The sequence below is a fragment of the Carya illinoinensis genome, chromosome 9, assembly GCF_018687715.1.
Source record: "Carya illinoinensis cultivar Pawnee chromosome 9, C.illinoinensisPawnee_v1, whole genome shotgun sequence".
Taxonomy (NCBI): domain Eukaryota; kingdom Viridiplantae; phylum Streptophyta; class Magnoliopsida; order Fagales; family Juglandaceae; genus Carya; species Carya illinoinensis.
In genome coordinates, this window is record NC_056760.1 from 11,387,087 (window position 1) to 11,448,034 (window position 60,948).

A 60,948-nucleotide genomic window follows, 5' to 3' on the forward strand; every position below is an offset into this window, starting at 1 on the left:
ATGCCAACATGCATGGTAAAACATGATGTTTATCATGAATGAGTATATATATATATATATATATGTACACATTAATAAACTCATGATACATTTTATGATGCCAAAATATGAATAACAATATCGATCTTGACTGTGGCCATCTCATGTATGCATGAGTAAATGGGCAAAAAAGATACCTTGAATCAGCTTCCTAAAACTTAAAATTATATTTCCTTTTTATGTTCGTGAATTATCCTTAGGTCAATATTGTATTATTAGGAGGAGATGACTCTCCAAAACACTATGTCCCCCGTGTACTCAATCTTCAAGGCCAAAATACTTAATCATGGTATATTAGAGCCACTGGGTTTAACTTGTTTTGAGGCTGTGGCTATAAACTAAGCACATGATTTTAGCAAGGTGGCATTGTTCAATGATCAAGATATTAGCGCGTATTTTGGTAATTAGAACCTTAAAAATGGTAGGAACGTAACGACCAGATTCTTCTCCTAAACAAGAAGCACGCACTCTTAATTCCGGTTCAATGCATGCCGAGGAGATTCGTGTGATACAGACGTATTATATATTATAATGAGTAATATATTATTCATCATCCCAATTATCATGATATGACATTAGATAATTAGAAACTATTTATTATATTTCACTTGTGAACCTATCATGTAATACCATATCATGAGACATTAATGATTAGAGGATGATGAAAAAAGTGATGATGAATAGATTTTTTCTATTATGATTACTAGTATAGACAAGTTGAGTTCAAGCGAGTAGCGTTTAGTTAGATCATCTTATAATTGGTTTCATTATTATTTCTTTAGCTGTAGAGTTTAAGTTTATCATCGAGTTACATATATATTATGTACGTTCACAAACAGCTAGCTTATTTTATTATTCTAAGTCATTTCGGGTTTGATTACGAGCTACTTAATTTTAATCAATTATTTATATTACATCTTATGATTTCATCTACAAATTTTGGGAAAAAACTTTGAACTTTAGTAAATTTTTGTCAATAGTTATACACACAAATATTTATGCAACATATATACATGATATTAAGAATATTTTTTTCTTATTTCTTAAATACTTTATTCATCCTCCTTCCTCCTTCTAAAGATAAAGTTCTACTATAAAACATAATAAATATGAAATTATTCAAACTTATGCAAGTCAAGCTAAGTTTTATACGAATTATATCTCAGTTAATAATCGATCATAATTTTGTGTTCTTAAGCACTTCATTTAATAAACAAATTGAGTTGAATTCGAGTTTGTTCGAGATCTTGAGCAACTTGTTTAGTAGACTTTTAGATTCGGAAAGTATTTCATCTTATTTTATCTCATTGTTACAACTTTTTCAAATTTCCACACAAAATATAATAAACAAATCAACTTTTTCAAATTCTAAAATAATAGTAATTTTAAAAAATAATATTCTAATAATATTTATTTAACTTTCATTTTTAATCTAAAACCCTCTTATCTTATCTCTGAATTCAAATTAGGCCTTATTCATTTATTGAGGAAGAATTCCGGTACTCTTAAACTATATTAATTGCACCCAATAGTGCTTTCAACGGAAGAATACCATGAAAAATACAAATGATCAAAGCTTGGGGGTATGAAAATCCAAAACCGATCTTTTTATGAAAAAATGGAAACTAAAACTACCCTCTATACAAATATGTAACTTGATAATGTATTTAATAACTTGATATTTTATGTAGTATTAATTAGGGAACAATTAAATATAGGATATTGTTTAATTAACCTCATGTATCAAAATTGGTAACTACACACATACTTTCATAATTGAAAATCTGAAAAATGGAGGGTTATAATTACTCCTTTTTCTCCTAAAAAAGAAGTGTTTTAACTCGGTTCAATTGTTGCCATAAGCGCACTCGTGGCACAGCCTTATAAATTGAGGCTGCTTCTACACTCTAAAGCAAATTCATTCATTTGTGTAGCATATCAGGAAGAAAGTACATACATAGTGGCAAGAAAATGGAAAAGATCAAAATGAGGAGTTTGTCTGCATCGGCTTTGGGCTCATGATTTTGATCTTGAGTGCGTGCCATTCAGAGGCCATGACATGCCCCGAGGCCCTAATGATTTTGCTGCCATGCAAGCCGTTCGTAGAGGGTGCCGGCTCTGATTCGCCAGGCCTTCTCTGTTGTCTCGGTGTTCAAAAACTTACCCAAGAGGTTTCCACCCCTGAAACACGCAGGGCTATTTGTCAATGTTTGAAGAATGCTGCACTAGAATTTCATATTGATCTCGGCAAAGCTAAACAGATTCCCCAACTTTGCCATATCAATGACCCTATACCAATTGACCCCGAAGTGGACTGCAACACGTATTAATCTATCTTTGATTCTCTCTTTTTAGTGAAAGAACGTAGATCTTTGTGTATTCCTTGAACTAACGTATTTTTTTCTTTTTGGTATTGTGCAGACTTCCATGATCCTACATGAAGAGGTTGTAGATGCTAATAAATTTCAGTAATATGTAGCAAATCTTGTTTTTTGCCATTTTATGTATGCGTGAATAAAATTACGAGTATGAATCAAATGCTTTTCCAGTTTCTTTGGATTCTCTTGCAAGTATATTTTATACTTTTTAAAGTATTATGACCCCATATTTGCACCAAATAGTAGAACGGGGGATCAAAATAACCTTATTTTGATATTCCGGAGTGTTAAGGCAACAGAATTGTATGCCTCCAAAAACTCTTCTAGAATAATTGAGAAGTGGTCCGAAGAATCTTCTTGCAATAGACTAAGCTAGACGGGTGTCAAATAATGTATGGTGACAGTCTGCAAAATTTGTTATGGCAAGGCCTATATATACGGACCTTCTATACACTGTAATGCATGAGGAAATATTCAATAGAATGAGAAAGTGAGTTTTCTGTGAGGGAATTCTTTAAGGACTTTATTCAAATACTGAGTGTGCAAATGCATTTACTTTGTTTTTATTATGGTATCACGAGCATAAATGGACCAACGTCCTAATTTTTTTTTACTTCTTCTCCATTACTCATGGCTAAATCAGATAGATCTCCCACCCTTCTCACCACTGCATCTCATTATATCAACGTCAAACTTACAATTGAAAATTTTCTTTTATGGAAAGCTCAAATTGTTCCTTACCTTGAAGGGCATCAACTTTTTCAATATTTTGATGGTTCCTTCCCTCAACCTCCTGCTATGCTCAATGATAAACCCAATCCAGCGCATACTCAGTGGCGCTTACAGGACAAACTGATTATTTCCACCATCAACTCCTCTTTGTCTGATTCGGTCTTAGCATAAGTTTTGGATTGTTCTACCTCTTGTGAGGTTTGGATGACATTACAAAACCTATTTGCTGCCAAGTCTTCTGCACATCTCATCCATACCAAGTTTCAGCTAGCTACACTTAAAAAAGGAGCTGAATCGGTTACAGAATATTACAATAAAGTAAGAGCTCTTGCATCCACCTTAAGTGCTGCTGGCCATCCCATAGATGATTCAGAACTTGCCATTTATCTCCTAGCTGGACTGGGCACTGAATATGAGAGTCTTGTCACCTCCTTAACCAATTGTCTAGACTCCCTATCTCCTTACCAGATTTTTAGTTATCTTTTGAATCATGAATCGAGGCTCTCCCATCAAACCCAGTCTCTACTTTCTGGCACCACTATTTCCGCACATAATACCACTAAGCTTTCACCTTCAAATACTTGTTCTTGTGGTCATGGGAACAGTTTCTATAGGGGTCGAGGTCGCGGTCGTGGCTATGGTAGGGGTCTCCTTCCTACTCCACGCCTGCCTCAACAATTGTCACATTTTTTCTCTTCATGCCTTGACTCACGTCCCATGTGTCAAGTTTGTCACAAATCGAGTCATGAGGTTGTTGCCTATTATCATATATATGATCATTCTTATCCCACCCCCTCCTTCTGGGTTTGCTGCTAATTACTCTGCTCTCACTACATCACCTTCTCCTTCAAACACATGCTTCCCTGACACCGCTACAACGCACCATTTTACTTCAGATATTAATAATCTTAATATGGATTCCAGTGTTTATCAGGGATCAGAACAAGTAAGCATTGAAGATGGCTCTAGTATTCCCATTCAGCATTTTGGATTCGCCAACTTCAGCTCAAATAATGGCAATTTTCTTCTCACAAATTTACTTCATGTTCCCTCTATATCTCGCAATCTTCTTTCTATATGTCAATTTTGTCTTGACAATAATGTATTTTTTGATCTTCATTCTTCTACTTTTTTTGTGAAGGATGCTTGTTCCCAGGAAACACTTCTTCAAGGGCCCATTGAGAATGGACTATATGTGTTTCATGCGGCTAAAGTGCCCTCTTCTGTCTCTTCGCAAGCTTTTTCTACTGTTAGAACATCTGCTCAGCTTTGGCACTCTAGGTTGGGCCATCCTTCTCCTCGTACCACCTCCCTAACTCTTCAACAGTTTAGTCTACCTCTTACCACCAGCATGGCTCTGTCTTTCTGTTCAACATGCTCCTCCTCAAAAGCTCATGCTCTTCCTCACCCTGCCTCTCCCACGCGTTCTTCTTTTCCTTTTCAATTAATGTTCATAGATGTATGGGGTCCTGCCTCTATTTTATCTACTAAAGGGTCTCGTTATTTCTTGTCCATTGTTGATGATTACTCTAAGTTCATCTAGTATTTTCCCATGCAATTAAAATCTAATGTCACTATTATCATTCTTGCATTTCTAAACTATGTCACTATGCAGTTTTCTTCCAAGATTATTTCGGTTCAGACTGATGGGGGGTGAATTTCGGCCCCTTCATCCTTTTTTTTTTTTTTTGTTAAATTTGGTATTAATCACCGAGTCACTTGTCCTTATTCTCATCAACAAAATAGAAGTGTCGAACAGTGTCATCGCCATATTGTTGAAACAGGCTTGTCCCTTCTCTCTCATGCCTCGGTTCCTCACATGTATTGGGCCGAGGCTTTTCACACTGCCACCTATTTAATAAATCGCATGCCCACTCATGTTCTTAAAAATCATTCACCATTTGAAATTTTAATGGAACAATAACCGGATTATTTATTTCTTCGTGTATTTGGTTCAGCATGTTGGCCTAATTTACGGCCTTATAATCATCATAAATTGGATTTTCGCTCTAAATAGTGTGTGTTCTTGGGATATAGCCCTGATCATAAGGGGTACATTTGCTTGCATATTGGGTCTGGGCGTATATATATATATATATATATATATATATCTCTAGGGACGTTCTTTTTTTTTATGAAATGATTTTTCCATTTTCTCATACTGCTCCTCTGTCCCAGTCCGCAGGCCCAACCCCTAATAATCTCACCATCACTTCGTGTCTTCCTCTGCTATCTACAACTGAATCGGCACTTCCCTCCTCATCACAAATTTAGCCCATCCCTTCACAGCCCGTACCCACTACTTCACCCACTGGCCCAACTTGCTCACAATGCCCAATCACCTCCTCTCCACACACATCTCGTCCAAGTCTAGCCATCTCACATTCTTCCCTAGGACCCGAATCTTCCTCTTCACCGAACCCTAGTCCAGCCGCCGTTACGTCTTCATCTTCTTCCTAGACTTTGAGCTCTCTTCTACCCAGTACGTTTGAACCACTCACTCACCCCATGGTTACAAGGTTAAAACCCATCATCTTTGTCCACTGCATTGAACAGATGGGACGGTTCCCTGGCCTCCGTCCAAACCTACAGCTTCTTTTTCCTTTGTCTCTTCCTCACCATCGGTTCCCACACCCGTCCCAGACGAACCTTCATCCTTTTCCGAAGCTTCCAAACACCTTGAATGGCGAACTGCCATGGCCATAGAGTTCGACACTCTTCTTCAAAATCAGACGTGGAAACTTGTCTCTCCCTCTCCAGCCTATAAACTTCTCGGATCCAAGTGGGTTTTAAGGACTAGATGGCGTGTTGATGGCACAATTGAGCATCGCAAGGCTAGGCTTGTAGCTTAGGGGTTTCATCAGCAACCGGGTCTCGATTACACAGAGACCTTTAGCCCTGTTGTGAAACCAACCACCATTCGTCTTCTTCTTTCTCTAGCTGTCTCGTCTAACTGGGCACTTCACCAATTGGACATCCACAATGCATTTCTCCACGGCGACCTTGAAGAGGACATGTACATGAAACAACCACCTGGGTTCGTGCATCCTGATTTTTCGCATCATGTGTGTAAGTTGCAAAAATCAATCTATGGTCTAAAACAGGCTCCTAGAGCCTGGTTTGCTAAGCTCAATGATAAATTGTTGTCTTTAGGATTTCATAGTTCTTCCTCTGATTCTTCACTGTTTATCATGCGTATTAACTCCAATTGTTTGTTTATTCTAGTTTATGTTGATGATATTATTGTGACCGGATCTAGTGCCATGATTATATATGAATTTATTGTTGCTTTACGAGCATCCTTTCCAATTAAGGATCTTGGTTCCCTGCATTATTTTCTAGGTGTTGAAGTCTCGGAACTCCTCTGGTCTTTTTTTTATCTCAGTTTAAATATATTATTGACTTGTTACACAAAACCAACATGCAAAATTCTAAGTCAGTTTCTACTCCCATGTCCTCATCAGAAAAATTGACTACTGTTGATGGTTGTTCTTTTGAGGATCCTCAGTGGTATCGTAGTGTTGTTGGAAGTTTACAGTACCTTGCATTTACTCGTCCTGATATATCATTTGCTGTAAATCATGTATGTCAATTTATGCACTCTCATCGCCTTCCTCACTGGACAACTGTCAAACGTATTTTGCGTTATCTTAATAACACTCGGTATCTTGGTCTATATCTTTCCCAAACTCCCCCCCATCAACTAGCTACCTTCTCTGATACTGATTGGGCTGGATGCCCTGATGATCGACGATCCACAGGTGGTTTTAGTGTGTATTTTGGGAATCATTTAATTTCTTGGGGATCCAAGAAATAGCCCACTGTTGCTCGGTCTTCTACTGAAGCCGAGTACAAATCTGTTGCTAATACTGCTTGTGAGCTTCTTTGGTTGCAGTCTCTTTTAGGGGAACTTGGTGTCTTTCTTTCCTCTCCTCCTACACTATGGTGTGACAATCTTTGTGCCACCTACTTGTCTATGAATCTAGTTATGCATTCTCGGATCAAGCATGTTGAGTTGGACTTTCATTTTGTATTTAAAAGAGTGGCTGCCAAATCCCTTCAAGTGTCATTTGCGTCCAGCAAAGATCAGATCGCTGATATTCTCACCAAGCCGCTCTCAACAAATCGTTATTTGCAACTTCAATCAAGACTTACTCTTATGTCAGTACCGCTTGAATCATGAGGGGATGTTAAGGCAACAGAATTGTATGCCTCCAAAATCTCTTCTACAATAATTGAGAAGTGGTCCGAAGAATCTTCTTGTAATAGACTAAGCTAGATAGGTGTCAAATAATGTATGGTGATAGTCTGCAAAATCTGTTATGGCAAGGTACGGACCTCCTATACACTGTAATGTATGAGGAAATATTCAATAGAATGAGAAAGTGAGTTTTAAGTGAGGAAATTCTTTAAGGACTTTATTCAAACACTGAGTGTGCAAATGCATTTACTCTGTTGTTATTATGGAGAACCCTAGGCAAGCTGGGAAATGAGGAATATAGATGCCAGCATGATAAACATGTGTATGAATGAGTATATGTGCACATGAATATATAAATTAATACATTTTATGATGCCAAAATATGAACAACATGAGATCTTGATTTCGGCCATCTCATGTATGCATGAGTAGATGGGCAGAAAGCTGGATACCTTGAATTAGCTTCTAAAAACTATATTTCCTTTTACTGTTTGTGGATTTTCGTTTGGTTAAAATTGTATAATTAGGAGGAGATGACTCTCCAAAAAATCATGACCCCCGTGTACTCAATGTTCAAGGCTAAAATACTTAATTATGCTATATTAGAGCCAATATATGTGCATCCCAAAAATGCACACCACTGCAATTGCAATTTTTTTAAATTTGTTTTTCAAATATTTTTTAAACATTCTTAATATATCATTAAAAAAAATACACAAATTCACTAATAGTAACTTCCTTAACTCCAGTTCAATGCTTGTCATGGAGAATTTGTGTTACACCTTAATTGTGATTAGGAGCGTAAAGGAATTGAGTTCGAGCGATAGGTCGGTGGTTAAGTCTTATTTGTTTTATTTTATTTTATTCCAATACAAATCGAGTTCAAGTTTATCGTCGAGTTATATATTATGTTCACAAATAGCTAGCTTATTAATTTATTATTCGAGCCATTTCGAGTTTCTTCATGAACTACTTAATTTTGAATAAATCAATTACTTATATTACATCTTATGAATTTATCTAGCTAGCTACAAATTTTGAGAAATAAGCTTTGATTTTTTGTAAACATCTTTTATATATCCTATATATTCATATATCAAGATTTATATATATAGGGATTTAACCAACATATATGCATAATATTAGGTTTGGACATGAGTCACCAAAGCGGGCAGGTTTGGCAAGCGGGATGAGACACAAAATTCTTATCTCATCATTATAATTTTTTTAAATTTTTGTACAAAATAATAATATTAAAAAATAATATTTTAAACTTTCATCTAAAATCAAAAATTATCATCTCACTATCCAAACCCATAACTAGATCGGGAGTCAGGACATAAATATGTCAAGATGGAGGATGAAGTTAGGAAGACCAGATATTCACTAAAATCTTTGTCCATGTGCATAGAAATGGCAAGCCAATATGAGATGGTGGGAAAAAAATAAGTAAAAAAAAAAAAAAAAAAAAAACAGATATGGACCAATAAAATGGAATGTAAAACTAAAGTTTGTGAACAAGAATTGCCCGCCGTAGAAGAGAAGTACCCTCTTTATTTGGAAAAACTCGTTCTATTATAGATGAATTAAGAGGAAGCCATCTGCTGAAGATCATAGCATCTCCTCCTAGACTTTTCGGAAACAGCGGCATACTTTCCAAGGACAAGGCACCTGCAAAAGAAATGGTAAGATTTGCAAATTACCAGCACTAACGCAAATCAACAATGCAAGATGCTTTACTTTGTGTATTTTGGGGGGGTAGCCATCCTGTTGAATGAACATGATAGAACTATAAAATCCGTATAATCAATCTAAAATAAGAAGTCAGATTTGAATATGCTCATGAAGAAAGCTCTATACTCTGGAAAGTGTGATGTGAACGTAGGAGTGTGGTAGCATGTGCACCACGATTTTCATCTACAATTTGTTTCATTCCATTAAACTGAGAATGAAATATTCCAGTTTCTTGTAACAGACCTTAGCAGCTATTCTTGAATTGTAATCACACTTCTCAAATGGACGGCATCCACATGCACTTCTGATTTCATCATGCAGTGCGACTTGGATGTCCTGTGTCATCACTTCCATATTTAATCCTGAACAGGTATACAATGATTGAGAAATCTGTTTCGAAGGGTATAAACTAGGCTCAAATTTCAAGCGATGAGCCAAAATTGTAGCATTGGACACAGGATCAATTTTGCATAAACAATTTGGAAAGTTGTTATTTCCTAGCATAATAACCAATCAATGGTCAGAAAAATATATCTACATATATACATCTTCAATTTGCCATAGCATAATATACAGTAAAAACCAAATGAGTTAGTTCATAGTGAGTCACAGATAGCCCAGAAAGCACCACAGAAACAAAAAACATACCACAGACTACTCCATGCCAAAAGACCAGGAAAAGCCTGAATTAGACTAAATTTCTGGATACGATTATCCAAATATTTTGTTCTTTCCCAATCATTTACCCAATGTCTAACCATGCATGCCGACTACTTTATTACATTTCAAGTTCAATTCATATAGAATCACTACACAATTAGTTCTCCTCTAAATTTTTGGCATGACGTTCTGATTCTAGTTCATAAATAATTATACAATCTAATCCAATCCAATCCCTAGGGTTGAAATTGAAAAATCAAAATCCACCAAAATTTGACATGTTCAAATAGTTAGAACTAAACCACATAAGCAAGATGCGGAACGCCGGAAGGCCCGGAACCAGAACCAAGGTTTCTCGCTTACTATACAATAAGTTCCAATGACCAATATACCATTCATATATAATATAACTGTAACACCCCGTTCCCGTAGGATAGAGACGTTACTAACAAATATGACCCCGGTAAAAGACTCATTACTCTAAAAAAAAACTTAATTGAAAGGATATAAATAGTCTTGAAACTTGAAACTGAATAAAGCAAAACATGAGCTAGTCTTTAAACAAGACTAGTTATTGAAATGACATAAAAGAAAAGTTAATCCTTGTGTAAATGACACTTAATTCATCTCTAAGTCTTTATACTAAAACTACTCCTGGCCATCCAGCTCTGCATCATCATAATCACCATTAGTGGCAATCAACATAGAAGAAAACAAAAAGACAAACAACAAAAATGAGTCGAATACTCAGTAAATAATACATCATACCGTAAAATACTATCTAGCTTAGCATAAATTTGATTTTTAAAGCCTTATCATAACTTTCATATAACATTCATGGATTAACATGAGCGGAAACAATCATAATCATGGCAAACATGAAGCGTGAATACATGAGTAACTTGTTTATCTTGAATTATACTTATTTCATGGTGAACCACGCTTGAGTACATGGCACCACATAACTTGTCATGTAGTGAAACACGCTTGAGTCTGTGTTTCACTTAACTTGCATAACATGAAGTGAAACACGCTTGAGTCCGTGTTTCACCTATCTTGCTTGACGTGTAAGTGAAACACGCTTAAGTCCATGTTTCAGTTATCTTGCTTGACATAAAGTGAAACATGTTTGGGTCCATGTTCACTTAACTTGCATGACATGGAGTGAAACACGCTTGAGTCCATGTTTCACTTAACTTGTGGTAACCATGCTTGAGTCCATAGTACTGTCTTAGCATAACTGTGGTAAACACACTTGGGTCCGTGTTACCTTAAAATGTTTATCTTTCTTAATGCATGATAATTTTCTTGGACTTCATAAACTTTTCTAGCATGGCATATTCTTGTACATGGTATGGCATAACATGATATAGTCTTGTACATGGTATAGCATAGCATGACATGGCTTAACATGATTTAATCATTTTATGACATTTCATGGCATGCATGATCTCAGAACTAAATAAACATGGCATACATGATCTGGTTATTTATTACATGGCATGCTTGACTTAAGTTATTGTATGAACAATACATGGCATACATGGTCTAAGTACTACATGAATGAAGCATGCATGATCTGGCTATTTTAATTCATAGAATACCTATCTTAAATTATTATATGATCATATCATGGCTTCCATGTGATTTTAGTAACATTGAATCCATCAATCAACAATCCATAATAGCATAACATATATATAGGTTTTTTCTTTTTTTTTTTTTTTTTTTTTTTTTTTTTTTTTTTTTTTTTTTATAAAAGGTGGACAAAGTCCACTATATATATTCAAGGAGTCCTCTCTTTAGGTGGAGGGAAACCATGTTACATAATGGAATTACTCATACTAAACAAAGGACTCCAAACAAAAAAGGAAGAACCAGAGCACCATTGGACACTACAAGGATTAACGGATACGCAGAAAGGGAAGAGCAAGCTTGTCCGTTCGGATGAGGCCACGAAGTTTTCTCGGTAAGAGCATTACGTTGTTCCATATCTGATCTCGTCCCTGCGCAACAAATTTCGCCAGGAAATCTGCTGGAGCGTTTCCCTCCCGGAAAGTGTGCTTGATTGAGTGTTCTCCTTCCTTGATTAAATTCACAGCTTCTTCCCAGTAATCCTCAAGGTACCAGACGCCGCATCGTGCACCACTAAGCCAGTTAACCACCAGCTGTGAATCAGTTTCCACCTCCACTCTACTAATCCTCTGTTGTTGACACATTTTTAGGCCATATATGATTGCTCTCAATTCTGCTGCGTTGTTACTTCCAGCTCCAAAGTTCACCGAGAAGGCAAAAACTAGGTTGCCTGCATCATTTCGGAGAAGTCCCCCTGCACCTGAGCTTCCGGGATTACTACTGCCGTCAGTGTTGAGCTTAAAACTCCCCTGCAGAGGCTTTATCCATCTTACCACCTGCACTCGTTTTTCTCTTACTGAGGCTATATCTATATTTAAATTCTCCAGCAATTCCCTATCCATGCACGCCACCTTCTGGAATTTTGCAGCATTCTTTAACAGGCTTGCTACCCAGAATCTGATTGCCTGCCATGTTTCCTCTATGGATTCAGCTCCTTCTCCCGCTCGTACTCTGCACCTCCTCAACCACAATCTCCACGTTACTATGGAAGGAAGAATGCCCCAACTTACTCCCACTTGAGTTGACCGAGACGCACGTCTAAACCACAGTGACATATAATCTTTCCACGTTGATCCCTCACGAAAAGGAAAACCCAGAAACTGAGCACATTTCCTCCATACTTGTTGTGCGAATTCTCCTGCATATAGGACATGGTTAATATCCTCATAGCCACCTCCACTGCAGCAGTTACATTTTGATACCACCGGGATTCCTATCCTTCTCAACCGATCATCCACACTCAGACTATTATTCCATGCTTTCCATACCATGATCGAGATTTTTTTTGGTAATAACCCATGCCAAACCCACGTTGACCATGGTGTTTCCGGATTCTTCACTCTTAGGCACTCCCAAGCATTTCCTGTCGTAAATTTTCTGTGACGCCCCCAAATTCCGTTTGGGATCAGACGGACATTTGAAGCGTCGAGACATGCAACACAAGGTTACCTGCCCCCGTTCATGACATATAAGATGCAATAATCCTAACATGCATCTAACATTATGCAATATTCGCAGCGGATAATTTTTTTCTTTAGCAATACTATGCACCAAACTGAAAATATCCCAATACTTAAAACATACTTCATACATAAAGATCCATTGAATAACTAAGATCACAGCACTATTCCAAAATAGTTATGATCCAATAGTACTGGAGATGCAACTCCATCGTACAAGTAGTAATTTAACTACTATATTAACATTAACGACGCACCGTCGTTCAATCGACTGTGTCTAGTTGGTCAGCTCCTGATCCTCCTTCAGGTCCTGTAACAAGATCTACCATTCGGGGGGAATGGTAGTTGGGACTACCAAAGTGAGATTTGATTACAAATCTCAGCAAGTTAACAAAAAACTTCCATACAGACTAATGATGCATGTATGACAGTAAAAGCATAAATGCATAATCAAATTCATAAGTAATTAAAGCATAACTTAGCGTACAACATAGCATAATTGACATAGCTTAAATTGAATCATGAACTGAACTTGACTTGACATGAACTTGATCTGAAACTTGACTTAGCATGAACTTGTTCTGAAACTTGAATTAACATGAAAAATACATACTTCACAGTTGTTGTGGCCCCATGTATTCTACACAAACTTGACTTAACATTAAAAATACATACTCCACAGTTGTTGTGGCCCCATGTATTCTACACATCACTATGCAGTTAAATACATACTCCACAGTTGTTGTGGCCCCATGTATTCTACATAAACTTGACTTAACATGAAAAATACATACTCCACAGTTGTTGTGGCCCCATGTATTCTACGTGTAAATACATACTCCACAGTTGTTGTGGCCCCATGTATTCTACATAAACTTGACTTAACATGAAAAATACATACTCCACAGTTGTTGTGGCCCTATGTATTCTACGTGTAAATACATACTCCACAGTTGTTGTGGCCCCATGTATTCTACATAAAGTTGACTTGAACATAACTTGAAATACATGACCAACTTGAGAGAGAAACATTTCGTAACATGGCATAACATATAATAGACAACATATTTAACATGACATACTTGCAACAGTGAATATTACATGACTTGACATACATGTAATAGATGGCATACTTAGCATGACGTACTTGTAAGGTACAGTAATACATGACAGAATATATTATGTAACAGATAAAAATTTGATGACAGAATAAATTCTGTATAATAGACAATTACGTGATAACTTGGCATGGCATGACATATATGATAACATACATACATACACTGTAGTTCCTCTACTTAGCACACATACATAGTAGACTGCTAGTAAGTTAAAAGCTAACTTACCTCGATCTCCGCGTTTCTTATAAAACTTCAAATGCGATCACGAGGAACTGTAATTAGTGATTCTAAAAGTTAGAACTAAATCACTAATAATTTGAAATATGGAAAATAATAACTTAAAGAGTAAAATTTTCATTTTACTCTCTACATGTGGGAAAATGACCGTTTTACCCATAACTTAAGGATTTTGCATACTAACTCCAAAAGTTTCCAAAATTTACATTCCTCATATAAATTTTGTCCTAAACTTAAATATCAACTCAGAAAAATTTAAAACAAAACAAAACTATGGAAAACACACTATGGCCGAAACATCCATAGGCCATTTCCCTTGATTTTTGTTGCAATTCCTTCCAACTTCAAAACTCATGCTTAAACCAAAATTTTGCAACAAATATCTTCCAATTCTAAGTTCAAAACCATACTTAAAACATCCATTTAGAAAAAGCTAATAATTAACACCAAACTTTTTTATAAAAAGATCTAAGCACTTGAATCATAAATTTTGACCTTAAATCAAAATATCTCCAAGAATTTCAAAAATCAAATCTTACTTCTAACATATTCATAATATCATCCTAACATCAACCATGCTTTAAATCATCAATCTAAAGTCACCAAAATCACAAAATAACATTTGGAGTTTTTGGTTTTACACTTAGTCCAAAAACAGAAACTTTTTCCTCAACTAGTTTTGATAAATCTCTTGATCTATGACTTATAATTATATGATCTTCAAACCAAACCATCACATGGTTTAAAAAGATGTCCTAAAACATATATAAGCTTCTAATTCAAGATCACATGGTTAGAAATTAACCAAAACATAAATTTAGCCAAGAATATCCACACTTTGGCTTATTTGAACATCTCTTTGCATAAAATTTCATATCTTTGAAATTAACATCAAATATCTTCAAAATAATAATATAACATGTATATAAGATACTTAGCATCCTCCAATAAAATTATTAAAGTCATTAGAATAGGTTTAGACCACCAAAGAGTTAAACTTTCTCAAAACAGAAACTGTTTTTCCTCTTCCAGTTTCTAAGTTTCTAAATCTAAGAAAATCTTTCATCAAAACCTTTAATCATGCAAAATCCTCAACCAATAGTCATATATACATGTTAACAATACTCCATAAAAATTTCGGACCAATATCTATCCATTAGCTTGGTCAAAAACTCCAAACTATAACATACTCTCCAGATTCACGCCCAGAATGACCTTTCCATGGTTAAAAATACTTTTGACCGACCAAATGACCATGGAATGATACGAAAAATACATCTACGGAAACTAGACTCAAAGAGGAACAACTTATATGAAGGAGACTTTATGATAAAACACTTACAAAAGCTTCGAAATGGGTGTGCAAAAGAACTCCTAAAAGCTGTCCGAGAGAGAGTGTTTGGTATTCTTTCAATGGAAAGCATAAATGAAGATAATTTCGTGGGGAGGGGTGGCTGGAGATACTTGTGGATAAGATATGGAAGAGATGAGGCTGGAGTGAGAGTTAAGTGTAGGACTCTCTTACCCAAAGTGAGAGTTAAGTGTAGGACTCTCTTACCGGAATGAGAGTGGAGTGTAGGACTCTCTTACCTAATAATATCTACAAAAATCAACTCAAGATATTTTTACCCAATAATATCCACGAAATTAGTTTAAAATATTTTCTAAATGTGGAGTAGACTTGGAAGAGTAAGGTGGTTAAAATTTTTCCATGTGTATTTTAAATCTATGTTCTTAAGATATTTTCCAAATGTGTATTTTGCTTAGGTGTCATGATCTCACACCTTGATTTCCTTCACAATTCCATCTAATGGTTTCTCTTTGTACTAAGTATCTAATACTATTTATTATGTGTGGTTAAGATCTTGCCAAGTATCCAAATAAAATTTCGCTAACCTAATTTGGACATTTCACACTGTGATTTTTGAAAACACTGCGTTTAGTACGTTTACCGAGATTACTATTCACTCCAAAAATAAACGTAATAAACTTAGTACTGAAAAATCCTAAATATTCAATTAAGCCTAGTGGTGTAGACTATAATGTATTCTGACACTTCTAACTATCTCAAATAATTAAAATCGCATTTCTGGCACCATAGTGAGTGATAACACTAACTATGTTGACAGGCTAAAACCTATGCGATTAGTCGATTCGTGTAAACTTACGGAATTTTCACGAGATTCTTAAGGTCAAAAGAAATTCCACAATTGAATTTCTAGCGGGTTGTTACATTTTCTATCTATAGAGGCTGTCCATATCAGAAAATCCGGCCCTTCCCTCGGGTTCCCCAATGTTTCTATGATCTGCTCTGTTTTTTCTCGCCCAACCATATGCTCTAAGAGTTGCACGTCCCATGCGTTATCCAGCTTACACTCTCGTATTTTCATACCGAGGTGTTCTGTGATTTGAAGAGTCTCCGAAAGTGGTCCTTCCTCCATCCAGGAGTCCAACCAGAAATTGATATCTCCCCGGCGCACTTTCCAGCGAGAGTTTTCCAGAACAAAAGGGATTTGTTTCATCACCATTCTCCAAAATCTAGAGCCCTTTGTGGCCTTCACAAGCGACAGGTGGGAGTCCCTTACGTACTTCCCCCGAAAAAAACAAGCCCATAAAGAATTTCCGTTTATAATGTTCCAGGCGAATTTTGCATGTAGGGCTCTTTGAGTTTCTTCTAAATCCCGGATACCCAAGCCCCCTTCGGCCTTCGGTTTGCAAATCTTACTCCAGGCACACCATTTCTTTTTTGGTTTGCCACTTGTTTCACCCCAGAAAAAGGAGCTAATAGTGCGATTGATTGAGGAGATTACCAATTTTGGCACCTGCAAAATTGAGAGGAGATATATAGGAATGCTCGACAAAACGTGTTTAATGAGAGTGAGTTTCCCTCCTGCCGAAAGGAGTCTAGTCTTCCATCCACTGACTTTTGTCTGAATCTTGTGAACTAGTTCTTCCAAATGCCGGACTTTCAGTTTGCCATCTACTATAGACACTCCTAAATATTTCATCGGAAAAATTCCCTCTCCAAAACCTGTAAGATTCAAAGCTTCCCTTCTCCTGGCTTGAGGGATGTGTTTGGAGAAAAAAATGTCAGACTTCTCTTTATTCACTTTCTGCCCAGACCACTTTTCGTATACCCCCAGTACTTTGACCACTGCCTTTATAGAGCGTTTCACACCGTTAGTGAAAATTGCTATGTCATCTGCGTATAGCAAGTGAGAGATGAGCGGCGTTCCTCTTGCTTGGGAGTATCCTTCAATCACTCCAGTTGCGTAATGATTCTTTAGTAGCCTCGAGAGCACTTCCTCCATCAAGATGAATAAATATGGCGAAAGGGGATCTCCTTGCCGGAGACCTCTTTCCCCTTTAAAGAAACCTTTTGCAGTACCATTCAACAGGATAGAGTACCAAGGTGTTGTTATGCACGATTTAATCAGCCCACATACCCCTTCCGAAAAACCAAAGGTTTCCAGCACATGCAAGAGAAACTTCCAATTCACTCGGTCGTATGCTTTAGACATGTCTACCTTCAGCATCACGTTCCCCCCATTTTTCTTTTTGTGAATGGAGTGCACCATTTCTTAAGTCAAGCTGACATTCTCGAGGATGCTTCTCTTGGCTACGAACGCTCCTTGTTCTGGAGATATTAATCTCGGCAGGATGTGTACGAGCCTCGCTACTAATACTTTCGAACACACTTTGTATATCACCGAGCATAGACTTATGGGCCTGAATTTGTCGAAACTGGCTGGATGCTGCGTTTTGGGAATTAAGGCTACATAAGACGCCGTATAGTACCGAGGAAATTGATTTCCTGCAAAGAAGTCCTTTACTGCTTCTATCACATCTCCTTTGACAAAATCCCAGCAGCGTATATAAAAGGCGGAACCAAAGCCGTCGGGTCCTGGGCTGCTTTCCTTTGGAATACTGAAGAGTGCCTGCTGAATTTCTTCGACAGAGGGGCTCTTAAGTAGCTCTATGTTTTCCTCTTCTGATATTGCTTTGTCTATTAAAGTGTTCAGGTCAGGTAGGTCCCCCTCCTCTCCTTTTCTTAACAATTTTTGGAAATATTCAACAGCTCCCTCGTGTACTTCTTCGGGAGAGTCAAAAGAAGTTCCATCAGTTTTGAGCATATGATGTATTTGATTCTGCTGCCGTCTCTTCAAGACTGAGTGAAAATAGCGAGTATTGTTGTCCCCTAATTTGAGCCAGTTTACTTTGGCCTTCTGTGCTAGCATCGACTCCTCCCTCCTTCTCCATATATCTAGTTCTATTTTTGAGATTAGTAGATCTTGCTCTATTGCATCTTCATAACCCCCCTGTAATTTAAAGTCAAGATCTTCCACCCTCTGTTCAAGCTCTCGGATCATTAATTCCACCCGGCCAAACTTATCCTTGTTCCACATTTTAAGCATCTGTTTCATCCGCTTGAGCTTAAAAGCTAACTTTTCCAAGCCACTACCCGAGCCTTCCTTCTCCCAACAATTTCTAGCAAGGTTAAAGAATTCTTCATGATCCATCCACATATGTATAAAACGGAATGGAGATGGCCCATACCTCTGGACGTGTTGGTCACTTGAAACCATCATTGGAGAGTGATCCGACGTACTGCGCTCAAGATAAGTTAAAGAAATATGAGGGAGCAACTCTAGGAACTGGGTATTCATGAAGCCTCTGTCTAGCCGAGCCCAACACCTTGCTAGACCTTCTCGCCCGTTGCACCAGGATAATTGGTTGCCTTGGGTACTGATTTCCAGGAGACCAGACTCACTAATCCAGCTATTGAACTCCTCCATTGCTATCATTGGCCTAGGAGCACCTCCCCTCCTTTCACCATTGGTTCTTATTACATTGAAGTCACCCAGTATCATCCAAGGTATGTTCATCTGCGCTTCCTCCTCCAAATCCTTCCATAACTTTCTACGTAACCCATAACTGCACTTGGCATACACGAAGGTTAGTAAGATCACCGTGTTTCCCTCCCACACTTTTGCCGTCATAAATTGGTCACTCACGCGGAATACATGCACGTCTACACTCTTATCCCATAGCAGCCATATTTTTCTAGCCTTTTCCTGGTTTGAGCACCCGTTGTCCAGCCATAGGCTCTTCTTTATTTTATCCATCTTCCTCTCATCCACAAAAGTTTCTGCCAACGCCACTACTTTTACGTTAAATCTTTTTACCAGCTTTTTCAACCTTCCTCTCGACGTGCCCAGTCCTCTGATATTCCAATACATAATGGGCGTTGTCATAAATTTAGTTTTGAGGGTCGGGTAATTACCCGTTTGGTGCTTCTGGTTGCACTTAGGCTGTCTTTCCTTTTTCCTTTATTTTTTCCCCCACTGTTTCCTCCCTCAGACATGTAATCCTTATCCATCCCTGATATGGCGTTCACTTCACCCGCTTCCTGATCAGACATTGAATGCATCTCTTCCAGCATTTCACCCACCTGGTTCTCTTGTCCCCAGTCTTCCACCGGTATATCTTCTATAAGAACAAGGTCTTCCTCCCTTCTAACTTCTTCTTGAGGTTGTATCAGACTATCTGGAACAAAGTCCTGTGAGTCTACCCACCTGTTACCCACTTCGACAGGGGAGGTCATGCTGTCCTGCCCTTGCCTGCCCTGTTCTTCCCGCTGTTCTCCCTCCTGAGGAGTCGGTTTCACGTTCGCCTCTCCAGTCCGAATGGGTTCTCCCACGTCTTCCACAGCATCAAGCTCTGTTACTTCAATGCCTCCCACGTCAACTGGCCCTTCTACAACATTCGGTAACACCTCATTAGTTTCCTTTGCTGCCTGAATACGTACTATAGTAGGGTCTGGTTTGCTCTTGTCTTTCCTGCAGGTTTTTTGGTTGTGCCCCTGCATTTTGCAACGTAAACAATAAGCCGGCAGGGTCTCGAAAACAACTTCTTGTCTAAAGCCAGACCCCGGTGCACCTATCCAGAAAAAGTCCAGGTGCTGCCGAGATGCATCCATTTCCAGACACACTCGGGCGCCATCCGTTCTCGTCGCGCAGCGGGTTGAGTTATCAGACCGAATGAAATTACCTAGCGGTGCCGTTAAGATCTTGAGGATGGAGTCATGGTAATAGTTCGGTGGCAAGCCTGGGAGCATGACCCAAACCGGGACTATCGGAGACTCCTCCCCTTCCGTGAAGCCCGGCGTCCAGTGAAAGACTCTGTAAGGAACTCCGTTAACCTCACTCGTCTCCCGAGAGAAGGCTTTGTTAAAATCTTCCTCCGACGTGAGTCGTACGAAAACATGCTTATTTTTGCCCATGGAAGAAACAACCGCATTCCCCCCTAAACCCCATCTGTTATGTATAAACATCCTTATGGCGTCAAGAGATGGTCTCTGTCTAAGAAATTTCAGAACCAGGGAGAACCTGAAGGGAGCCGCCGAAGCTGCCATTTCTTCTTTGGAGAACATGAAGCAGACCTGTCCGTCAATGATTTTAGGAGGCCTCATCGGAAGGTGAACCTCCGGCAAAGGCTGTGGGACCGCCGACACCAGGTCAGCAAAAGTTCTAGCTTTGCCAGCCGGCATGGGGCCGCACAGCTGGGCCATAGGGTGGCCCTGACAGTACGAAGACCCTTGAAGGGGGAGGCCTAAAAGGTTCTTTTGTCGGAAAACTTTTTCTCTCTCTCCTACGAATCCTATATTATAGCGGAAAATGACTATCTGTAACCAACATATATATAGGTTTACTTTCATGTAAATCATCGTAATTCATAGAAGTTCGTGAAAGCAATCTAACATTGACTTGGCTTTTAGCGCAACGTAGATAACCATCAAAACCATATCATACTATCATACTCAATTATAATATTTACATTACGCATATATTTATATGATCATACTATTTACTTCTTAGCGCTGCTTCCAAAATCTCATGTCGTAGCTCACAACCTATACGAGGCACTAGACGTTACTAAACTTTCTAAAAATGTGTCTTAGCAATCTAATTACTTAAAATATTAAAAAGAGATAATTTAATAAATATTCAAATAAAAGATTACATAAGCTAATATTATTCCAAAACTCATATCATGATACTTAATATTTTGTGCAAACAATAACTTAATAATTTTATAAAAACTAGTTAAAGGTTAATTAGAATATGAACTATGATAATAAGCTCAAACAATATAATAGAATATTTTAAAGGTATGCTTAAAAGCCCTTAAATGTTTTCCATAAAAACAAGTCTGACTAATATATTTATTTAAGTAAAATAGTATGCTAATTTATAAAAAAAAAAAAAAAAAAAAAGCTGTGGAAATAGAACAGTAAAACAAGCATACCCAAATTAAACAAGCCCAGTTAAAAACTAAGTCTAATAGGTTTATTATAAAAAAAAAAAAAAAAAAAAAAAAAAAAAAAAAAAACCAGGCTCGACACCCTTATAAAGGAAACTCTTGGTTAAAAGCCTTAAAGCCCAAAGGCCATAGTAATAAAAGAATCTGGTTACATTCAGGAGGGTATAAGTTAAGGGTCAAAGGGCTTACAAGTAATTTATGGAAGCAATGAATGAGCTTTTTGGGAAGTCTGGAACAAAACAATTAAAATGAAGCACTACACTTATGGAAGTGGCTCCCAGACGCAACACTGGAAGTCTGAAACCCAAAATAAAGATAGAAACAAATGGCCGTGAGATGCTTACCGAGAGGAAGATGAGGCAACGACAGCTTTGGGTGGCTGGGAGTGACCAGCGATGCCACTGGCCTTCTTGGAAAGGTGGTGCGACCCAAGAGAAGGAGTGAGAGAGCTTGAGGGAGAATCTGTCAAGCCGACAGAATAAGGGGAGAGGGGAGGATGGTGAATGGCAGTGAGCTTGCCGAAAAGGAGTGGGTTTGAAGGGGTAGGGCTGGTCGGCAATTTCTGTTGCTGTGGGGAGGTGGTCCGACGTCCTTTATGGTCAACGAAAGTGATTGGGAAAAAATGAAGCCTATGCGTGTGAGTTTTTCTGCATATCTTTTATGTGTGAAGAGTCTGAGTATATAGTGGAGTTTTATGGAGAAATGTTTCTTATTTACATGGTCTTCAGGAGGAGTTTAGATAAAATCTGATTTAGGTGTTGTTCTGATCTCAGAATCTTTTTGAAAAGAATTTGAAATCCATCCGATAAGAACAAAGAATACAAGATAAAGGAAGCCTCTTTAAAACTGGTTTATTATCTTATTTAACAAATAAATAATTATAAGCATCTGAAGATAAATAAATAAGTAATTAATAAAAAGAATAAATAAAACAATAACATAAATAAATAATTTCTAATTGAATTAATCTAAGGTCTTATTCTAGGTTCGTATGTTACAATAATGTATACAATTATACATATTAAATACGAAATGTTTGCTAAGGAAGACTTGGGACCTTGATCAATTGCATGTACTAAAGGAAGTGGTTGTTGATCTTGATGGGCTAATGCGTTTTTCAAAAGGGATCGACTGCATATAGCATCGAAATGTTCCGACCCTGAATCCATGGAGCTATGCTACTCCCAAGACACTTAAGGATTTCATACATACGTACCCAAATATTCAGAAGAATCTCGTCTCAATTGTTCGAATGTACTAGATGACTCAGTTATACTATAGTTCAAACAATATCGCACTTAAGAACGGAGAACAAGTTTCCGGAAAATTTCGGCGAATCCGACGGTCAACAGTAGATTCAGAGAAGCTCACCGAGTCACCAGCAGTGACTGGAGGTCGGAGAATGCCTGAACGGGTAGAGAGAAGAGGGAGAGATCGTGGGCTAGGGGTGTGCATCCGGACCGGTTTTTTTCCGGATCCGGTCCGGAAATCCGGATCCGGGTAAATACGGGCGGATATCCGCCCGGATTACACCCGGGCGGTTGTTATAAAACCGGATCCGGTTACGGATCCGGTTTTATAACCCGGTAATCCGTAACCGGGTTATACACCCGGTTACTGATTTTCCCCCCCGAAACGACACCGTTTCTTCTTATGTTGGATTTTCCCCAAACATAACCCGGTAATCCGTCTCTCTCGATCGAATCTCAGCATCTCACTCGTCTTCTCTCACGCTCCTCTCTCAAGAACCCTAGGCCCGTGGCGATTGCATAGCAAATCCGTCTGTCTCTGTCTTGAAACCTAAGGTATGTTAATCTCTCTCTCTCTCTCTCGATTTGGGTGGGTTCCTTTTTCTGGGTTTATGTTTGATTTTCGCGTGGGTCAGAAGATCTTATTCTCGCACATCTTAGGGTTTGCATCATCTAGCACATTTTCCCTCTTATTCTGATAGGTAGGATGTTGATTGGGCGTTTCAGAGGTCGTATCGGGAAACAGATGATTGGCTCACTCGTTGAGCAACCAAGAAACTGAAAAAGGTTACCAAGAGGACATTTTATCAACATGAGGCACTAGCTGTCTCCGATTTGTAGAGAAAAAGCAAACTTGGAAGAAAGAACATTGAGAAAATGAGTAAGACTTACCTAAAATTCTTGTATATTCTACTTCGTATGGACTATGGAGTGATTCATTGAATCATATTAAGTAGTAATTTTTAATAATATATTATTTTTTGACAGCATTTGTATTTGTGATTTTGCTGGTTGTGAGTTTTCACATTGATTTCACATTGATGCATTCATCATTTTTCATGCTTTCATTTTCACTTGAAATACTTCATATTTGGGTCTGTGAGTTTGCATTTGTACTTGTGAGTTTGCAGGCTATGATTTTGTATTTGTCTTTGTGATTCTGGTAATGTATTTTGTATTTGTCTTTGTGATTCTGGAAAAGATGATTCTGTAAATCATCTTTTCCTTCACTGTGAAGTGCATCTTTTCCTTCACTGTGAAGTGGCTAGATTCTTGTGGGATGAGGTTCTGAGTTGGACAGGTTTGCATTGGGTGATGCCCAAAAATGTGGTGGATTTATTGGTAGGATGGAAGGGTTTGAAGGGCTGTAAGAAGGCAGCGTCTGTTTGGAAGATGATTCCTCCTTGTCTCATGTGGTGCTTGTGGATAGAAAGAAATAGGAGATGTTTTGATGATAATGAACGCACTTTGGAAGATCTTAGGGTTTTTTTCATGGGTACTTTGGGTTTTTGGGCGAAAGTTTATGTAATGGTGGATAATTTCCTGAATCTGTTTTAGTTTTTTTGGGTTTTTTTCTTTTTGTTTTCAGGAAGTTGTAGGTTTATCCTTTGTATACTTCCTGTGTACTTGGGCTTATGCCTATTTCTTCAATAAAATTATTACTTATCAAAAAAAAAAAAAATATTTAATGGGACAGAAATAAAACCCACATAGATGTCTTTTGTGAGCATTTCTGGATTTTCCTTTCAGAATTGAAAGAGATTCAATTCAAAAAATCTGTCCTTTCTTGTCTCTCAAAACCCTATTAGATTATGACTGTCCTTTGCAACTTTCGGTGCTTATGCAAGATCCTGATCTTCACCCCCACCATCCTGCCCACATCTTTGACCACTGTTTTGACCCTTTTTATCTAAATTATGGTTTGAACTGTTAGTTTCTGGGGTTATGCTTACAAACCATTCTTTAATCGTAGTCTTAGTTTCACTCATTGTTACTCTTGTTTTCCTCTTCGTGTACTGTACCTTTCAGGTAACACAAAATTCCATTAGTATGAATGAGAATTCTTCTCCAGCAAATAGAAATGAAACCATAGAACGTTTGCTCTGATTTATCTACTTAACTCATTGACTTTCATGCTTCTCCATTTGATACATAATTTGCATATGCTAATATTTTCTCCTTGAAAATGAACAACAATGGTGCAGGTATTGCAGCCATGGACAAAAATAATACCTTTTCTTATTTGGTATTAAGTAATAATAAAACGATATCTCTGAAAATAAGGAATTTCAAGCTTTCAGTTTTCATATATTTTAATGTCCTGGGAAACAAACAGGGCCATGCCTATGAATGACATTATTAGTTTGTGATTGGATTGACTTCTGATTCATTCGGCTGGCTATGACCTGTTCCAAATGTTATCACGCTGCAGCCTCGATTATCTCTTGATTGAAGGGTATTTTTGAGCGATAATTAAACAATTTTTCAGGAGTTATATCTAGATAGACCCTTTAAACTGCTAAATTGAATTGGGACCATGAGATAGACTTCCTCTCTAGACCTGAACCTGTTTTTCCATATATTATGCAACAATATGCTTGTGCAGTTGATGCTTGACTGTTCTTGTTTAATTAAATATTAATATGGATTTAATGGCTATATTTCCTGTAATCAGGTTGTTGGATTGTGCTGGTCAATGTCCCTTGTGCAGCTTCCTCAATTCTATATTCAACTTTCAAGATGTGAAGGACATTGTAATTTTTTTTTTTTTGAAATAGTAGCAGCATTGTAATGTATTATTATTTATTTTGTTCTTTGTAATGGATTGTATTAGTTTAATTAGTTGTAATGTATTATTATTTATTTTGTTCTTTGTAAATTAATGTTTTGCATTGAGATGTAAACAACAATATTATCTATTTTTGCATTTTTATTTATTTTGTTCTTGAATTTACTTTTTATTTTTTTAACTTATAAAATGTGTTTAAATTATTTTTTAAAACAAATTGGGCAATTGAAATAAGATATCAGATTTTTTTTTTTTTTTAAGTGCTATATATATATTTTTTAGAGTTATAAAGTCTGAAAAAAAAAAAAAAAAAAAAAAAACCCGGATTAGACCCGGTTATAATCCGGATATCCGGGTTTTAAGGCAAAAATTGCAAAAAAAACCGGATATCCGGTTATAATCCGGATATCCGGATTGGATCCGGATATCCGCCCGGATTGGAATCCGGGTCTATCCGGGCGGATAACCGCCCGGTTTTTAAAATCCGGATCCGGATCCGGTTATGGCCGGATACCCGGATCCGGATCCGGTTGAACACCCCTAATCGTGGGTAAGAAACAGAAGCATGGGAACTGAGTTTAGTTCAGAGTCTCTGTTCCATTGAACTTGTCACAAACAAAAAAATAATAAATAATAAAAACTAAGGTGACGAAGGTAATTGACCAAATGAAAGTACACGTGGCAGGCGTCATTGACCAGACGTGAGATCGCATTACCAAACCAAATAGCCATTGGTCTTTGGACCGTGCACCCAACGCAAGGAACTGAATCCCTTCCGTCTCCCACACAGAGAGAGAGAGGCATCCCACCCATGGCGGCTTCGAAGCTCCAAGCTTTCTGGAACCACCCGGCCGGACCTAAAACCAGTGAGTTGACTCGGATGTCGTTCTATCTTGGAAAACAATCTTTATGTTCTGATGTTTAGGGTGATATAATTTTGAGAATTAAAATATATAGTTTTGGTTCGTTTCCTTCTGCACGATTAGGATGATTTGCTTTCGATAATCTTATTCTTAGCTCGTGTCGCCTCGTTTCCGTGGGAATTGCTTTCGCATAGATTTAGATCCACGAAGTTTAGGTTCTACATTGACTAATGAAGAGAGTGATTTTTGGGATCGCAGAACGGTTAACTACTGTTCCGGTCACTGTCATCAGAGTCAATTTATGTTGTTATCTTAAAATCTACTATGTGAACCTAAAGCTAATTGTGACCGAAATGTTCTAGTTATTCTTGTGTGTGTGTGTGTGTGTGTGTGTCTCTCTCTCTCTCTCTCTCTCTCACATTTTTATTTTTATTTGTTTTTTATAAGTAATAATCTTCATTGAATAGAAAGAAACGAGGTAATGCCCAAGTATACAGAAATTATACAAAGTGAGATACCTAATTACATTCTAGTAAGCTGTAAAGAAAATAAAAACTCATGAACATTCCCGCCTTAAGTCTTTTTAATTATTTTTTATTTTATTTTTAAATTTTTCAGTTTGATCCTTTTTGGATGAGTGAAGTCTTTGTTTGTGAGCATAGCATTTCTGGCCAAACCACCTGAAAGGCTTGGCGACCAGAAACCTCATTATCCATAGATGGATGCCTTCTGTCAAATTAGTTTGACGGGTGATATTTAAAAGAAAACAAACTGTTCCATGAGCTTCTTACTATTTTTAAAAAATAGTTATATGTGTTTTGATGTATTCGTTGCTTTACTTGAATGGTTGTTACCATTTGTCAATAGTTACTGTATGCATGCATAAATTAGCTGCATTGCAGTTCACTTCTGGGCACCAACTTTCAAATGGGGCATCAGCATAGCCAACGTTGCCGACTTCTCCAAACCACCAGAAAAGCTTTCGTATCCTCAGCAAATAGGTATTAGACATGAATTCATATGCATGTTTTATCATGGTGTGCATATGATCAATCGCCCACAAACACAAGGGTACACATTCAGCACATAAGTATATATTCACAGTCTGTATTCAACAACAAGTGGAATTTTATTAGTAATTTAAGTGTTCTTTTTCCTGCTTCAATTTGCACCAGCTTATCAATTTCTCACTCTTACTATATGTTATGCAGCGGTTGCATGCACTGGAATTGTCTGGTCACGTTATAGCACCGTAATCATTCCGGTAGGTTTTACAATTGATGCAATTGCCTGCCTTAGGAGATACAGATAATGATGATGTAATACCTCCAACAGTGTTGTATTGATTCTTTGCACAAATTTAATATAACAGAGACACTGTCAACACACATATGCAGAACACTTCTCTCAACTTGGTGACATTCATTTTCTTCATGCTTATTGCTTTGTATGTGTGCATGTATGTAGCTTCTACAGATTTGAGTTAATCTTTCAACCAGGTTATCATATCTAAGGATTGAGTGTGTGTTTTGACCAGTTCATGTGGTTGATTGTAATAGTGATATCATGAATTATATATCGAAATTTATCCCCCTCTATTGGTTGAGCGAAATGAGGGAAGAGGAATAGCAGGTGTCAGGAAATGAATAGCTTTCCACAAGTGTCTCTTCGATTTCTTCACAAATTACCGGGCTTTATCTCTTATTGCTGCGTTATTTTTAGTTTTCTCATCTCCCAAAAGCAAAATGGGGAGTTTCATCTTAATCCTCTCTTTCTCTTGCTCTCTAGCTTTTGCCAAAATCACCTTTTGCTCTAGTTTCACTGTGTGCATCCCTGGAAAGAGTGAAGTTGAATGCCGTAGAAATATATGAACTCCAGGTTTATGCTATGATCTGATCTTTTAATCAATGATTCTCTCCCAAAAAAGATAAAAGTAAGAAGTAGGGAAGTCTGATCTTTCTTTTTTATTATTGTGTCTGGAATGATATATGAGCCTCCTTTTTGTCGCGTGTAAGGTCCTTAATAACATGATACACCCCCCCCCCCCCCCCCCCCCCCAAAAAACAAAATAATAATAATAATAATAATAATAATAATAATAAAGGATGAGAGCATGCACATGTACTTTTTTTATTTATTTATTTTTTATAACAAAACCATGAAACTTCATTAATCAACAAAAAGGATTACAGACATAAATCAAACCACAAGGTTTGAGATAAAAAGTCTGGAATACAATCCCCCCACATGGTAATTCTATAACCCTTCTCGCATGCTGAGCAAGACAATGAGCAGCCATGTTTGCTTCTCTATAAACATGTGGAAAAACACATTCCTTAAAACAAGAAGACAGCTTTTTAATCTCTGAATAAAGACCACCCAGCATTGAGTTTTCCATGCTGCCCTGTTGTACTGCTTCAATTGCCAAGAGACAATCACTCTCCACTTGAATCTTTTCTATGCCCATAATTGCACACAACTGAAGGCCACGAAAGAGAGCAATCACCTCAATGTGCTCTGGATCAGCAACATCCCCCTCTGCACAGCTTGCAGCCATAATAACACTACCCACGCTATTCCTCAGAATTGCACCTGTCCCAGCTTTACCCATTTCTGCAAACACAGCACCATCAGCATTCAACTTGAGCATTTCTGGATCCGGAGGCTTCCATTTATACATATCTCTCAATTGCTGCCTTGATTGTTTCCAAACTCCTCTATAACTTTTCAGCAGTGAGATTGCATGTGCAGCAACTTGATTAGGAGGAATGAGCAGCTGCTTATGAAAGAACTAATTCCTCCTGTGCCAAAACCCCCATGCCAAAGCAAAAAAAGTAGCCAAAATGTCATACTTTTTAGCAAATGCCACATCAAAAACATTCAAATAATTATCAATAACAAAAGTAGGAAGAAAATATGTCCAGGTCCTCTTTAAATGCACACAGCTAACCAAAGCATGGTATAATCCTTCTCTTTCAACATTACACAAGCTACAAATCCCATCATTTGGAACATGCTTCATTATTAGATTCTCATTTGTAGGCAAACCGCCCTTACAAGCACGCCAAGCAAAGATTTTAATCTTATTGGGTATAGGCATTTTCCATAGCTGTTTCCACACTACTCCCTGGGCACTTGCAGATGAAGACTCAGCTTCTTGTGAACCCTGCTGATCCAATATAAACCTGTAGCAACTCCTAACGGTAAACAAATCACTTCTCTCATAGCCCCAAACTCTCCTGTCAGCCCCATTACCAGCACACACAACAGTTTTCAGAACATCCTCCATAATACTTGGATTAAAGAGAGCTCTAAGTTTACTCACCTCCCAAGGTCTAGAATTTTCACAAAAAAGGGAACTCACACAATCATGCCTACTATCTTCAGCAATCACATTTCCTTCTTTAACTAGAGCATTATGACCCGGGATCCACTTATCAAGCCAAATGTTAATAGAATTCCCATCACCTATCCTCCATCTACAACCCTCCACCACCCATTTTTTAGCCTCCCAAATACCTCTCCATGTATCCTTCCTGCCCAAACCAGCCTGCATAAAAGTTGAATCCAAGAAGTACTTAGCTTTGAACAACCTTTGCAGTAGAGTATTTTCCTCTTGAAATAATCTCCACCCTTGTTTAGCTAACATTGCCAAATTGAAAGCCCTCAAATTTTTAAACCCCATCCCTCCCCACGACTTCCTTACACACATTTTGTTCCAACTCAACCAATGAATTTTCCTCTCATATTTCTTTTGCCCCCACCAAAACTGAGCCATCATACCTTCCAATTCAGCACACAAACTTGAAGGAAGAAGGAAACAATGCATAGTGTACTAGCCACTGCCTTTAACAACAGTTCCTTACCGCCCTGTGAGAGTAACTTCTCCTTCCAGGTTTGTAATTTCTGCCAAATTTGTTGTTTAATGGATTGAAAAGCTTGAGCTTTTGAACTTCCAATGATTGGTGGAAGACCTAAATACTTCTCACACTGCTGTACTTCAGAATTTTCCGACAAATGTTTTATCTCCTCTTGAACTCCCCTAGGCACATTAAACACCATGGCTGTTTTTTCACGATTTATACGCCGACCAGAAACAGCCTCATACTTCTCCAGAATAGCTTGAACTCTCCTATTCTCTTCAACCTTAGCCTTGCAAAACACCAAACTGTCATCCGCAAATAGCAAATGGTTAATTTTTGGAGCCCCTCTACAGATTTTAATGCCTGAAATATTCTGCCTCATACTAGCATCTTTCAAGAGAGTAGTCAGCCCCTCAGTACACAAAAGAAATAGATAAGGGGACAAAGGATCCCCTTGTCTAATTCCTCTAGAAGGAATAACTGGACCCTTAGGCTCACCATTAATCAGTACAGAGAAAGACACAGAACAAACACACATCATAATCATTTTAACAAACTCTTGGCTAAACCCCATCACCTCCATAATGGATTTCAAGAAGCCCCACTCAACTCTATCATATGCCTTACTCATGTCTAACTTCAACGACATAAAGCCCTTCTTGCCATTTTTCTTAAGCTTTAAAAAATGCATTACCTCATAGGCAATCAAAACATTATCAGTAATTAAACACCCTGGAACAAATGCACTTTGACTTTCCCCAATAATGTTGGGTAACACTATTTTCAGCCTATTTGCCAAGACTCTAGGAATTAACTTATAGACCATGTTACACAAACTTATAGGTATATAATCAGCCACTTGAACAAGAGACTTCTTCTTAGGAATTAAAGTAATAAAAGTATGGTTCAAAGTTGAAGGGAAAGAACAGAGTATTAACAATCATGTAGTTGGATTTTTTGAACAGCTACTTACTGAGCAGGTGGGTTGGTGGCCTAAGCCTAACGGGCTGATTTTTGACTCTATTGGCTCTATGGACAGCAGCCGGTTGGAGAGGCCTTTTGAGGAAGCTGAGGTTTTTGATGTGGTGAGGAAGATTGCTAAAGATAAGGCCCCGGGTCCCGAATGGTTCTCTATGGGCTTCTTTCAAACGTGCTGGGATGCATTAAAGGAATATCTCATGAAAGTGTTCTAGGAATTCTATTCGATCGGTAAATTTGAGAAAAGCCTAAATACCACTTTTCTGGCTTTGATACCGAAGAAGGCCAGGGCAGTGGAGATTAAGGAATTTCAACCTATTAGCCTAGTAAATGGGGTTTACAAGATTCTTTCTAAGGTTCTTGCGAATCGCCTTAGCGAGGTTGTGGGAAAAATAATTTCAAAGCCCCAAAATGCTTTTGTAAATGATAGACAGATCTTAGATGCAATTCTTATTGCAAATGAATGTTTGGATAGTAGACTGAAAGTGGGTAATGCAGGGATCCTTTGCAAGTTTGACATGGAGAAGGCGTACGACCACGTTAATTGGGATTTGTTACTTGATATTCTTGGGAGGTGTGGTTTTGGAGAAAGATGGCGATCTTGGATCCATTGGTGTATATCTACGGTGAAATATTCAGTTTTGATAAATGGAAGCCCAACTGGATTTTTCAATAGCACACATGGCCTAAGACAAGGAGACATGCTGTCTCCATTACTCTGGTGATGGAGGCTTTGAGCAAAATGATCTCAGCCCTGGCTGACAAAGGGCATGTGACCGGTTTCCCGGTTGGACCCCCAGGTGAGGGACTTCTTAATATTTCTCATTTACTTTTTGCAGATGACACTCTTATTTTCTACGAGGCTGATCACAATCAGGTTTGAGTCTTGAAGGCACTTTTACTTTGCTTCGAAGCAGCTTCGGGGTTGAAAGTGAACTTGGATAAATCAGAGATGGTGCCTATTGGAGGTGTGCAACGTTTAAGGCATTTGGCTAATATCCTAGGGTGTAAGATTTCCGCACTTCCTATGACATATCTTGGCCTTCCGTTGAGGGCCGCCTCGAGAGCAGCTCCGTTATGGGATACAGTGATTGAGAAGGTAGAGCGTAGATTAGCAGGTTGGAAGAGAATGTACTTGTCAAAAGGGGGTATGATTACCTTGATCAGGAGTACCCTATCTAATCTACTGACCTATTTCCTGTCCTTGTTCCCTATTCCAGTAAGTGGCGCTTCGTATTGAGAAACTGTAGCGGGACTTTTTGTGGGGAGAACTAGGTGAGGAGTTCAAATTCCACCTAGTGAGGTGGGAAAAGGTGTGTAGTCCTCTCTCTTATGGTAGTTTGGGCATTAGAAATTTGAGAACCTTTAATCGGCGTTACTAGGAAATGGCTGTGGAGATACCATAAAGAACCAGATGCGTTATGGAAGTTGATGATTGAGAGTAAATATGGTAGCCTTTGGGGGGGATGGTGTACCAATGAGGTGAGAGGGGCATATGGAGCGGGGCTGTGGAAATATATAAGAGGAGGATGGGTGGTTTTCGCTCGTCATACAAGTTTTCGTCTAGGACATGGGGTTAAGATTAAATTTTGGCACGATACTAGGTGTGGAAACAGTGCTCTAAAGGACCAATTTCCTGCCCTCTTCAAGGTCACAAATGATAAGGAAGTTTCAGTGGCGGATGTCATGGTGATAGTTGGGGAACAAATCCAGTGGAACATCAACTTTAGCTGGGCGGCACACGATTGAGAAATGGACAGTTTTGCAGCCTTTTACAGCCTCTTGTACTCACTCAAACGGAGCAACCAGCTTGCTGATTTATTATGGTGGACGCCTACAAGTAAAGGTTTGTTCTCGGTTCCCTCGTTCTATAAATCTCTTTCACAAGAGTCCCCCATTCAGTTTCCTTGGAAAAAGCTTTGGAGACATAAGGCGCCTCCCAAAGCAGCGTTTTTTGTGTGGACCGCTTCCTTGGGGAAGATTTTCACAACAGACAACTTGAGGAAAAGAAGGGTGATCATCGCAGATTGGTGTTGCATGTGTAGGAAGGGGGGGGGGAATCCGTAGACCATCTTTTACTATACTGTGAGGTAGCTCGAGGATTATGGAATGAGATATTAAGTAGACTAGATTTGGGCTGGGTAAAGTGGTGGCGGTCTTGGCTTGTTGGACAGATTTGAGAGGCATTCAACAGGTGGAAGATGATCCCCATTTGCATCATGTGGTGTGTGTGGCAAGAGCGTAATGAATGGATTTTCGGGACAAAGAGAGATCTATGGAGGAGCTAAAAGCTTTCTTTTTTAGAACTCTTTGTACTTGGGCCATTGTCGTTAATTTTAATGGCCAAAATTTTCATGATTTTCTTGTATCTATTGAGCCTACGTAGTAGGGCATTCATTGTACTGAACATGGCTTTTGCCTATTCTTTTCATTAATATACTTTGATTTTACTTATCAAAAAAAGAACCTGAATTAAGAGCATGCCAAACAGCTGTAGTAACTGAGTTCCCTACCACATGCCAATATTTTTGGAATAATATTGGAGACATGCCATCTGGGCCTGGGCCTTTGGAAGGGTTCATTTGCTGCAATGCTTCCTTGACTTCAACCTCAATAAATTCTCGGCATAACTCTTCATTCATGTTTGAAGTGACTTTGCCTCTCAAAGCATGAAGAAATTCCAGGGAAGCACTTGGGTTGGCAGTAGTAAACAAGTCTTCAAAATAATCGAGGATCACCTTATCTTTACTAGGCCCCTCTTGTTACTGACCACTATCATCTTGAATCCTCACCAGCCTGTTCTTTTTTCTCCTTTGTGAAGCTTTCATATGAAAATATCTCGAATTTTGATCTCTTTCTTTTAACCACAACGCCTTTGACCGTTGTGACCACATGACGTCATCCCTCTCCAACCAGAGTTGTACCTCATCTCTGGCCCTATTCAGCACAAAAGCATCAAAACCATGACTATCTTCATACAGCCTTTTTAACTGCAGTTTTGCTTGCTGAAGCTTGGTCTGAACATGACCAAAATTATTCCTATTCCAGGCACTCAGTTTCACCCCACACTCTTTAATCATCTCCACTACCTCCTCCATAGTTGACTGGGAGCTACTCCTTCTCCATTGCTCTTTAATAATTTCTTCACAATTTTTAGCCCCCACCCACGTTTCCTCAAATCGAAAGAGTCGTCTGGTTATAGGAATCTGAATCTCCCCCTCCAATTGAACCCAAATGGGATGATGGTCTAAATATGCCACAACACCGTGACTCACTCTAGCATTAGGAAAAGAATTACACCAAGTCGAATTTGCTAGAAACCTATAAAGTCTTTTGCTGATACAATGAATTCCCTCCCTTCTATTAGACCAAGTAAACTTATAACCAGTAAAACTCAAATCATGCAGACCACACTCCTCCACAACATCCCTAAAAGCTTCTAACTGTCTCTCAGGTCTAGGTTTACCTCCCTGTTTTTCATGATGAAACAGAATTTCATTCAGATCCCCATCACTAGCCAAGCCTCCCCATTTGACTGACACAGACCCCTAAGAAGATCCCAAGTTCTCTATCGTAAATGAGTCTCAGGGAAACCATAAACAGTGGTTAGAAACCATTTGCCCCCATCCACTACAGCATCACACATTTTGAAGGGGGAAATGAAACAGTCAGTAATAAAAAGAGAGGAAAAAACACTTTATGCTGTTCTAATTCCGCTGTAGTTACTGAAGAATATTCTTATCCATAAAGAAAATAATGTAGAATGTTCATTTTTTGTTCACTTCTTGATATTGCTTAATGAGATTTTTATGGGGTGGAAGTTTGTGCATAATTCTAATTCTCAATTAGATTTGATTTCAATTTGCAGAAGAATTGGAACCTTTTTAGTGTAAATATTGCAATGGCAGGGACGGGACTCTACCAACTTTCACGCAAAATAAGGTAATTTGGATCGAATTATTGTGATCTATTTGAGTTCTTTCATCCTTGTTGAAGTTAATGGGCTTGAGACACCTCGTATAGGGAAAAAAATCTGTGAACAGTTAGTTTTAACTGATCAATTCATTTTCATAATAAAAGGTGTTGAAAGAGGGAAGATGAATGGTCTTAATCGTTTAATTTGGAACGTGGTAGGATTTTCAATTCAACTTGCTGAAAACTCTAATGGGAAATGCGGGATTTTCTTGCTGTAATGTTTTCTTCATGTTTTACGTAAATGTCTTCATGGCTCCCACCCCACCCTTTTAACTTTTTCAGGCACGATTATTTCTCCGATGAAGAAGTAGCTGTTGCACAAGAATGATGACGAAAAGTTATAAACTTCCTTTTGCCTCCTTTCCTTGCATATTATTCAATAACCTATACTATCATGCTTCTATCCTTGTGTACTTGTAACTTTGTTGATTGTCACTCTACTGGTAAACAAGCTATAAATAATTGAGCCCTTGAGCATTCCAAGTTCCCAAATTGAGTGACAGTTTCTAAAAAACACTTGTTGTTATCTTCGTGAAATATCGTGATTGTAACAAATGCAGTCCACAATTCCATCTAGTTTGTCATCAATGGCCCATGGAGAGATTTCTTGAATTTTTAACTGGTTGCTAGTAGATCTCACATTCCTATCATTCAATTGTGACTCGCTGTGTACAGGACTTGGACATGGTAGATAATCGAGATATTGGTTAATTTCTCCAATGTGGAGGAACTTAATGTTTTTAAGGTCTTCGATAAAATCTTATCGGATTCTTTGCCCGGTGAAGATTGATATGTTGTGCTTGAAACTTCTTGTGCCGAGTTTGGACAATTGACATGGTATGGCATGTTACACCTCCACACAGTGCCTTGTGTCAAAACATTATCATAATAGGACATGGCATGTTTCATGGGACATATTATAATGAATCGGTTCTCAAAACCAGCCTGGTGCAGCTAGTTAAACTAGTATTGCTAAGGCCCTTAAATTCAAAAGCGATGTTAGTCGTCATCATATTTTCAGTATTCTCTATGGTAAATGATTGAATAATTATTTATTTTCCCCCTTATTTATTGATAATTTGACGTCGTATCAGAAAGCTATGGTTAAAGAATACATTTTTCTAAACGGAATATCTTAATCACAAGGGCAATCTAACCGGATCGACTTTAGAGTTAACAATGGTTTTCTAACAATAAGCTCCTGCATCAAACAGAGGGTCCATCATCGATGGACGGGAATTCCTTTTGCGGCTGTATCACCAAGGACACCATATATGAATGAAGCACGATAGGAATAATGCTCAAATGTGAAGCGATATTCGAATTCTGCTGATATTTAAATCATGTGCACAAGCCTTGCCCGGCCTCTTCGTATGTTTTAAGCACAACGGCACAAAGGCGTCATTTAACCAAAACCAAGAGTTCATTTCAATCTATTAATTGAAGAAGCATCGCTATTTTGACCTTCTTTATAAGACATTTCACCTACTGCCTTCTTGATGAGAAATTATATATTAATATCAGCGGTGCAATTCACATGCTGCAGACTAATATCAGGACTTAAAAGTAGTTAAAAGAGTTCTAAGATTGATTCATTCAATTTCCGTTTCACTTTGTAAGTCCAGCATGTCCAAGCTTAGAAGTTCTCAGACAAAGCTAAAGAGAAAAACATTCCATTGTCATCTCCTAAAGACTAAAACCAAATCGATACAAATTGCAATCAGCTCAGTAAGGAAGCATCAATTGAAGAATAAAGTACATGCATATGCCACTAGAATACGCTTGCCTATAATGGCCAGTGGCTCAATACGTCAATAAAAAATTGTCTCTTTGAATCAGGCACAAACAAGTGGATTGCCGACCATCATGCCCTCAGTCGGCAACCTAAAACCCAAGGGCTGCCATCAAGCATGTCCCAACACTACCTGCCCTGCCTTCCCTCTCCTACTAACTATCTCTCATCTGATCAGTTTTGAATCAGGTTCGTGGTCACCATCATGCCCCTTCAAGCCTAAACTCAAATCCAAAGTGCTTTCGTTCAGATCTTGGCATACTACTTGATTATTTTCCTGAGACAAAAATAATAATTGGATTCAATATTACATGTAACCTTTCAGTGAGACATGAAGCAGATAGTTTATATGTAAATTAGGATTGATCTCAATCCTGCAATGGAAAGCAGACTTTGAAACAAAAAAATTTTCCTGTACCAATCTTTGGGAATGCAGCCAGAAATCAGAGACAATGGATTACTCCATCTTATTCAACAATTCTCTTTTATAACTATAATTCAGAGTTTAAAAATAAAACCCCGTGTTTCTTAAGTTTTAAGGCAGAACATATAGCTAGGTAAGTGGCAGGATTCTGCAGGTGACCTTCACTGAATCACTATTCTCGCTTTTCTTTCCTTTCCTTTTTTATGCTAAAGCAATGACCATGATTAACAAACTAAATTTGAGCATTGCCCTTATCCATCAGTACACACAGTCCTTCTGTTCAGCTCACTTTGTGTGATGTTTGAGCACAAGTTATGTACATTACATACAATATTCCCACCAAGAGTTTTACCTACCCACGTAAAGATGAAAACAATGTGATGTGTAAGCATTTTCACCTTACTTTCCTCCATTGGCAAATCATTAATGTCAGGTTTTTCATCCAAAATGTCTCCCCTGGGGGTGGACTCAGTATCAATTGATTTAGAATCGTCATCAACCTTTTCAGCAGCTTCGTTTTCGGCATCCTCATTCTTCTGTTCCTCTAGAACGGCAATCTGCACAGCCCAACAGCCAAAATGACCATGAATCCACAAAGCCCGTAACAACAAACAAAACATACTATTCAACGGGAACCAATCTAGAGATAAATCTTCCATGATGGGTGATCGTTTAGGACATACTGTTAGGTTGCCTTTTATAGAACATGTTTTCCACCAAACCATTCATTAAAACACAAAACAATTATGACCACACACAGAAGAAGGGCTTGTTTGCAATTCTACTCTTCCCAAGCACCAGCATAGAAGCTTACTTCCGGCATTACTAACACATACTGGAGAAAGGTATTGCCGTAGCCTTTTCTTTCTTTCCTTTTTTGTATTCAGACAGCAGTAAAAATGATAGCATTCGACCATTTTGTTCATATGAAATTTTTTTATCAGTGAAACAAAGATTTTATTGATGATATAAATAGGCATAGCCCGAATACATGGAACATATACAAGAGTGAGACCTAAACATGATAGCAGGGGGAAAAAGGACCAAAGATTGAATCTCCGGTTATCCGGGATTAAAAATCTCTAATTCCCACCAACAAGCAACAATCATAAACTAAAGTTACAAATCATGTCACAAAGCCTCAATTTCCCTGTAATGTTTAGTGAGACATACACGTTTCAGGACTATTTTCAACAGAGTATCCTCTTCTACTTTAAAAGCAGCCCCGGAATGACATTAATGATGCTTGATTCAATTCAGAATGCATTACTGCAGGATGTCAATCTCTTTTCTCATATGTCATTCAATAATAAGATAACTTTAAAATAGTCATAAAGAAAAAGATTAGATATGGCACACAAAAGATGCGCCAGTATGCATGTAGGTCAGAAGTTAGAACTGCAAATAAGAGGGAAAAATATAATATCACATCTTGTTTTTACAACTGTGTCAATGAGCCGTGGAGAAGTACAGCTTAACCTCATGCCTAAAAAATTATCACATAAAACACCTTGCATTTCCAAATCTATTACATTTAAATTGCCGAGTCTATGGTTTCACAAACTTCAAACCACTAAAATCAACACGTTAAAATACCAAGCTAACGGTTTATTTCAACATGGAAAGTCCAACCAGCGACCACATCCAGCACTGAGAACAAGACTTGAGATGTTGCAAGGTTTAAGTTGCCACACACAAGACCAACCCATACATAACCTTTTTTATTTTTCCATACACGACCATTGTAGATAATCACATCATCAATTGTGTCATTTTAGCAGAATAGACCTTTAAAAAATAAAATGCTTTGTAAGCATGAAAGAAATCTTCTACAACCCAGATAAATCTATCAGCATCTATTTCTCTTAAAAAAACAGATGAAATGATTAAAATCCATCATAGCTTGTCTTCACAATCTTATGAACCGACAATGCAGCCAATCCAAAAAGGGTCCATGGGGTTCTTCCAAACGTGTTGGGAGGTTATAAAAGAGGACATCATGAATGTGTTCCAGGAATTTTTCCACGCTGGGAAATTCAAGAAAAACCTAAATGCTACTTTTATAGCTCTTATTCTAAAGAAATCTGGGGCCTCGGAAGTGAAGGACTTTAGGCCCATTAGCCTAATCAACTGGGATTTACAAAATCCTTGCCAAGTTGCTTGCTAACAGACTAGGGGGGAGGTCTTAGGAAAGATCATTTTAAAGCCTCAAAATGCCTTTGTAAGGGGTCATCAAATTCTGGACTCCGTATTAATAGTCAATGAATGTCTAGATAGTAGATTAAAATCTGGTATTGCAGGGATTATTTGCAAGCTAGATATGGAAAAAGCATATGATCATGTAAACTGGAACTTCCTTCTTTATCTATTGCAGAGATGTGGCTTTGGGGAGAAATGGCGTATGTGGATCCGATGGTGCATCTCAACAGCAAGATTTTCAGTCCGTATCAATGGCAGCCCGGAGGGTTTCTTCGACAGCTCTCGAGGTTTACGACAGGGAGATCCTTTGTCCCAACTTCTCTTTGTTATCATCATGGAGGCCTTGAGTAGGATGTTAATGGCTCTGGTTACCAACAACTTTATGACTGGCTTCTCAGTGGGTGACTTGAATAGGGGCCTTATCTCTATTTCTCACTTGCTTTTTGTAGATGATACATTAATTTTTTGCGAGACAGACAAAGAACAACTTGGGGCATTGAAGGCCCTTCTTCTATGCTTCGAAGCAGCGTCAGGTTTGAGAGTGAATTTTGATAAATCAGAATTAGTGCCAGTCAGAAGGATCAGTACTACTCAGCAGTTGGCTAGCACATTGGGCTGTAAGGTTGTTTCTCTCCCTATGACCTATTTGGGATTACCATTGGGGGCTACTTCACGATCCTTACCTATCTGGGACTCAGCTATTGAGAAAGTGGAAAAAAGACTAGCAGAGTGGAAGAGACTGTAGTTGTCGAAAGGAGGTTGTGTGACTCTTATCAAAAGTACTCTCTCTAACCTACCAACTTATTTCTTGTCTTTATTCCCAATTCCAGCTTCTGTGGCATCACGCGTTGAAAAACTTTACCAAAATTTCTTATGGAATGGGATGGGGGATGAATTTAAGTTCCACTTAGTCAAGTGGGATAAGGTATGCAGACCACTCTCATCAGGTGGATTGGGGGGTAAAGAACTTGAGAACATTTAACCGAGCACTTCTAGGAAAATGGCTTTGGAGATATAATATGGAACCGGAAGCACTATGGAAATTAGTCGTTGACTGCAGACATGGTAGCACATGGGAGGGTTGGTGTACTAGAGAAGGGAATGTCCCCTATGGTGTGGGGATTTGGAAACACATCAGACGAGGATGGGGAATGTTTGCTAACCACACTCGATTCTTGGTGGGGGAGGGGACTTGTATAAAATTTTTGAGGGACATCTAGTGTGGGGAGGAAGCATTGAAGGACGTGTTTCCAACCGTGTTCCGAGTGGCATGGGAGCTAGAAGCTTCGGTGGTAGACCTCTTGGTTCATTTAGGAGACCAAATCCAATGGAACGTCACTTTTAGTAGAGTAGCCCAAGATTGGGAAGTTGACAGTTTTGAGGCTTTTTTCAGCTTAGTGTACTCTATGAAGCTGAATGGCATGCGTGAAGATAAGCTGTGATGGACACCTACGGGTAAGGGTAACTTCTCGGTTCGCTCATTCTATAAGTCCCTTACAACCACACCAAATATTCATTTCCCTTGGAAAAGATTGTGGAGGAATAAGGCGCTTCCCAAAGCACTTTTTGTTGTTTGGACAGCGGCCTTGGGTAAGATTCTGACTACAGATAATCTGCGAAAGCGCCGAATAATTATTGCAAACTGGTGTTGTATGTGTAAGAAAGCCGGCGAGACAGTGGATCATCTGTTGTTACATTGTGAGACAGCTAGAGCCTTGTGGTGAGAAGTGTTCAACAGAATCGGATTAAACTGGGTGATGCCTGCTACGGTGGCTGAGTTATTGGCTAGTTGGGCGATGTCGGGTGGACTTCCACAGATCAAAGCTGTGTAGAAAATGGTTCCTATCTGCATTATGTGGTGCATATGGCGAGAGTGTAACGAGCAGACTTTCAAAGATAAGGAGCGGACATTAGTGGAGCTTCGCTCTCTCTTTTTTTCACCTCTCTATTCCTTTGGGTCATTGCTGTAGATTTTAATGGCCAAAATATTCACGATTTTCTTATGTATTCTTTAGCAACTTAGATAGGTCTTATCTCTTCTATAACTTCTTATTTACTTAGGCTATGCCTATTCGTATTAATACTATCGTTTACCTATCAAAAATAAAAAAGGGGTCCATTGCATAAAAATACATCATGAGAACCAATCTACAAACAAGCGTTCTTAAAGTAGTAGTGCTATGGTAATAAACCGTAAAACTTTAACTCGGGCTATCAAGTATTCAAGTCTTTGGAAAACTTGGGACTTCTGTGTAAGAGTTTTATTTAAACTCTTTGTCCCATACACCCATCTTAATAGAGTTTAGAATAGCTCAAAACTTATCAGTTAATGGATGAGTTATAATGGAATAAAAAAAAAAAAAAAACTCCTAGGAGATAAGATTAAAACTCTATATCTCTAATTATAGTCAGATACAAAGTCTGATATTTCTTGATGGTCAAAAATCTATAAATAAGACTGAAGGGTTCAAGGGTTCTCACCTACAATATCAGAGTGCTTTTAGTCATCGTGAGACACTTAAGAGGCAAAGTTGCTAGGGTGATCCTTCCCTCATAGCCAGATCTAATTCTTCATCGAACTGATGGAGAAATGTACGTGTTCATTTATCATTGTTTTAGTATTGTGGATCATAGAAAATCAAAGATCCAATTATTAAAGTTCATGTTAAAATATTTAACATTCTGGGCATTGGACTCTCACCAATGTTCGTGTTATAGAAGCCAAACTTTCTATGGCTAAAATTTGAGTGTTGAAAACATGTTGTATAGAGAATGACAACATGGTTATTTGTACTTGAATATCTGTATCTCTTATAAATAGCTGAGCCAAAATCATCACTAAAATGGCAAAGATATAAGCCTCCCTGTCCCCAACCCAAAAAAGGAATGGCTATACACATGTGCATACAAAATTACAGTGTACATACACATGGAGTCATATCCAAAAAGCACTCCTCAAAAACTTTTCAACTAGATATGCCCAAGTACACTTATCCACATGGCATATCCACATGTCCACCTGGAGTCCTAACAAAGCTAAAGTCTCAACATTAATGTTCTTACTTATTAAAAAAAAAAAAGTCTTAACATTAATGTAATCTTCAAGTCCACATGGTAACATGTTAACCGTCCTTACAACGACTCATAACTGAAAATTCAAAACATTCCAGTATATTAAATGTCAACCAATCCCCAATCAGCTCAATATTTTGTTTCCCTTTCTTTTCCAGTAAATCCACTAAACACCAAAGCAAAAGTACTCAAAGAAGACCCCAAGTCATCCAAAAAATTCTTCCAACCCATCAACCAAAACCTTGAAAATGATACTTACCCAGAAACCCAGATCACATATCAGCTTCCACAGACTTAAACCCACAATTCTGCGAATATCCCAAAAACCAGGTCACTCGTTTACAGACCATTTTCTCAAATAACCCAAACCCATAATGCTTTGGTCAAAATAAAAATCTCAGTAAACACCCACATGACCGAATTCAAATACTGAAACCCAAATAAAAAAATGAAGATCCCAATAAAATAATAACTAATTGAGGGAAAATTACCGGAATGTATTTGAATTTACGACGAGGCGGTTCCTCCGGAGCAGCCGCTTCGTCATCCTTGCCGGAATTCTTGTCACCGTTACTGTTATTGCCGTTGTTGCTCTGAGTGATTGGGGTCCACTTGTAAAGCAGTAGATGGGAACCGTTATTACCGTTGGTCGTGCCGTTGCTTTTGTTGTTTTGGTTGTGAATCTGGTGAGAGTGATTGGTAGTGGTGGTGGTGTTGTTAGAGGCAGCACTATTAGATGGCGCTACGTGGACCCACTTCTTCTTCCACTTCCTCACTGCCCCATTGAACACCGTGGCCGGTCCGTACCGAGTCGAGGAGCGCCCCAGTCGGGCCCCCACCCCCTCCATGATTCGCGGATCTGAATCGGTTCCGACAGGGCGTCCGATCCCCTCGATACACCGCAAAAATTAATAAATCTCTTTTTCCTCTCTTTTCCCTTTTCTTTTTCTTTTTTTTTTTTTTTTTTTTTCCAATTTCTCTGTCTGAAATGGATGGATTTCTAAGGTTTGGCTGTGATTTGGTAGCCAAATCGGGGCCTTGACTAACTTGGTAGCCAATGTGGACTCTTTTTCTGATTTCGGCGACTAGATTTTTATTACATGACTTCTACACTATACATCCCTTAAGAAAAAATAAATAAATAAATAAAATATAAAAAAATGTGTAGTGTAAGGCTTATTAAATAAAAAAAAAATTAAAAGTATTCCTATCAAAAAATAAAAAAATATAAAATATAAATATAAAATGATGGATAGAATTTAAGGTTTTAGTCTTTCTTTTTTATTCTCCGACACTATTTTGTTAACAGATTTCTTTCATTCTCTATTCAAACTTCTTTGGAGCATCAGGACATTTTTGCTTTATAAGAAAATTCATCTCATCATTTTATCTTAGTTTTAATTATATAAAATACACAAATTGCATTAAAATTCCAAATAAAAAATACAGAACAAAATTACTTTTTATTTTAAATTTTGTTATCTTGAATCACACGTATACAACACATTTAACTAACTCTAACCGTTAATAAAAATATTTGGTCACTATTGTTCATCAGTTTAGATATTTTCATCTTTAATTATATTCATTAATGCGTCATGCTTTAATTGACTAACCATAACACTATTTTTCAATAAAATAATTAAAATATAACAAATAAATTGTGTGCTTCGAATCATAAAAACTGAAAACAGAACAAATATTTTCAAAAAAAGTATATTTCAAAAACTCTTATCCTCAAACATATTTTTATTGGGAACTCCTACTTTCATAAATCCCATATATGATAATAAATAAACTATAAATAAATTTTTCATATTTAAATAGTTTGAAAGTTACCGATTCGTATTTATAAATAAATAAAATATATGCTAAGAAAATAAATAAATAAAATATTTATCAGACAGACACAATGCAATTCAATAACCTATCACAGCCTCCAAAAGATTTGCTCGGGACCACACCTCGACACGACTCATGGAGGGTTAGGACAGTCACATGGCTAGCCTACTTGCATGCTTTGACTTAGACCATGACACGCAGGGGGCAACTATGGAGACTACTAGCTGCGCGCAGACCAGGCTTGCGCGTGCCCTTGAACGTGCATTTGTACACATGCATGCGTACCCCCACACCACTTAGCGAGGCTAGTGGTGTGCCCCCACATGCACGCCATCCAGCCCGTGCCTTGCAGGCGAGACTAGTGGCATGCCAACCAGCACACAACTCCAGCCCGTGCCTTGCGGCCCCATAACCTAGACCGTCAGCTTGGGCCATGCATGCTCATTACCTATGCCACCAGTCCGAGCCATGCAGGACCACCACCCAAGCCATTTGATTAGGCACCACAACAGCAACACGACCTCACCCTGTGCCCACCATCAGGCCTAGGGTTGGCACCATGTCATGCCCACTATCAGCAGACCATGCACAGCACCATGCCATGCCCACCACCCGACCAATGCGTGGCACCATGCCACGTCATGTAGCGAGCCGCAGATTAAACCATGACTAGTCTAGCTGTAGACCATGTACCACCTTAGCCCATCATGGCTAAATTATTATTTTTATTTATTTTATTAAAAGACTTTATTAATTATTATTTCATTTGTTTATTTATTTTGCTTAAGGACCTTTTGAGGATTTCCACTTTGTAAACTCTATAAATAGGACTTTTAGACATTTCATTAGGATCTTTTGACATTTTGATTATTATGTGGTCGGCCATAGGCTTGGAAGAGTGTGATTTTCGATGCACATGCACTTGTACTCTTTTGGGGTACAATTCGTGAATCCTCAAGAAGAGGATCTTCACTGTGCAATTCGTAAATCGGTGTTGGTTCATTCTATCTTTAATATATTGAGATTTTATTTCAATTTCTTGTGCAATTTGTGAATCAAGAGTTGTTTGGTTCCTTTGTCATTTTTATTTTATCTATTTGGAGTTCTTGTGGATTGTGTTGATTGATTGGAGTGTGGAGGCCGAATCTCCCATTGAGGAATTCGGATTTGTGGTGTTTTGTGCTAGATCTCTTGTTTGCATGTGATTCCTCACATGTTCAAGAGATCTCATTAAGTTATTTAAAGAATCTCATCTCCCACAAATCAATTTCGGCCAGCCCTATCATTGGCCTCTTCCATCATCTTCAATTGTCTCAAATCATAAAATCCTAACCTCCCATCAAGTCATACATGCCCTCTATCAATTTCCATAGCCAAGAAAGACCCAAAAATCATAAATCTCACATTGAGATCCTATAATCTCTCACTTCCAATTTTCACTTCATCATTTGATTGGTCAATATTTTTGATTGGCTCACTCAAATTTCATCTTCCCACCAAAACACATTTTCCCTATCCATCCTACCCATTTTCAGCCAACTTTTGCATTCATAGATCTCTAGATCTCAAATCCTATTTTTTAGGAATTTCACAATTCTTAATTTTTAAGATCTCACAAGCCACCTTTGCCCTAACCGAATCCAGCCTCACAGCCTTGACCGAACCCTCATCAAAACTAGCCTCATCCATTCACTTCTAAACCCTAGCCAAGATCACCCTTCATTCAACCATAGCACACAAGTGGTGCCTAGCATACCAAATATCACTAATAATGTATCATCATCATCCAAACCTTGATCACCTAACGTAAATACTATCTATACTTCCCACCATTTAACCCTAATCTCACTTCACCTAATCTCCTATTGGATTATACGTGATTTATACTAAGCAAATAAGTTCCATCGGTCACCAGCAATAAGGCAAGAATCAGAACCTTAGTGTTAGAAGGTTTGACCTCGGTCCCAACATAACCTCGGTCCTCGTGCTACTGAGTCCCAAAAGGTTGCAAATTGCAATGAGCTGCGCTTGCCGCTCTGTTCTCCGGTATCTCAATGGAAACTCAGAGCTTGCTTTCAGGATTCTGCGCAGACCCAACAATATTTTCATCGTTTCGAAATGCGAAAACCCCGTTCCTTTTTGCGTCATCTCCTTCTTCTTCGGTATCTTTTTCTCAGTGCCGTAAATGGGTCCCCTACACAATCCCTCCCTCTTCTCCGCAAAGGGCATGGTCTAAGCAGAGATTGAATTGTACTAATCGTGTAGAAAACGTAGGGGATTCTATTTCTCATGGAAAAGATTTTGAAAACGGGGTTAGAAGGAAAAAGCTTGCGGTTTTCGTCTCCGGTGGAGGGTCGAACTTCAGGTCCATTCACGAAGCTTCTCTTCGAGGATCAATTCTTGGAGATGTAGTTGTTTTGGTCACAAACAAACGAGGTTTCCTTTCTATCTTTGGTACCCAGTTTATCCTCATTTCGATTGTGCCGTGGAAGTAGATCATCTTTTCAATTCCTGATGAACAGTAATTTAGTGGGGGTTTTCCTCTTAACTAAAAAGTTTTTTCCCCAGCAGTTTTCTCTGCAATTTACTTGCTAAATCATGTTTTATTTTTTATGATTAATCAGTACGTTGCTCATAATCACATGATATACGAGCATATTTCTTAAGTGTAAAATGTCCTTAATTACTTGGGGTAGACCTAGACGATGGTTTCTTGTGCTCTCTTATTTCAATTTACAATGTGGCATCCGTAGTCACATAGCATGACAGGTCCTTGTGCTTCTGTTTCTTAAGAATGTCATACCTATGTTTAGTCTGGATTAGATTTGTTTTTTTGCCCCGTCGGATTAGTCGAGTTGCGTGTAAGCTGGCCCAAACACCCAAGGATATCAAAAAAAAGATTTGTTTTTTCGTGTGGCTGGATCTCTTCACTCTTAATGGAGTAGTTTCTATTTGGGTTTTTTGTGCGTGCTGTTTTTAAGAAAAAAACTGGGCCCGATATTAAAATTTGAGACTTGCTACAGATTGTAGCTATATAATTTCCTTGACAGGTGGTTGGAGCAAGTTCCGACTTATAGAGGGAATATGGGCTTTGCTTGCTATTCTAAGGTGATAGTTAAGAACAGAAAGTGACTTGCTGACCGTGGGACTATAATGCATATAAACCTTTGCTTTGAAGGGTGTACGTATTCATACATTTTCTTAACCCTCCATATCGCAGGCTGCGGAGGTGCAGAGTATGCAAAAGATAAGGGCATACCAGTTGTTTTGTTCCCCAAATCAAAAGACAAACCTGATGGACTCTCTCCAAGCGAACTTGTATCTGCGCTTAGGTCAGCATCTCTTCCCAAAAGTGGATGATTTAGGTTTTTCTCTCTTTTAATTTCGAATTTATGAATGCTGAACCATATTTGTTGTAAATACACTTAATAGAAGGCACAATTTTATTTTAGCTAGGTGTTTTTATGCATAAACCCAAATGACTTTATTTATTTCTGTAAACATTTTACATTCTACGGGTCATTAAATATAAGAAATTGTGTAAAAATAAATTCAATTATAAAAGAAAATACCATCTGTTGTGATTGTCACTTGTGAAATAAGTCTTTTGGACAAAGGATTAATGATGGTGTTCCTTTTATTCAATCCTTGAGATAGTTACTTCTTGTTTCTGATTGTCCTTGGTTGATTTTATGTATGTTGCTTAAAATTCATTCTTGATCCAAACGACATTTTAAATGTATCAAATACTTTTTTAGGGATGGAAGATATCTTTAAGTTCATCTGATGGGATTGTAGCGTGTCTGTCTGGTACTTGGAAGTATTGTTACTGTATGTAACTGCTGCTAATTACTTGATCATATGCACTCACCTTGTAAGAGGGTTCTATGTGGTACTCAGTTTTGCACAAATACTGTTAATCGTTTGCCAAGTTTGGTTCTTTCACCAGCCAGTGGTTTGGAAGTATGAAAAAATAAAAAGAAACATTTTCCACTATCATGTTTTTAGGAAACAGACAATGGCTGAGATATATATCCTTCTTCAGTTATTGTAGTTAAAAGATTCCTGCTTCTTGTAAGTGTTTTGTTTAAATTTCATATGCTAAGGAAATATGCGAATGGAGCTATAAGCCTATAATGTGTGGTTTTAATGTTTATCACTCCAGGAAATTGTAACATAAAATAGCATCCTTGAGAACATTTCTATGCGGTTTCATATTATTTAAGTGACACATTTGTCCTTTCCAAGTACAAAGAGAGGAAAAAGAGGAAACTAAAAAGTTTGATTTGCTGAAATGGTACTGAACAATTTGAACATTTGATGTCTTATCTTAATCAGGAGATTTGAGGTTGACTTTATAATCCTGGCGGGATATCTAAAACTTATACCAGTGGAGTTGATCCGAGCTTATCATAGATCCATAATAAACATCCATCCATCACTCCTTCCAGCTTTTGGAGGCAAAGGCTATTATGGTATGAAGGTGCACAAGGCAGTCATTGCTTCTGGAGCAAGGTAGATTGCTTGTGGTGAAGTATATCTAAAAAAAATATATATATTCTATCTGGACTAACCCATAATTCAGTCCATTTTGTCGAACTTTCTAATTTCATATGATTAGTGTATATGAAGAGGTCATAATATTAGGTTTCATCCCTTTTTCTTGGTTAGATACTCAGGTCCAACAATACATTTTGTCGATGAGCACTATGACACGGGTCGTATCCTTGCTCAAAGTGTTGTCCCCGTGCTTGCTAATGACACTGCAGAGGAGCTGGCAGCAAAAGTTCTTCAGGAGGTAATTACCTTTGTTTTCATTTTTCTGAATCAAATGTGATCTGTGCAATGAAATTGAGAAAACCTGAATCATGAGTCATTTCTGAGAGTTTTAAACCAGGGACAATGGTAATACCAAATTCTGGAATTTCTTTGGAAAATTGCTTTATGAATGACTCCTGTTGAATCAACTAATGGAAGAGCCTCTAAAATCACTGAACCTTTATCCATTATTGTTTGATCCCTGCTGTCTTTTGAAGGAGAAGTACCGGTATTGGATGATATATATATATTGAATGGGTATTTGGATGATATAATTTAGGTGTTTTTTTTTTTAATAAGTAATAGAAGGTTTTATTAAAAATATAGGTTTCTTGCTTATAAAAAAAAAATGGAATTCTTGTCCTGCAATGCATGATAAAGTTCCAATCTGAGTTGATTGCCTTTTCGTGATGTCTTTAATTTTAATTTAGGAACATCGGCTGTATGTGGAGGTGACAGCAGCATTATGTGAAGAGCGGATAATTTGGAGGGAAGATGGTGTTCCTCTCATCCGTTGCAAAGAAAACCCCAGCCATTACAGGTAGCACAACCAAACATCAGCAATCTCTGTTTTTGGTAATGCTCTTGATTCCAATATATCACCCCTGCCTTGTCTTTATACAATACCCTACGTGAGTACGTTCAAATACCCAAACCTGAGAAGCACTCCTAACCAGCCAATATAGGGGGAATATTGGGGAGAGAGAGAGAGAGAGAGAGAGAGAGAGAGAGAGAGAGAGAGAGAGAGAGAGAGAGAGAAGCCAATTTATGGAGCCTGGTTACTGATCCATTATATGTGGATGAACTGCCTTGCAAGTATTTTTTTGTGATGTTGGCTGTTTTTAAACTAGCCTGACAAATTGACAGGCGGCTTTTTCTGACTGGTAAATGAGCTTAAAACTTCGGAATTGATTTATTTGACTTTGATTCATCTTCTTTTCAGAGATGATTATATAAATGTCATCGTGTTTGCATTGGGACTTCCTACATCAATTTCTGCACAATCCTATATGGATAAATCGTCTCTAAGCGGATGGTCTTTTGATTAATTGCATGCGTATGAATATAATGGTTCTTCTGTTCCAAAACCAGAACAGCCCTCTCTCTTATGAAAATACCCCACAAAATGTATTAATTACGCTTAAGAATAACATTGATAAAAACAGAACTCAATGCTTCAATATTTATTCACATGTTGCAGAATAGACTAAGCTACAAATCCCACTGATGCTGGACAACAGGCAACAAAAATCCTAAAAAAGACGTATAATCAATTCCCGAAAGAAGAAAAGATTAAAATATCCTAGCTTACGCTTCCAAACAACTTACGTCAAAACACTACAATGCACCCACCCATCAAAAAGACACATATATACATCCATACATATATATATATATTGATAGTAACTTAAAAATTATTCTACATTTAACGAGTGCATGCCCATGCCAGTGATGCCACTGCCTTCTAGAGCTGCAGTCAAATGCCCAACTCTTAACCCAACTTTACTTGCAAAATCATCTCTGCAATGGTAAGATATCGTAGGCAAGGCCTCAAACCCAACCGATCGTTTTCCGGCAAAAGCATGGTTGTCAGATCGTGCTTTCCGTGTCGGAACTTCGTTTGTTGTCCGCTTATAAGAACCAAACCACTTGGACTGCATGTACCCTTTTCTTCTCCATGGTGGCACGTGCATGTCGGAGCTCTTCATGGACTCCTTTATAGCCCTGCACATAAGCCTCACCACCTGCTTGAGATCTTCCACTTTACCCACAAATATGGGTGGAAAAACATCCAGCAACGATGTGTATCGATCCGTCGGACGAGCAATTTCGAATTCTCTGGCTAGCAAAACTTCGACAATGTATCTGTTCCCAGATATATTGATATCAATGTACTCGTAATCCCCAGCTGGGAACCTTCCACTTTTCACCCATTTGGATTTGCAAAGGCCTGCATATACAAAATGGGATTCATATTCATCATCAAGACAAATCATGACACAGCAAAAAGGATGTATCCTTGATTCCTTGTGCAATCTTCCATCATGTGTATGCTGAATTGTTAAATAAATGTACTTATTAATTTGTCTCATTGTCAGGTAAGCAACATGATATGGCAACTTCTTTAGTTATGTATGGAGCATCGTATACAAATAAGAAAGTAATTACTAGATTTGTTCACAAATCATGGAGGCATATAAAGTGAGACACGCATGACTGACAAATCAGCTAAACATCTCATCAGTAGAAGTAAACTGCCTGATTAACTTAGACATTTCTCATACTCACCAGCATCGAAACCTCTATCACGGAGGCGAGCCATCAATTGTCGTTTAAAAGCCGGGAACGACCTGTCGCCGATCTGCCCGCGGCTTGCGTGTCTTGTTTCAGCACGAATCTTATGCTTGAAATCGTTGTGATGATCACCATCGGCGCCGTCGTCGTCACAACCAAACAGGTCCCGTAACATATCCTTGGTCTCGGAATCAGACGAATCCGGCGAGTACTCTGCATGGTTTTGTTCCTTTTCAAGCTCTACCTCTTTGTCATGATCTCCATCAACTTCGCCATTTCTTTCGATGAAAGAATTCACAAGAGCGGACAAATGGGTAGGACTTTCCGGCGAGTGCTCACTCCCGCTGCTCTCGCAGAAGCCCATCCTTGACACGTAGTGAAACTCCGCCGCTACCCTTTCAAACCTCACCGGGATCCTAGCCCTCATTGTTGTTAACCCGGTAAACTTCTTTCCTATCCCGGCCTTCTCTCTCAAATATCTATGCGAATCTTATTTTCTTTCCACTTCTGTATGGTTCTCCAGCCCTTTTTGAGAGACAGTGAGTGGATCATATACTTATATATACATATAATCACACATATACAGACACGGAAACAGAGAATGAGAAGTGGCTTTTGGAGAATTGAATGGCGATATGACGTTTACATAAGAAGACAAATATTGTCTCGGTATGGAGATGACAAGAATTGGATAAACAATGGAATGCAAACGCCGTTACATATATATGTGTATAGAGAGTGTGTATGTGGGTCAATTGCACTAGCATGCATGTAGCCTTAAATTAGAATTTATATGGATGAACATGGCTGGTTTTGCGTCCTGGTTCGAGTTTGTTTCTATGGGTATAAAGATGCATATATTAGGATTGTGTTAAGTGAGGTTAAGGACGCCATGCGCGCATTGTTAATCACTAGCAGTAGTACTTAATATCAAATTAATTATCAATTCAGTGGACCCCAATCAATGGGTCTTGTTTTGTATAGCTGTTTTAGAATCGGAACTTATACCCTGAACAATTTGTCACATCAATATTGTTGAAAAACAAGTAAACATGATCATGGCTGCTTGTAGTCGAATATCTTAGACACCAGATTTGAATGGAACTTTAAAATTTTGAAAGGAAAATAAATGCTCATGTGATGACTTCTTTGGGCACATTCTGTTGACTAAGTGAGTGATTTCTTTATCCTTATTTTTAACTGATCACTGGCCTCGACTTAGCTTTATAACTAAATTTTATCAAAATTAATATTTAAGAGTACTGCTGGCCTCCTAATTCATCAAATTATCTTTCTAGCTATCTAATTTTGGCAGAAACATGAAAGAAATTACCATATCAGCTAATTAGTTAAAGGGTAAATTTTAAGAGAAATACTCGTACAATAAAATAATTAAATCATATAAATTAATGTGACATTATATGATTCGTTAGATTGTAATTTTTTTTTTAAAATAAGTATGATAGATTACATAAAATTACATTAAAATTATTTTTAAGTAATTCTTTTACCGCTATAGGACTCAAATTTTAAAAATACTGAGGATGTATGTTCTCACATTTGAGGAGTAATTTGTCAAAATGTTTTATTACGTACGATCTAAGTCGCATACTAATCTGCATATTAATATTAATTATTTTATATTTTATATTTAAATTAATATTAATTTTAATAAATTTTATTTTTAATTAATTATATTAAATTAATATACATATTATTAATACGTAATTATTCTTTCAACTAAATTTTTTCTTCGTCAAATCTTCATGCGTTTCCAGCCGACGCCGTTGAAACGGCAGCCATGCATGCGGTACCGCTAGACTATGCCATGGACAACACCACGATTCATGCGCCCGCTCGTGTGTTCCACGCCAGCCATAAACCCTCAACACCAGGTTACACGCGGTGGAAGCGTTGCATCCGATGGGACTTCTTTAGCCGCTTTCCCACGTCATGCTGTCCTGGTTTTCGATCTAAATGTGACGTGCAAAATTGGAGTACACAGTAGGACATGTTTGGGTAACACGGTTTTTTTAATTAAAAAATTATCTCATTCCTTTATTATAATTTTTTTTAAAATTTTTATATAAATATAATAAAAAATTAAACTTTTTTAAATTTTAAAATAATAATAATATAAAAAATTAATATTTTAATAATATTTTACTCCATTTTTAACGTTTATATAAAACCATACCATCTCATCTCATCTTATTATCTAAATAATTCTTAAATACTTCTCTATTTCAAATTTTAAAAATTTTTATTTGATCATTGTTCAAATATATAAATTAATAAAAAAAATTATATATTTCAAAACAAAAATTATATTTTAAAATTTATATTCAAACAACTTTTTAATTTTGTATATTCATTTTCACAAATTCTAATACAATACTTAATTTAAAAAATATTTTTCTTTAATATATTTTTAACTCTGGTGATCCCATAATATAACATTAAATTATTGAAAACTATTTACTATATTTTATTTGTACATCTATTATATAATATCACATCATCAGATAATTTGAAAATGATAAAAAAAATAAATAATAAATAAATTTTTCTTTTAAAATTTAATAAAATAATTCATTTTACTACTATTTATAAAATTTTAAAATACTTTAAAGATCCAAATATGGCTTCAATCGCATTTCATCGGATGATGCCCTAGCGTGTGTGACTAGGTTCATTGAACCTCATATGCTGCCCAGATTCAATGAATCTTATTACATGACTTCCCGAGTGCATAGTAAATCAATTAATTATTATGATTAATAATCCTCTCAATCACCAAAGAAAGTTGAAACAGCCACCGATCCCAGTAAGATATGATTAGATCATTTAAAATGAAATTTAAAAATTGAATAAATTTTATTATTTTTATTATTATTTTTTAAAATTTTAAAAAAATAAATTATTTATCATATTTTATATAAAAATTTAAAAAAATTATAATAATAAGATGAGAAGAGATAAAATGCTTCCATTATCTAAAGTGGTGCTAGGCCATAAAGATTTCTCCACATTTTTTATATCAAACAGATTGAATAGAAATTTTTTTAAATAAGTTTGTGATTTTTATTTTATTTTAAAAAAAATGTTTGATAAAAAAATAAAAAATAAAATAAAAGAATTTTTTGCCTTCTACTTAAATTATTGTCGATTTTACAATGTGAATTGCAAACTACTACAGTCATCACTTTAAAGATTTGTCCCATTAATAAGAAGAATATGCTGAATGAAAATCCTTCTTATCCAAGGATGTGTCAAATATTTTTCTCTAGAAAACAGACATATAATACTGACTCATGTGATGATCGTTTCCTATAAAAAGCAGGCCAATGACCATTTTTTCCCTGTTGGATACATCCATTATCCATACAACATGATGTACCTAATTTGCCTTTTCATTCTTCCTATTCTCCCAATTCCATGACACTGCCAATTAAGCTTGCACGAGATTAAAAGAGTTTATTGTTTGGTGTAATATAAGATTAAATGGTTAGAATTTGGTATAATATATATAGCTTGTTGGTCCATATGTGTCAAGTTTGATTATCTATAATCAACGCATTGAATTAGCTGGGTTAAGAGTCTATTTAGCAATATAATTGTCTTCAAGTATTCTCATATATTTTATTTTTGAACATTACTTAAATACAAATTAATTTTTAATTTCAAATTTTTAACTTTTTTTTAATAATTATTTAATCATTAAGATTTTTCTAAACTCTCAAATAAAAAATAAAAAATAAAAACTAATTTTTTAAAATTTTAAAATAAAAATTATATTCAAAAAATTTTTAATTTTATAATATTTGAGTAATGTTATACACTTTCATCCTACTTTCATTCCACCAATACGATGTGGCACATTTATTACCATAAGATGATAAAGAATCATCTAATAAAGGATCATCAAATCATAAATGTGTTACATCTTATATAGTATGATGAAAATGAGATGACAATGTGGTATATAAAATTTTTCTTCATATACTAAGATATTCTAAATATTTAAACGAAACCTAAGTAACATAATCATATAACCTGACTTGACTTTGGATTTAGTGTCGTTTGGATATTGAGTTGAGATGAAAGTTGAATAAAATATTATTAAAATGTTATTTTTTAATATTATTATTATTTTAAGATTTAAAAGAGTTAAAATTTTTATTATATTTTTGTAAAAATTTGATAAAATTGTAATAATAAGATAAAATAATTTAACTATCCAAACGGGCCTTACGTTTCTACAGTTGAAGTGCTGAAAAAATACGAGACTGTCATAAGCCCATAATCCAAGTCATAAAACGAGACTGTTCAGTTTCTTGGGCTGAAGCTCAACATTACTCGTCATGTCCAGGCCTGGGTTGTCAGTCTGATGCTCCAAAATGGGCCGGTCCATTATTCTTGTTAGCCCGGCCCCGCCGACATCGCAGCATTGAAATATCTCAATCCTTTTAAAATAAATTACTTATTTTAAATATTACTACGGCTTTATTTTAGTAACCTAAAGTATATAAAGGAAGAAAGTAATTTAAGTCAAATTGAAGAACATAATCATAATAAGGAGAAATAACTGGTATCGGCCTCCTCCCATGTGTCGAAAGCCGAAAAGCGAATCTCTCTTTCCCCTTGCGCCCCCAGTTATCCTCTGCTCGGTTCAAGCTTAGAGAGACGGGATTCGGTTATAGCAGACAAGAGAAATAAGATCTGATTCAGGAAAAACGGTTAGTTTTATGTACTCCAATGCAAGCATATCATATGTATTGTCCGGATGTCTTCAATTTCTGGAGCTCGTTCTTGTTTTCTTTGTGTTTGTTTCATATATTTGAGTTTATATTATGGTTGTTTTGTTGTAACCGTTGATTGTGATTGTGATTTGTTCTGTTTTCTTTAGCCCGAGAAGTTTTATTTTTGGTGTGTGAGTTTCGAGTAATGAAATGGTTGAGATTGGATTTTTCAGCATTTTTGGTCGTATTTGCCAATTGGTGTGATTTGCTTGAAATTTTTTCTCTGTTAATCTGGGCCGACGATATTCTTTTTTGAAGGTTGCCTATTTGCTTCCTGAATTCTGGCAGACTATCGATACGTTGCCGAGCAAACCCAGTTGATTGAAATGCCTGTTTGGTGAATTGCGAGTGAGTATATGAAAATTATTGTTTGTTTGATTTTTTCATACTTTTTCTTTAATTCATTTATTGAGCAAGCGTTACGTTCACGCTTCATGTAATAGTTGGGCTGATTATTGTGTTGCATTTTAGTACAATCCTCTATAGGTTTGTGTTTTGTGGTTTGTTATTAGTTTTCGTGTGGACGCCATTACAAGCGTTGTTTTTCTTCATTTAGTTATGTTTACCTGATACATGTTATGACCGGTAGATGTTTGCGATCTATACGGATTGTTTTTCTTTTGCGGTTGTCGTTGGCAATTTATTCATTCACGCCTGTGTTTTGCGAGTTTAAAGTTTCTCATCTGGTTCTTTATTTTCTTTTAATTTAAAGTTTATTTCTCTGTTATCACAAGAGAAATTACTCTAAAGCCTTTGTCTTTAACTTAGGAGCATGTTTAAAGGCTTATCTGATTTAGTTTAGTTTATGATGTGGTGGTGTTACATCATTGCCCATTTTTATAACCAACAGTACACTAGGCAGCTGTGAAAGAAGGGAACATTCACAGACATCAATACATTGCATTAGCTTGCGACCCATTTTTATCTTTGCCATATAGACCGTAAGTATTCTACAACTTTTTCGTAATTATATTCTCGCACTGTACTATCTAAGAAACTTGTAAATGTGATTTGTTCAAGTTGTTCCCATCATACTTGAGTTTTCCTCAGATTAATAAGTGATTTGTTCAACAGTTGTTCCCAACAGATTACCGATCAGCTTTTTTTCTGCAGGCACATGGTTTGCGACTTTTGTGATTTCTGCTACTCTGTAGGGTAAAGGATTCTACTAAATATATTTCACAGAGCATATAGAGAAGAATGACTGAGGGAATATCAAGTTTCTGGGGTCCTGTCACGTCAACTATCGAGTGTTGTGAGAAGAATTATGCCTACTCTTCTTATATTGCGGAATTTTACAACACAATATCCAACATCCCAACCATTCTTTTGGCCCTCGTCGGTCTTATCAATGCCTTAAGACAACGATTTGAGAAGAGATTTACCATTCTTCACATATCTAATATGATACTTGCCATTGGAAACATGTTATACCATGCCACGTTGCAACGTGGGTAAGTAATTTCTCAGCTGTATTCAGAAGTTTAATGTATGTGTCAGGTTAACTCATATAATGTGCGGGGCCTTGGTACTAGTGTAAAAAAAAAATGTGAATTAGATTATTGCAGCCTAAACAGGGAGACTTAGAATTACTTGAGACGAAAATTTCCAAAGAGGGCAACACTCTTTAATTTTCTGTTCTTTCTTGTTGCACCCTTGTAACTTATCCTTGCAAGCCTTGTGGACCTGAAGGGGAAGTAAAAGGTGAATACTTTGGCATTGTAATCACCACCCTACTCCTCCCTTTGGTTGTCACAATATTACCATTTTAATGTTTATTTAGATCATGCCTTGTCGCAATTGCTTGATTTTCTCCTCAAGTACATACATCCAGGCTTCTTGGATTCTATGTGATTTAGAAGGATTGGTGCTAGGGAATGTCTTATGAATATGGTAAGGGACAAAAGTGATGATTGACTAGAAATACAATCTTTACTTACCTATGAAAAAAAAAATACAGATCTTTACGTTTTGGAACCATGAAGATTTGAAAACTTTGTCTAGGCCTCGGCTGAGGGGGATAGCCAGATAGGGAGGGATGGGTTGCTTCTAATAAATGGGACCAAAAAACTAATGTAATTGAAAGAAACATGCACACTCAGATGCATGTAGTTGGGATAAGGGCTTGAGTCAAGTTAGTCGGTTAGCTCAATGCGAATGGTGTATGAAAAACCTGTTGTTCTCTTTCATGTGCAAATAACAAGCTTGTGAGCAGCATATAAGAGGGTTTTACATAAGTACATGGTCATGTTTAATGTGTTCAGCAGAACTGATTTTGCACATTCACTTTAGAACTGGTAGTCTTCTCTTCCTTTAAATAACGTTGGTCGCACTCTGTCAGGATAAAGTTAACTATTAGACAATAAATTTATTTTTGGATGATTAGTTGCTGAATTGAAGGCTTTCTGAACATTTCCAGGCAACAGCAGAGCGATGAAACTCCTATGGTGTGGGAGATGCTGCTTTATATGTACATCCTCTACTCACCAGATTGGCACTACCGTAGCACAATGCCTACCTTCCTCTTCCTTTATGGTGCTGTTTTTGCTGTTGTTCATGCAATAGTCCAACTTGGCATTGGCTTCAAGGTGCATTACTTTATATTGTGTCTTCTCTGCATTCCTCGAATGTACAAGTATTACATTCACACACAAGATGCTTCTGCTAAGCGGCTTGCAAAGATATATGTGGCTACCCTTTGTCTAGCAAGCTTGTGTTGGTTCTGTGATCGTGTTTTCTGCAAGGAGATATCTAGTTGGCCCGTTAATCCACAGGGTCATGCTCTGTGGCATATCTTCATGGCCTTTAGTTCCTACTTTGCAAATACCTTCATGATGTTTTGCCGTGCTCAGCAACGTGAATGGTCGCCAAAAGTTGTCCAAATCATGGGTGTTCTCCCCTACGTGAAGATCGAAAAACCAAAAACTCAATGAAAGACACCAAGGTAATGAAATCAAGTTATATAGGCTTTCTTGAGAAGTTTTGGCTGTTGAAAGATGAAAGTAAGCAGCCAGTTTTGTTTTGTTTTCTAGATGGGATATTACACTGGTTAGGTGGGATCCAGTCAAATTTTTTCTTGTAGAAGTAGAGCATGTACAATATCTATGTCTTTGCTGGCAAGTATGAGATCAGGTGGCTTGTTTCTGGCAGCTTACTTAGATTTGTTGTTTGGTTTTTAGAAACGTGATTCTGCGATGATTGTTATTTAACTGGAGATATTTCCGACTCTTGATTTTTTTAGTCTCATGTCTTTGATTCAACATTTAAACTTCCATTTTTGGGTAATCTTGTTGTCCCTATTTAAGCCAGTTAATTGTGATGGACTTACTTCGAAACTTGTCCACAACGGAAGGGTTCATATAATGAGCTGATCATAGTTTATCCTTCACGGAGGAGCTTATATTTAAAGCCGACTTTTGCTATCAAAATTGATAGGCTTGAGTTGACAAATGTGATGTATTTCAACTTGGAAAAATCACTATTTATTCCTTCAAATTACCACTTCTGTAGACCAAGAAGCTATTAAATATGTCACTTAGCCTCCATAGGGACATGGTACCTTTTGAATGGTTGGATCAAAGGATGAATCGCCAAAAAAGTGATGTTTGGGGTGTAAAATGACATCTTCGATAGTTTGTTCATATTGCAAAAGCAGTGATTTGAAGAGGCAATTTTCCCTTTTCAACTTATATTTGTTTACTCTTGATCAACAGATTATCTACATGTTATGATCCAGCTTCGTCGGTTCTCAAAAATTAGATGGGTGAAAAACGCATGCAGATTCTCCTTCTCCGAATCATATGATCTTGGGATGTGAGTTAAATATGCCAAGATGAGCATTTTGGATAAAAACATAAGAACTCAAGCGAAGAGGCATGCTTTGTGATATCAAAAAACAAAAGAGGCATGCTTTGGTGTGTATCCATCATTGATAGGTTTTTCAAAGCGTATGCAACGGTCTACGCAGCTCTGTGCTAAAGACTGTAGACTTACGGATTGCTTCCCCTCTCTCTTACCTTGGAGTTCTTACATTTGGGTGAATTTCAGCATGTTCAAATTTTGATGGTTTCATTCGAGTCTAATTCAATATGATCAGAAGTCTGTCGGTTTCGTTTGAATCTTATTCAATTTTAATTTTTCATACCTGCTTTGCCAAATTCTAAACTTCCACGAAAAGGCTACCACCATCCATTTGTCATTTGTGCTAGCCCGCCTACTCAAAATTTCTTTCTGCAATGATCGCCAAATAGATCTGGTGTCGGAAGCAATTTTGTAGATGCTGCTCCTCTTCCTATTTGTTGATAAGATTCCGAGATAGCCATTGTTATATACAAGCTTCCAACACATCAATCACACAGAGCAGAGCCAAATTCTTGACATTAACACCACAAGTCAAAGAAAGAGTTTCCAGCACCTTTTATTTTTTATTTTTTTATTTTTTTAAATTCTTGGGGAAAACGTCAAAAG

General features: G+C 37.4%; 6 protein-coding genes and 1 long non-coding RNA gene across 12 annotated transcripts; 4 read left to right on the forward strand and 3 right to left on the reverse strand.

Moving 5' to 3' along the window:
• Positions 1 to 17,778: 17,778 nt before the first annotated feature.
• Positions 17,779 to 19,437, reverse strand: LOC122276798. The gene has a single exon (XM_043086702.1). The coding sequence runs from the start codon at positions 19,435 to 19,437 to the stop codon at positions 17,779 to 17,781; it is 1,659 nt and encodes a 552-aa protein (XP_042942636.1).
• A 3,827-nt stretch (positions 19,438 to 23,264) lies between these two features.
• Positions 23,265 to 25,584, forward strand: LOC122277442. Its single transcript, XR_006229011.1, has 3 exons — positions 23,265 to 23,325; positions 23,472 to 23,650; positions 25,445 to 25,584. It is a non-coding gene; the product is annotated as an uncharacterized LOC122277442 (long non-coding RNA).
• A 680-nt stretch (positions 25,585 to 26,264) lies between these two features.
• LOC122276052 (mitochondrial pyruvate carrier 4-like) lies at positions 26,265 to 35,729 on the forward strand. Its single transcript, XM_043085489.1, has 5 exons — positions 26,265 to 26,424; positions 27,324 to 27,422; positions 27,633 to 27,685; positions 35,131 to 35,204; positions 35,520 to 35,729. The coding sequence occupies exons 1-5, from the start codon at positions 26,370 to 26,372 to the stop codon at positions 35,563 to 35,565; spliced, it is 327 nt and encodes a 108-aa protein (XP_042941423.1). The 5' UTR covers positions 26,265 to 26,369; the 3' UTR covers positions 35,566 to 35,729.
• A 1,075-nt stretch (positions 35,730 to 36,804) lies between these two features.
• Positions 36,805 to 43,794, reverse strand: LOC122276051 (uncharacterized protein DDB_G0285917-like). The gene is made up of 3 exons (XM_043085488.1): positions 43,216 to 43,794; positions 37,852 to 38,010; positions 36,805 to 37,306 (listed from the first exon to the last, which is right to left on the reverse strand). Exons 1-3 carry the CDS (start codon positions 43,570 to 43,572, stop codon positions 37,196 to 37,198), a joined length of 627 nt encoding a protein of 208 aa, XP_042941422.1. The 5' UTR covers positions 43,573 to 43,794; the 3' UTR covers positions 36,805 to 37,195.
• Positions 43,795 to 46,465: 2,671 nt separating this feature from the next.
• On the forward strand, positions 46,466 to 50,315 carry LOC122277484 (phosphoribosylglycinamide formyltransferase, chloroplastic). The gene is made up of 5 exons (XM_043087465.1): positions 46,466 to 47,002; positions 47,787 to 47,898; positions 48,905 to 49,081; positions 49,238 to 49,364; positions 49,816 to 50,315. Exons 1-5 carry the CDS (start codon positions 46,621 to 46,623, stop codon positions 49,927 to 49,929), a joined length of 912 nt encoding a protein of 303 aa, XP_042943399.1. The 5' UTR covers positions 46,466 to 46,620; the 3' UTR covers positions 49,930 to 50,315.
• Positions 50,316 to 50,537: 222 nt separating this feature from the next.
• LOC122277483 lies at positions 50,538 to 52,413 on the reverse strand. The gene is made up of 2 exons (XM_043087464.1): positions 51,674 to 52,413; positions 50,538 to 51,335 (listed from the first exon to the last, which is right to left on the reverse strand). Exons 1-2 carry the CDS (start codon positions 52,104 to 52,106, stop codon positions 50,800 to 50,802), a joined length of 969 nt encoding a protein of 322 aa, XP_042943398.1. The 5' UTR covers positions 52,107 to 52,413; the 3' UTR covers positions 50,538 to 50,799.
• A 3,811-nt stretch (positions 52,414 to 56,224) lies between these two features.
• On the forward strand, positions 56,225 to 60,599 carry LOC122276614 (alkaline ceramidase). 6 transcript variants are annotated; one of them, XM_043086467.1, is made up of 5 exons: positions 56,225 to 56,418; positions 56,740 to 56,829; positions 57,595 to 57,935; positions 58,901 to 59,425; positions 60,195 to 60,599. In XM_043086467.1, exons 3-4 carry the CDS (start codon positions 57,682 to 57,684, stop codon positions 59,412 to 59,414), a joined length of 768 nt encoding a protein of 255 aa, XP_042942401.1. In that variant the 5' UTR covers positions 56,225 to 56,418; positions 56,740 to 56,829; positions 57,595 to 57,681; the 3' UTR covers positions 59,415 to 59,425; positions 60,195 to 60,599. The 6 variants fall into 6 exon arrangements, with proteins under 6 accessions (XP_042942401.1, XP_042942405.1, XP_042942402.1 ...); XM_043086471.1 differs by lacking the exon at positions 60,195 to 60,599 and adding an exon at positions 57,332 to 57,422 and having other exon boundaries at positions 58,901 to 59,721; XM_043086468.1 differs by lacking the exon at positions 60,195 to 60,599 and having other exon boundaries at positions 57,581 to 57,935; positions 58,901 to 59,721.
• Positions 60,600 to 60,948: the final 349 nt, after the last annotated feature.

Coding starts and splice junctions, on each gene's coding strand:
- LOC122276798 (XM_043086702.1), bottom strand. CDS start 19,437: ATGTATTGGAATATCAGAGGACTGGGCACGTCGAGAGGAAGGTTGAAA.
- LOC122276052 (XM_043085489.1), top strand. CDS start 26,370: ATGGCGGCTTCGAAGCTCCAAGCTTTCTGGAACCACCCGGCCGGACCT. Junction 26,425..27,323: donor CCCGGCCGGACCTAAAACCA/GTGAGTTGACTC, acceptor GCTGCATTGCAG/TTCACTTCTGGGCACCAACT. Junction 27,686..35,130: donor ATAGCACCGTAATCATTCCG/GTAGGTTTTACA, acceptor TTCAATTTGCAG/AAGAATTGGAACCTTTTTAG.
- LOC122276051 (XM_043085488.1), bottom strand. CDS start 43,572: ATGGAGGGGGTGGGGGCCCGACTGGGGCGCTCCTCGACTCGGTACGGA. Junction 38,011..43,215: donor GTAAATTCAAATACATTCCG/GTAATTTTCCCT, acceptor TGGGCTGTGCAG/ATTGCCGTTCTAGAGGAACA. Junction 37,307..37,851: donor TGCCAATGGAGGAAAGTAAG/GTGAAAATGCTT, acceptor TTTTTGTCTCAG/GAAAATAATCAAGTAGTATG.
- LOC122277484 (XM_043087465.1), top strand. CDS start 46,621: ATGGAAACTCAGAGCTTGCTTTCAGGATTCTGCGCAGACCCAACAATA. Junction 47,003..47,786: donor TTTGGTCACAAACAAACGAG/GTTTCCTTTCTA, acceptor TCCATATCGCAG/GCTGCGGAGGTGCAGAGTAT. Junction 49,082..49,237: donor GTCATTGCTTCTGGAGCAAG/GTAGATTGCTTG, acceptor TTTCTTGGTTAG/ATACTCAGGTCCAACAATAC.
- LOC122277483 (XM_043087464.1), bottom strand. CDS start 52,106: ATGAGGGCTAGGATCCCGGTGAGGTTTGAAAGGGTAGCGGCGGAGTTT. Junction 51,336..51,673: donor TGATAGAGGTTTCGATGCTG/GTGAGTATGAGA, acceptor TTGTATATGCAG/GCCTTTGCAAATCCAAATGG.
- LOC122276614 (XM_043086467.1), top strand. CDS start 57,682: ATGACTGAGGGAATATCAAGTTTCTGGGGTCCTGTCACGTCAACTATC. Junction 57,936..58,900: donor CATGCCACGTTGCAACGTGG/GTAAGTAATTTC, acceptor GAACATTTCCAG/GCAACAGCAGAGCGATGAAA.